General features: G+C 47.4%; 5 protein-coding genes across 5 annotated transcripts; 2 read left to right on the plus strand and 3 right to left on the minus strand.

The window, feature by feature from the left end:
* The first annotated feature begins 2,092 nt into the window (after positions 1-2,092).
* Positions 2,093-3,064, plus strand: LOC127309873 (uncharacterized mitochondrial protein AtMg00810-like). The gene has a single exon (XM_051340587.1). It carries the CDS (start codon positions 2,093-2,095, stop codon positions 3,062-3,064), a length of 972 nt encoding a protein of 323 aa, XP_051196547.1.
* On the plus strand, positions 2,568-28,830 carry LOC127305517 (uncharacterized). Its single transcript, XM_051335985.2, has 5 exons — positions 2,568-2,575; positions 27,031-27,074; positions 27,212-27,289; positions 27,985-28,077; positions 28,568-28,830. Exons 2-5 carry the CDS (start codon positions 27,072-27,074, stop codon positions 28,673-28,675), a joined length of 282 nt encoding a protein of 93 aa, XP_051191945.1. The 5' UTR covers positions 2,568-2,575; positions 27,031-27,071; the 3' UTR covers positions 28,676-28,830.
* Positions 28,831-29,580: 750 nt separating this feature from the next.
* Positions 29,581-31,441, minus strand: LOC127305515 (nicotinate N-methyltransferase 1). Its single transcript, XM_051335983.2, has 3 exons — positions 30,662-31,441; positions 30,267-30,331; positions 29,581-30,164 (listed from the first exon to the last, which is right to left on the minus strand). Exons 1-3 carry the CDS (start codon positions 31,407-31,409, stop codon positions 29,865-29,867), a joined length of 1,113 nt encoding a protein of 370 aa, XP_051191943.1. The 5' UTR covers positions 31,410-31,441; the 3' UTR covers positions 29,581-29,864.
* Positions 31,442-37,869: 6,428 nt separating this feature from the next.
* On the minus strand, positions 37,870-40,207 carry LOC127305516 (nicotinate N-methyltransferase 1). Its single transcript, XM_051335984.2, has 3 exons — positions 39,419-40,207; positions 38,523-38,587; positions 37,870-38,427 (listed from the first exon to the last, which is right to left on the minus strand). The coding sequence occupies exons 1-3, from the start codon at positions 40,161-40,163 to the stop codon at positions 38,128-38,130; spliced, it is 1,110 nt and encodes a 369-aa protein (XP_051191944.1). The 5' UTR covers positions 40,164-40,207; the 3' UTR covers positions 37,870-38,127.
* Positions 40,208-50,389: 10,182 nt separating this feature from the next.
* On the minus strand, positions 50,390-51,230 carry LOC127305520 (pathogenesis-related protein 1). Its single transcript, XM_051335986.2, has one exon. It carries the CDS (start codon positions 51,156-51,158, stop codon positions 50,658-50,660), a length of 501 nt encoding a protein of 166 aa, XP_051191946.1. The 5' UTR covers positions 51,159-51,230; the 3' UTR covers positions 50,390-50,657.
* Between the last annotated feature and the right edge of the window lie 19,848 nt (positions 51,231-71,078).

Genomic DNA, 71,078 nt, shown 5'->3' on the forward strand with positions numbered 1-71,078 from the left:
TTAACCCTCTTGGCTCATGCTTCTGTTCCGTTTCCTTATTGGAGCGATGCTTTCTCTACGGCATGCTTTCTCATAAATAGACTTCCTAGCCGTGTCATTGATATGCAATCTCCTTTGGAGCGACTTCTTGGGGAAAAACCAGATTATACATTTTTCCGTGTATTTGGTTGTGCATGTTGGCCTCATTTGCGTCCATACAATAATAGAAAACTTAATTTCCGCTCTAAAAAATGTGTGTTCCTTGGTTATAGTTCTCTTCACAAGTGCTACAAATGTCTACATGTTCCTACCAATAGAGTGTATATTTCCAGAGATGTTGTTTTTGATGAGGGTGTTTTTCCTTTTTCCCAACTTCCTTCACCAAACAATGAGCCTACCAATCATTCTATACCTAGTCATGGCCAATTTGATGATATTGCACATACCTCTTTGCTATTGCCTAACCATGGTGCAGGGAATGGACGTGGCGCATGTCTGGAGCTTCTCCCGGTCGCGGACGTCGATCATAGCGATGTTGATCGCGTGCATGCCTCGTCTGGCGTGCCGCTCCATGCTGGGCCTGGTCCGGTCGATGCGGCCTCCCCGCACACCCCCTCACCCGCGCCTGCGTCGGCCCGTCATCAGCGGCCCGTCTCACCGTTGCCATTTGACCTCTCGGCGTCCTCTACTCCCGCATCTGGGCCGTCTGCTCCGCCCGCACCTGGGCCGCCTGCTCCCTCTGCTCCGAATCGGCCTGTCACACGCCTTCAACGTGGTATTCAACAGCCGAAACAGAGAACATACGGTACTGTAGCCTGGACTGCTGTCTGCCTGGCTCATGCAACTGAGCGCTCTCTTGCTGAACCTAGAGATTTACATGATGCCCTGCAAACTGCCCACTGGAAGGAGGCCATGGATACTGAATACTCTGCCCTGTTGCAGAATAAAACATGGCAGCTTGTTCCTCCTCGCGCTGGCATAAATGTGATTGATTCTAAGTGGGTGTTCAAAGTGAAGAAAAATTCCGATGGTTCTATTGAGCGCTATAAAGCTCGGCTGGTGGCAAAGGGTTTTCGTCAACGATATGGACAAGACTATGAAGATACTTTTAGTCCAGTTGTGAATCACTACAAGAGAATTGGCATGTAGAGACACTATTTTGGCCCAATAGAGACACTTAAACTGCCTTTACATAGTTATAGAGGCACTTTCCATATTGTCTCAAAACTGTCACTACGGGCAGTTTCTCTACGTGGTAAGGACAATAGTAATAATGTCTTTACATTTTAGGAGACGTAAAAGAGGCATTATGTTGTGTCTCTAGAGTAAATAAATGTAAAGAAACCATGTGAAAAGTAATACTCGAACTCATGACCTTAATAATGATTAAGACTTATTCCATTAACCATCTCACCCTTTCACAAGTATATGTTGTTTCTTGGAACAAATTTCTAATTAGTATTGCCTACCATGACCCAAACATAGAAAAATGTCTCTAGAGAACAAGCAAAATGCCTCAAACATTTCCTCTATATAAAAAGTAAAGACATACAATGAAGTGTCACATGGATTGCCTCTTGATAACTTATATGTGACACTTTGGAGTGTCTCATAAGTTGTCTATAGAATGAAAATTGCAATCTCTTCGAGAAATGTCTCAACTAATGTCCCTACATTTGAGACTATTTCTGAAGTGTCTCAAAAGGTGCCACTACAACGTGCAAAGTGTCTTAATGTGATTTTTAAAGAGGCAAAGTAGGAAGTGTCTCTAGTAAAATGTCTCTATGGAAGGTTTTTCTTGTAGTGGAAGCCAACTACTATTCGACTTCTGCTGTCTATTGCAGTGTCTCGAGGCTGGCAAATACGCCAGCTTGATATTCAGAATGCATTTCTGAATGGTGTTCTTGAGGAGGAAGTCTTTATGCGACAGCCCCCTGGCTTTGAGGATCCTTCTCGCCCGTCTCATTTGTGTCATCTTAAGAAGGCCATTTATGGTCTCAAATAGGCTCCTCGCGCATGGCATGCCCGTCTCAGCTCCGTACTTGGCTCTCTTGGTTTTCGAGCATCTACTGCGGATACATCTTTGTTTATACTCTTGAGGGCTGGTCTTACTATGTTCCTCCTAGTCTATGTTGATGATATTATTGTGCTCAGTTCCTCCACTTCTGCCACAGATAGGTTGATTGCTGCTATGCGTGATGCCTTTGCTGTCAAGGATCTTGGCACCCTTCATTACTTTCTTGGTATTGAGGTTCGTCGTCAGTCTTCTGGGATTATTCTTACTCAGAAGAAGTATGCCATGGATCTTCTTCAGCGCGCCGGTATGTTGAAGTGCACTCCTGCTTCTACTCCCATGACTGTTGTTGATAAGCTTTCTGCACATGAGGGTGTTCTGTTGTCTGCTGATGCTGCCACTCGGTATCGCAGTGTTGTTGGTGGCCTGCAGTATCTCACTCTTACTCGCCCTGATTTGTCATTTGCTGTCAACAAAGTCTGTCAATATCTACATGCTCCTAGAGAACCTCATTGGACAGCGGTTAAGCGCATCCTTCGTTTTGTCAAGCTCACTGTTTGTCATGGTTTGACTCTTCGCTCCACTCCCGATACCCTGGTCTCGGCCTTCTCTGATGCTGACTGGGCAGGGAATTCTGATGATAGGCGATCCACGGGGGGATATGCTATCTTTTATGGAGGAAATTTGATCGCCTGGAATGCGCGTAAGCAAGCTACTGTGTCAGAGTCGGAGTATAAAGCAGTTGCTAATGCAACAGCTGAAATTATTTGGGTACAGTCTCTACTCAAGGAATTAAATTTTTCTTCAGCTCGAGTACCTATTCTATGGTGTGATAATATTGGAGCTACCTATCTCTCCTCTAATCCAGTGTTTCATGCTCGTACTAAGCATATTGAGGTTGATTTTCATTTTGTGAGAGAACGAGTAGCTAAACGGCAGCTTCAAATCAAGTTCATATCATCCAAGGATCAGGTAGCTGATATATTCACAAAGCCTCTTCCGTTACCTGCGTTTGAAGCATGTCGTCGCAATCTCAACCTCATGGAGCCAGTTGAGATTGAGGGAGGATGATAAACTACAGATATACCGTGTTGTATAGCTAACTAACTAGGAAGGTTAGATCTGATTAGATATGTTGTATGACGGTTGTCGGTTGTAAAGCCTTGGGCTGCAAGTTGATTAGCAATATAAATACATGCCGGACGTGACCCTTGGAGGCACGATCCTTACCCTACCAATACTTGCTTTTTGTCACTATGCATGCACAGTTCACATGTAACCTTGCATAATTTAGTTAATTTTATCTGTATAAGCACCTTCGATTAGAGATGAGCTCTCCATGAAAAAGATGTGTCTCAGCGTTGCCAGTCCATTTCCACAACTAATTTGGAGTCCGTCGAGTTTTTTAGTCTATTTCGTGTTCGCTTTTGGAGCTTTTTTGGTCGAATTTTATCAAATTCGTGCGACACTGCCGACCATTTGAATTTTCATCTCGTAGTTTTACACAACTTTCGTGTTCGTATTTTTTCGTTTTGACATTGGTAGATGAGTACATCTTCAACTTGCTAATACACTCTGCGGAGTTTTAGATCTATTCATCCACGAAGGTCAAAAATTAAAACTCTGAAGATAGATGTTATGTGAAAGGTGTGGTGAAACTACTCGTTGAAGAAAATTTTAAATGGTCGACCATGTCCACAAATTTAATAAAATTCATCTAAGCAAGCTCCCAAGGAAACACAAAACTGTGTTTTAAACATTTTACGAAACTATTAACCAATCATGGGAATGGAAGCACAACATCGAGGTTTTTTTTTATGTACACTTTATCTTGAATCAAACCATGGTTGTATAGATTAGAGTGGATTAAGATGAACTAGTATGCTTAAATGCAATACACTCAAAGCCTCATCATATCTATTGGTAAGCAATTCTCTTGCATTTTTCCTGCCACGGTGCACAAATGAGCTTGTTGATATCCAACCGTAGTGCATAAATGTGCCTAAATTAAGTTTTGCACTCATATAGCTTCTAGCGGGCTAAGTTGCGCTATTGAGGAAAAACCCATGCGAGCAACCAAACTCAACCTAAGCAGAGGTTTTTTTCTCTGTTCCTTTTCATACGCCAACACACTGGCATGGAGTCTGATGGCGTGTAACTCACACGTTCGTTGGGAACCCCAAGAGGAAGGTATGATGCGCACAGCAGCAAGTTTTCCCTCAGAAAGAAACCAAGGTTTATCGAACCAGGAGGAGCCAAGAAGCACGTTGAAGGTTGATGGCGGCGGGATGTAGTGCGGCGCAACACCAGAGATTCCGGCGCCAACGTGGAACCTGCAAAACACAACCAAAGTACTTTGCCCCAACGAAATAGTGAGGTTGTCAATCTCACCGGCTTGCTGTAACAAAGGATTAACCGTATTGTGTGGAAGATGATTGTTTGCAGAAAACAGTAGAACAGGTATTGCGATGGGTGTATTTCGATAAAGAGAATTGGACCGGGGTCCACAGTTCACTAGAGGTGTCTCTCCCATAAGATAAACAGCATGTTGGGTGAACAAATTACAGTTGGGCAATTGACAAATAAAGAGGGCATGACCATGCACATACATATCATGATGAGTATAGTGAGATTTAATTGGGCATTACGACAAAGTACATAGACCGCCATCCAACTGCATCTATGCCTAAAAAGTCCACCTTCAGGTTATCATCCGAACCCCCTCCAGTATTAAGTTGCAAAGCAACAGACAATTGCATTAAGTATGGTGCGTAATGTAATCAACAACTACATCCTTAGACATAGCATCAATGTTTTATCCCTAGTGGCAACAGCACAACACAATCTTAGAACTTTCTGTCACTGTCCCAGGTGTCAATGCAGACATGAACCCACTATCGAGCATAAATACTCCCTCTTGGAGTTACAAGCATCTACTTGGCCAGAGCATCTACTAGTAACGGAGAGCATGCAAGATCATAAACAACACATAGACATAACTTTGATAATCAACATAACAAGTATTCTCTATTCATCGGATCCCAACAAACGCAACATATAGAATTACAGATAGATGATCTTGATCATGTTAGGCAGCTCACAAGATCCGACAATGATAGCACAATGGGGAGAAGACAACCATCTAGCTACTGTTATGGACCCATAGTCCAGGGGTAGACTACTCACACATCACTCCGGAGGCGACCATGGCGGCGTAGAGTCCTCAGGAGATGATTCCCCTCTCCGGCAGGGTGCCGGAGAGCGATCTCTGGATCCCCCGAGATGGGATCGGCGGCGGCGGCGTCTCGGTGGGTTTTCCGTATCGTGGCTCTCGGTACGGGGGTTTCGCGACGGAGGCTTTAAGTAGGCGGAAGGGCAGGTCGGGGAGGCGGCACGAGGGCCCCACACCACGGGGGCCGCGCGGCCAAGGGGGCCGCGCCGCCCTAGGGTGTGGCCCCCTCGTGGCCCCTCTTCGTCTCCTCTTCGGACTTCTGGAAGCTTCGTGGCAAAATAGGACCACAGGCGTTGATTTCGTCCAATTCGAGAATATTTCGTTACTAGGATTTGAAACCAAAAACAGCAATGAAAACAGCGGCACTTCGGCATCTTGTTAATAGGTTAGTTCCAGAAAATGCACGAATATGACATAAAGTGTGCATAAAATATGTAGATAACATCAACAATGTGGCATGGAACATAAGAAATTATCGATACGTCGGAGACGAGTGATACGTCTCCGACGTATCGATAATTTCTTATGTTCCATGCCACATTATTGATGATTTCTACATGTTATATGCACACTTTATGTCATATTCGTGCATTTTCTGGAACTAACCTATTAACAAGATGCCGAAGTGCCGATTCTGTTTTCTGGCTGTTTTGGTTTCAGAAATCCTAGTAACGAAATATTCTCGGAATCGGACGAAATCAACGCCCAGGTTCCTATTTTCACCGGAAGCATCCAGAACACACGAGAAGGACCAGAGGGGGGCACTGGGCCCCCAGACCATAGGCCGGCGCGGCCCAGGCCCTGGCCGCGCCGCCATATGGTTTGGCCACCCCTTCGACCCTCCAGAGCCGCCTCTTCGCCTATTTAAAGCCTTCGTCGCGAAAACCCTGATGCGTTCGACGAAAACCACAGAAACCTTCCAGAGCCGCCGCCATCGCGAGGCCAAGATCTGGGGGACAGGAGTCTCTGTTCCGGCACGCTGCCGGAGCAGGGGAAGTGCCCCGGAAGGCTTCTCCATCGACACCGCTGCCATCTCCACCGCCATCTTCATCACCGCTGCTGCTCCCATGAGGAGGGAGTAGTTCTCCATCGAGGCTCGGGGCTGTACCGGTAGCTATGTGGTTCATCTCTCCCATGTACCTCAATACAATAATCTCATGAGCTGCTTTACATGATTGAGATTCATATGAGTTTTGTATCACTATTCATCTATGTGCTACTCTAGCAATGTTATTAAAGTAGTTATATTCCTCCTGCACGTGTGTAAAGGTGACAGTGTGTGCACCGTGTTAGTACTTGGTTTATGCTATGATCATGATCTCTTGTAGATTGCGAAGTTAACTATTGCTATGATAATATTGATGTGATCTATTCCTCCTACATATGCATGAAGGTGACAGTGTGCATGCTATGCTAGTACTTGGTTTAGTCTTTTGATCTATCTTACACTAAAGGTTACTAAAATATGAGCATTATTGTGGAGCTTGTTAACTCCGGCATTGAGGGTTCGTGTAATCCTACGCAATGTGTTCATCATCCAACAAGAGTGTAGAGTATGCATTTATCTATTCTGTTATGTGATCAATGTTGAGAGTGTCCACTAGTGAAAGTGTAATCCCTAGGCCTTGTTCCTAAATACTGCTATCGCTGCTTGTTTCTTGTTTCTTTGCGTTACTACTGCTTGCAATACTACCACCATCAACTACACGCCAGCAAGCTATTTTTACAGCACCGTTGCTACTGCTCATACTTATTCATACCACCTGTATTTCACTATCTCTTCGCCGAACTAGTGCACCTATTTGGTGTGTTGGGGACACAAGAGACTTCTTGCTTTGTGGTTGCAGGGTTGCATGAGAGGGATATCTTTGACCTCTTCCTCCCTGAGTTCGATAAACCTTGGGTGATCCACTTAAGGGAAAACTTGCTGCTGTTCTACAAACCTCTGCTCTTGGAGGCCCAACACTTCATCTCTGAGGAAAAGGAGGGGAAGTAGACATCAAGCACTTTTAAGGCGCCGTTCTTGCAGAGGAAAGGTAAAAGGTACTCACACTCCGGATCTCGGCTACTAAGCTATTTTCCCGGCGCCGTAAGTACTCAAAGCTATTTCCTTTAGATCCCGCAATTGCATCTTTTTGTTTCTTGTTTACACTAGTAAGGCATAATTGAAAACATCTGTGAGCTTTTTATTCTATTTCCTGAGTCAAGACATGAATGGTTTAATGCGAAAATTAAAAAACCCATGGAATCTTATTTGCATGCTAGTAGCAATGATATTAGTATGAACGCTTTGAACACCATTGTTGCTAATGATATGGAAAATTCTAAGCTTGGGGAAGCTGGCTTTGATGAGCATGATATTTTTAGTACCCCAAGCATTGAGGAGAAAATTTTCTTTGATGATACTTTGCCTCCTATTTATGATGATTATAATGATATTGGTCTTTTAGTGCCGCCTACTATGGAGAGTAATTTTTATGATGATAATACTATGCCTCCTACACTTGATGAGAATAATAATGATAGCTACTTTGTTGAATTTGCTCCTACTACAATTAATAAGAATAACTATGCTTATGTTGGGAGTAGTAATAATTTTATGCATGAGACTCATGATAAGAATGCTTTATGTGATAGTTATATTGTTGAGTTTTCTCATGTTGCTACTGAAAGTTATTATGAGAGAGGAAAATATGGTTGTAGAAATTTTCATGTTACTAAAACACCTCTCTATGTGCTGAAATTTTTGAAGCTACACTTGTTTTATCTCTCTATGCTTGTTGCATTATGCTTCTTGAACTTGTTTATTTACAAGATTCCTTTTCATAGGAAGCATGTTAGACTTAAATGTGTTTTGAATTTGCCTCTTGATGCTCTCTTTTGCTTCAAATACTATTTCTTGCGAGTGCATCATTAAAACTGCTGAGCCCATCTTAATGGCTAAAAAGAAAGAACTTCTTGGGAGATAACCCATGTGTTATTTTGCTACAGTTCTTTGTTTTTATTTTGTGTCTTGGAAGTTGTTTACTACTGTAGCAACCTCTCCTTATCTTAGTTTTGTGTTTTGTTGTGCCAAGTAAAGTCTTTGATAGTAAAGTCAATACTAGATTTGGATTACTGCGCAGAAACTGTTTTCTTGCTGTCACGAATCTGGGACTAATTCTCTGTAGGAAACTCAGAAAATTATGCCAATTTACGTGAGTGATCCTCAGATATGTATGCAACTTTCATTCAATTTGGGCATTTTCATCTGAGCAAGTCTGGTGCCATTTTAAAATTCGTCTTTACGGACTGTTCTGTTTTGACAGATTCTGCCTTTTATTTCGCATTGCTTCTTTTGCTATGTGGGATGGATTTCTTTGTTCCATTAAATTCCAGTAGCTTTGAGCAATGTCCAGAAGTGTTAAGAATGATTGTGTCACCTCTGAACATGTGAGTTTTTGATTATGCACTAACCCTCTAATGAGTTTGTTTCGAGTTTGGTGTGGAGGAAGTTTTCAAGGGTCAAGAGAGGAGGATGATATACTATGATCAAGAAGAGTGAAGAGTCTAAGCTTGGGGATGCCCCGGTGGTTCATCCCTGCATATTTCAAGAAGACTCAAGCATATAAGCTTGGGGATGCCCAAGGCATCCCCTTCTTCATCGACAACATTATCAGGTTCCTCCCCTGAAACTATATTTTTATTCCATCACATCTTATGTACTTTACTTGGAGCGTCTGTTTGTTTTTGTTTTTGTTTGTGTTTGAATAAATTGGATTACATCATGCTTGTGTGGGAGAGAGACACGCTCCGCTGTAGCATATGGACAAGTATGTCCTTAGTTTCTACTCATAGTATTCATGGCGAAGTTTCTTCTTCGTTAAATTGTTATATGGTTGGAATTGGAAAATGATACATGTAGTAATTGCTATAATGTCTTGGGTAATGTGATACTTGGCAATTGTTGTGCTCATGTTTAAGCTCTTGCATCATATACTTTGCACCTATTAATGAAGAAATACATAGAGCATGCTAAAATTTGGTTTGCATAATTGGTCTCTCTAAGGTCTAGATAATTTCTAGTATTGAGTTTGAACAACAAGGAAGACGGTGTAGAGTCTTATAATGTTTTCAATATGTCTTTTATGTAAGTTTTGCTGCACCGGTTCATCCTTGTGTTTGCTTCAAATAAGCCTTGCTAGCCTAAACCTTGTATCGAGAGGGAATACTTCTCATGCATCCAAAATCCTTGAGCCAACCACTATGCCATTTGTGTCCACCATACCTACCTACTACATGGTATTTTCTGCCATTCCAAGTAAATACTTCATGTGCTACCTTTAAACCTTCAAAATGCTTCTCAATTTGTGTTAATGTTTTATAGCTCATGAGGAAGTATGTGGTGTTTATCTTTCAACCTTGTCATTTACTTTTTTGAGACTTTCATAATGGACTAGTGGCACATCCGCTTATCCAATAATTTTGCAAAAAGAGCTGGCAATGGGGTTCCCAGCCCCAATTAATTACAACTTGCATTAATAATTCTCTTCACATGTTTTGCTCTGATTCATCAGTAAGCAACTTAATTTTGCAAATAGACACTCCTCCATGGTATGAGATTGATGGTAGGCACCCGAGGATTCGGTTAGCCATGGCTTGTGTAAGCAAAGGTTGGGAGGAGTGTCACCCATAAATAAATAAAAACTAAAATACATGTGTAAACAAAAGAGAAGAGGGATGATCTACCTTGCTGGTAGAGATAACGTCCTTCATGGGAGCCGCTCTTGAAAGTCTGGTTGGCGAGGTAGTTAGAGTACCCATTACCTTTCGTTGACAACAACAAACACCTCTCAAAACTTTACTTTTATGCTCTCTATATGATTTTAAAACTTGAAAAGCTCTAGCACATGATTTATCCCTGCTTCCCTCTGCGAAGGGCCATTCTTTTACTTTTATGTTGAGTCAGTTCACCTATCTCTCTCCACCTCAAGAAGCAAACACTTGTGTGAACTGTGCATTGATTCCTACATACTTGCATATTGCACTTGTTATATTACTTTGCATTGACAACTCTCCATGAGACATACATGTTACAAGTTGAAAGCAACCGCTGAAACTTAATCTTCTTTTATGTTGCTTCAATACCTTTACTTTGAATTATTGCTTTATGAGTTAACTCTTATGCAAGACTTATTGATGCTTGTCTTGAAGTGCTGTTCATGAAAAGTCTTTGCTATATGATTCACTTGTTTACTCATGTCATATACATTGTTTTGATTGCTGCATTCACTACATATGCTTTACAAATAGTATGATCAAGGTTATGATGGCATGTCACTCCAGAAATTATACGTATTTATCGTTTTACCTGCTCGGAAGACGAGAACTAAGCTTGGGGATGCGATACGTCCCAGACGTATCGATAATTTCTTATGTTCCATGCCACATTATTGATGATTTCTACATGTTATATGCACACTTTATGTCATATTCGTGCATTTTACGGAACTAACCTATTAACAAGATGCCAAAGTGCAGTTCTGTTTCTGCTGTTTTTGGTTTCAGAAATCCTAGTAACGAAATATTCTCGGAATCGGACGAAATCAACGCCCGGGTTCCTATTTTCACCGGAAGCATCCAGAACACACGAGAAGGACCGAGGAGGGAGACCTTTGGGCCCCCAGACCATAGGCCGGCGCGGCCCAGGCCCTGGCCGCGCCGCCATATGGTTTGGCCACCCCTTCGACCCTCCAGAGCCGCCTCTTCGCCTATTTAAAGCCTTCGTCGCGAAAACCCTGATGCGTTCGACGAAAACCACAGAAACCTTCCAGAGCCGCCGCCATCGCGAGGCCAAGATCTGGGGACAGGAGTCTCTGTTCCGGCACGCTGCCGGAACGGGAGAGTGCCCCGGAAGGCTTCTCCATCGACACCGCTGCCATCTCCACCGCCATCTTCATCACCGCTGCTGCTCCCATGAGGAGGGAGTAGTTCTCCATCGAGGCTCGGGGCTGTACCGGTAGCTATGTGGTTCATCTCTCCCATGTACCTCAATACAATAATCTCATGAGCTGCTTTACATGATTGAGATTCATATGAGTTTTGTATCACTATTCATCTATGTGCTACTCTAGCAATGTTATTAAAGTAGTTATATTCCTCCTGCACGTGTGTAAAGGTGACAGTGTGTGCACCGTGTTAGTACTTGGTTTATGCTATGATCATGATCTCTTGTAGATTGCGAAGTTAACTATTGCTATGATAATATTGATGTGATCTATTCCTCCTACATATGCATGAAGGTGACAGTGTGCATGCTATGCTAGTACTTGGTTTAGTCTTTTGATCTATCTTACACTAAAGGTTACTAAAATATGAGCATTATTGTGGAGCTTGTTAACTCCGGCATTGAGGGTTCGTGTAATCCTACGCAATGTGTTCATCATCCAACAAGAGTGTAGAGTATGCATTTATCTATTCTGTTATGTGATCAATGTTGAGAGTGTCCACTAGTGAAAGTGTAATCCCTAGGCCTTGTTCCTAAATACTGCTATCGCTGCTTGTTTCTTTGTTTCTTTGCGTTACTCTTTTGCAATACTACCACCATCAACTACACGCCCGGCAAGCTATTTTTACGGCACCGTTGCTACTGCTCATACTTATTCATACCACCTGTATTTCACTATCTCTTCGCCGAACTAGTGCACCTATTTGGTGTGTTGGGGACACAAGAGACTTCTTGCTTTGTGGTTGCAGGGTTGCATGAGAGGGATATCTTTGACCTCTTCCTCCCTGAGTTCGATAAACCTTGGGTGATCCACTTAAGGGAAAACTTGCTGCTGTTCTACAAACCTCTGCTCTTGGAGGCCCAACACTGTCTACAGGAAAAGGAGGAGGAAGTAGACATCAATCAGCATCCCCAAGCTTAGTTCTGCTCGTCCCGAGCAGGTAAAACGATAACACAGATAATTTCTGGAGTGACATGCCATCATAACCTTGATCATACTATTTGTAAAGCATATGTAGTGAATGCAGCGATCAAAACAATGTATATGACATGAGTAAACAAGTGAATCATAAAGCAAAGACTTTTCATGAATAGCACTTCAAGACAAGCATCAATAAGTCTTGCATAAGAGTTAACTCATAAAGTAATAATTCAAAGTAAAGGCATTGAAGCAACACAAAGGAAGATGAAGTTTCAGCGGTTGCTTTCAACTTGTAACATGTATATCTCATGGATAGTTGTCAATGCAAAGTAATATAACAAGTGCAATATGCAAGTATGTAGGAATCAATGCACAGTTCACACAAGTGTTTGCTTCTTGAGGTGGAGATAAATAGGTGAACTGACTCAACAATGAAAGTAAAAGAATGGTCCTCCATAGAGGAAAAGCATCGATTGCTATATTTGTGCTAGAGCTTTGATTTTGAAAACATGAAACAATTTTGTCAACGGTAGTAATAAAGCATATGTATCATGTAAATTATATCTTACAAGTTGCAAGCCTCATGCATAGTGTACTAATAGTGCCCGCACCTTGTCCTAATTAGCTTGGACTACCGGATCATCACAATGCACATGTTTTAACCAAGTGTCACAAAGGGGTACCTCTATGCCGCCTGTACAAAGGTCTAAGGAGAAAGCTCGCATTGGATTTCTCGCTATTAATTATTCTCAACTTAGACATCCATACCGGGACAACATAGACAACAGATAATGGACTCCTCTTTTATGCATAAGCATGTGGCAACAATTAGTAATTTTCTCATATGAGATTGAGGATATATGTCCAAAACTGAAACTTCCACCATGGATCATGGCTTTAGTTAGCGGCCCAATGTTCTTCTCTAACAATATGCATGCTTAACCATAAGGTGGTAGATCGCTCTTACTTCAAACAAGACGGACATGCATAGTAACTCACATGATATTCAACAAAGAATAGTTGATGGCGTCCCCAGAAACATGGTTATCGCACAACAAGCAACTTAATAAGAGATAAAGTGCATAAGTACATATTCAATACCACAATAGTTTTTAAGCTATTTGTCCCATGAGCTATATATTGCAAAAGGTGAAGAATGGAATTTTAAAGGTAGCACTCAAGCAATTTACTTTGGAATGGCGGAGAAATACCATGTAGTAGGTAGGTATGGTGGACACAAATGGCATAGTGGTTGGCTCAAGTATTTTGGATGCATGAGAAGTATTCCCTCTCGATACAAGGTTTAGGCTAGCAAGGCTTATTTGAAACAAACACAAGGATGAACCGGTGCAGCAAAACTCACATAAAAGACATATTGTAAACATTATAAGACTCTACACCGTCTTCCTTGTTGTTCAAACTCAATACTAGAAATTATCTAGACCTTAGAGAAACCAAATATGCAAACCAAATTTTAGCATGCTCTATGTATTTCTTCATTAATGGGTGCAAAGCATATGATGCAAGAGCTTAAACATGAGCACAACAATTGCCAAGTATCACATTACCCAAGACATTTATAGCAATTACTACATGTATCATTTTCCAATTCCAACCATATAACAATTTAACGAAGAAGAAACTTCGCCATGAATACTATGAGTAGAAACTAAGGACATACTTGTCCATATGCTACAGCGGAGCGTGTCTCTCTCCCATAAAGTGAATGCTAGGATCCATTTTATTCAAACAAAACAAAAACAAAAACAAACCGACGCTCCAAGCAAAGCACATAAGATGTGATGGAATAAAAATATAGTTTCGGGGAGGAACACGATAATGTTGTCGATGAAGAAGGGGATGCCTTGGGCATCCCCAAGCTTAGACGCTTGAGTCTTCTTGATATATGCAGGGGTGAACCACCGGGGCATCCCCAAGCTTAGAGCTTTCACTCTCCTTGATCATGTTGCATCATACTCCTCTCTTGATCCTTGAAAACTTCCTCCACACCAAACTTAGAACAACTCATTAGAGGGTTAGCGACAATAAAAATTAACATGTTCAGAGGTGACACAATTATTCTTAACACTTCTGGACATTGCATAAAGCTACTGGACATTAATAGATCAAAGAAATTCATCCAACATAGCAAAAGAGGCAATGCGAAATAAAAGGCAGAATCTGTCAAAAACAGAACAGTTCGTATTGACGAATTTTATTAGGCCACCAGACTTGCTCAAATGAAAATGCTCAAATTGAATTAAAGTTGCTTACATATCTGAGGATCATGCACGTAAATTGGCTTAATTTTCTGAGCTACCTACAGGGAGGTAGACCCAGATTCGTGACAGCAAAGAAATCTGTTTCTGCGCAGTAATCCAAATCTAGTACTTACTTTTCTATCAAAGACTTTACTTGGCACAATAAAACACTAAACTAAGATAAGGAGAGGTTGCTACAGTAGTAAACAACTTCCAAGACACAAAATAAAAACAAAGTACTGTAGGTAAAAACATGGGTTGTCTCCCACAAGCGCTTTTCTTTAACGCCTTTCAGCTAGGCGCAGAAAGTGTGTATCAAGTATTATCAAGAGACGAAGTGTCAACATCATAATTTGTTCTCATAATAGAATCAAAAGGTAACTTCATTCTCTTTCTAGGGAAGTGTTCCATACCTTTCTTGAGAGGAAATTGATATTTTATATTACCTTCCTTCATATCAATGATAGCACCAACAGTTCGAAGAAAAGGTCTTCCCAATATAATGGGACAAGATGCATTGCATTCAATATCCAAGACAACAAAATCAACGGGGACAAGGTTATTGTTAACGGTAATGCGAACATCATCAACTTTCCCCAAAGGTTTCTTTGTAGAATGATCAGCAAGATTAACATCCAAATAACAATTTTTCAGCGGTGGCAAGTCAAGCATATTATAAATTTTCTTAGGCATAACGGAAATACTTGCACCAAGATCACATAAAGCATTACAATCAAAATCTTTAACATTCATCTTAATGATGGGCTCCCAACCATCCTCTAGCTTTCTAGGAATAGAGGCTTCGCGCTCTAGTTTCTCTTCTCTAGCTTTTATGAGAGCATTTGTAATATGTTGCGTGAAAGCCAAATTTATAGCACTAGCATTAGGACTTTTAGCAAGTTTTTGCAAGAACTTTATAACTTCAGAGATGTGGCAATCATCAAAATTCAAACCATTATAATCTAAAGCAATGGGATCATCATCCCCAATGTTGGAAAAAATTTCAGCGAGTTTTATCACGAGCGATTTCAAGCGATTTTAGCGATTTGAGCAGTTTCTCGCTTTGCATTAGAAGTGGAAACATTGCTAACACCAATTCTTTTATTATTATTAGTAGGAGGTGCAGCAACATGTGTAGCATTAGCATTACTAGTGGTGGTAATAGTCCAAACTTTAGCTACATTCTTCTCTTTAGCTAGTTTTTCATTTTCTTCTCTATCCCACCTAGCACGCAGTTCAGCCATTAATCTTATATTCTCATTAATTCTAACTTGGATGGCATTTGCTGTAGTAACAATTTTATTATGATGATTTTCATTAGGCATAACTTTCGATTTCAAAAGATCAACATCAGCAGCAAGACTATCGACTTTAGAAGCAAGTATATCAATTTTCCCAAGCTTTTCTTCAACAGATTTGTTAAAAGCAGTTTGTGTACTAATAAATTCTTTAAGCATGGCTTCAAGTCCAGGGGGTTGTTGACTGTCAAAACCCACCGGCGGGCAGCGACGGTCAACACTGTAGAGCCGGGAACAACCTAGAGCTGCGGCTGGCTGAGGTCCCTCCGAGCGACGGCCCGCAAAGCCTTCTGGTCACACGTCCGATGCTGAGTGCAAGGGCGTGCCACCTGACCTATACCTGGTCAGGAAGGTGATGGAGATGCCTCGCTTAGTTTCCTGCATGGCATACACGTAAACATTAAATACGAGCCTCGATCGGCTCTCAGGTTATCCTGTGAATCGGCTCAAGGAGCCGATCCACCCATGATTCGTACGGGGTGCACGAATATATGGTGGTCCTGCTTGATCAAGATAAAGCTAATTAGATCTACGACGATTTAGGGTTTTCACCGCATAATCGGATCATCCTACTCCAGGTTGGGCCTCACGGCCACGCACGGTGATCGTAAGCCGATCCTAAACAAGGCCTAAAAACCAACACGAAGTTGATCCCCGGAACATCCTGTTTAGGACTAGTGAACGACACCCTACGTGCCGCTGGATCCTCCCCCCCCTTTGTAAGGCCTAACTATTGCAGATATTAAACTAATCCTTGTAGAACAAGGAGCAATCGTAACGGATCAGATCTACTAAATAATGATCAAGCGGGGTGCCGCCCCCACACCTAAGATAGGTGTGAGGGCGGCTAGACATGCAAGGGTTGCACTACGATAGCATGTTACGCGAAGAACTATGCTAACCCTAACACATCTATGATAACTACGTTGCTCGCCATCAACAAGGCTTCAGTACGAGCAACGCATGAACAACGTGGAGCTTGTGCTGCCTAGATCGCAAGATGCGATCTAGGCAGCATGTCGCTTACCGGTAGAAACCCTCGAGATGAAGGAGTTGGCGATGCGCCGAGATTGATTTGTTTGGTTGAACGTGTGTTGTTGTTTATTCCATAAACCCTAGATACATATTTATAGTCCAGGGGACTTTCTAACGTGGGAATAATCCCCACCGTGCACGATACAAACTCTAACTTTTAATCTAAGATACAATCTACCATAATTAAAGATACACGGGCAATCCAGCCCAAACTCCTCGTGCAAGGCCGCTTCAGAGATCTTCTACACGTAATCTTCCAAGCCCATCTCTCGTACGGCCCACCTCCTGATTTGGCCAAAATCTGGTGATAACACATGCCCCCTGGTTTTGGCAATGATAATTCCAAAACCACTCTGTTTTTCCTCTGAAGGGTCATGCCGTGGCAGAGCAGAGCTGTTGCAGTATCCGTCATCATTATGCCCTGTCTTCTCAGCTTCTCTGCAAAATTCAATAGCTCTGGCGTCATCTCCTCGAAAATTGTAATGGCATTAAATTTCCACCAGGCTTCTCATTATTTAACTGTGCCGATTGATTAACTCTCTTCATCCCCTTCCTCTGTTCCAACCATCGGCACCCAAAAAACCCTCTCCTCCTGTAGCAATGTCTTCCTCTTCCTCTTCTTCCTCGTCGGTCTTTTATGACTCCTCCCCCTCCCGCGAGCCGACGCCGGAGTGGGGTTCGTTGGCGGCGCACGACATTCTCGCCCCGACGACGTGGGACAAGGAGGAACACGATTCCTCCATCTGGTCTGAGGATGACAAATCCCTGACCGACGGCGAGGGCGACCTTCAATTCCTCGTCGAAGGGGAAGAGGAGGCGGAGAGCGAAGACGACCGCTTCTCCTGGGATGATTTCACCTCTTCCGAGGAAGAGGCGGAGGAAGACGACGATGACGACGACTCCCTTGAAGGCTACCCACCAGCGAAGCGCCTCCGCACCTGGTGGGATGACGACAGTGAGGACGACGACGAAGAAGATGAGGCTCCCGTAGAAGGCTACGGAAGCTCCGATGAGGAGCCTCTCAGCAGCTGCGCCGGAGGCAGCGACGACGAGGGCGGCGAGGATTAGTGACATAGCATCAGTAGTATGCGAGCAATCGACTCTTCTTTTGTTCCCCTTTGAGCAATCGGCTCTTCATTGTAAAAAACCCTCCTTTGTTAATGAAGAAGCATTTTCCAGTCAATTGTTTTGCCGATAGTTAAAGTCACACAATCTCCAAAAAGAGCCGATGGCATCGCATCGGTCTCCATCATAAAAACACGAGTAGCGTCGACCTAGCCGCCCCTCCAAACGGTAACCTGCGACCTCCATCTGAAAAGGCAAACTCAGATCCCCAAACCGCCGCCTGAGCAGTTCCAACCCACAACCACCTACACAGATCTCGACCACACCGCCCCCGGCTCCTTCAACGCATCCCATGGCAGAATCATCCAATACCGATACCACGGCTTCCGGACTGAAGGTAATCCTCAACCTCCTCTCGCCGTTCGTCTTGACATGGGATTAATGGCAAACACCTGAATTAATGTCCCGCTCCGCTACTAATTTAGGTTTCAGACATTCTTCTGCCACATCCTTCTCTCGCAAATTCGATGTGCCTCGGTCCTCGTTCTTCTGAGAGTCCTGCCCTGTTAATTTCGTGCGAAGCTAACAGAATCCCCTTTGTGAGCCAGAACCTAGATCTAACTTCCTGGGCCGACTGCCTGCGAGCCTGGCCTAATCCTCCTGAGGGTTGGGTGGCATGGTACAATAGAGTATCAAAATCCCACTATGCCACTTGGGAAACCATAGGGATAGCCGATGCCCTGTCATTATCATTATCTCCTCTTGAGAAGAATGAGAACATCGTGAAAACCATCGGCTACTTCTGGTCTGATGCCTTTGAGCGCTTCATGTTTGGTCATGGCCCTATGACACCGACCTGCAGGATGTGGCCATGATCACGGGGCTAGACATTGCATCCCCCGGCCCATACGCATTCAAAGCGCCAAAAGTTCCTTTCACTCTCTCCTCTAAAAAAGAGTGTACCAGCTGGGGCGCCTATCTCAATCGTTATATGAAAACCAAAGGCCCCGTGACAGAGAGGGAGCACACAGCCTTCCTGAATTTCTGGCTGGAGCACTTCATATTCTGCGGCCCCTCACTTGCTCCCACCAAGAATTACCTCTCCCTGGCCTATGAACTTGCTAAAGGCACCCAACTCGGCCTAGGCAAACTATTTCTCGGAGAGATTTACCGATCCCTTCAACTGATGTCTGTCAAACTGTTCTCTCGAAAGACAATTAAAACTGGCGGCCCCTGGTGGTTCATTCAGTTGTGGGCCCAACTATACTTCCAAAACCAAATCCCAGACTTCCCATCGCTGACCACCTGCACCTTTCCGGATGTAAATGGAAAGGAAATTCGATGTACCAGCTACGGCCAAGCCCTGTATGGTCTCCCGGGCAGCAGGCTGATCCCCAAAGAAGCAGCAGGGTGGTTTAAGATTTTCTTCCAAGGTTTGGACAACCCCATGTTCCACCCTTATACTGAATCGGCAAATTTTGAAAACCCAGTCTCTTTCCGATTGGATGACTTTGCCGATGACGCCAGCACACATCATTTGTACTCCCTCATGATCCGTCCTTGCTTCCTCCCTGTTGGCATGAGCACCTCGAACCGGATCATCAAACCCGGTTATGAGTGTTATCAACTAGTAGTAGCAGCTCGACAGCTTGGTCTCGGACAGGTGCCTCCACACTTCTTCTTACACCACCTGACAGCAAGTAGAGCTGACCTGCCTGACATCCTTACTGCCCAAAGGTGTTATACCTTCTTTGACGCTTTGGCCATCCCAATTCCCCACAACCTCCGTTTCTCCTTCACTACCGATGGTTTTGGAACTTGGTGGTCGATGTGGAAGACCCACGTTTTCAGGAGGGCTCTAGGACCGCTGCTGAGAGAGCTCGACGCCGAATATGACATCCCTGCAGACCAGGTACCATCACTTAAGCATTTCGTGTACCCGCACTATGATGATCGTCTGTGACCTGACTCTTTCTCCTGGCAGCAACAAGATGGTCCGGCTCCCACACAAGCCGACGGTTCCCCTTTCGTATTCCTTCCTCCGGCACCAGTGGTTCTCTTCTGCCAGAGTTCGCTACCCCTGAAGAAAGTCATAATGCGGAGCCAGCCGATTTTACCGAAATCGGCTCCCAAGAGTAAAGCATCTTCGGGGCCAGTTGCCCCCCGAGCCTCGATTCAGGCGAGGATGGCAGTGAGGAAGGTGGCTGCCAGGAAAACCCTGAAGCGTAAGGCTCCTGCCCAAGAAAGCCTACGTGTAAGTTGGCTCAGACCCTGCCCATATTTATCTGCCTTCAATAAATTTTTTACAATGCGCTCGTATTCCTTTTCTACAGACCTCCACCGAAGAAACCTCCAGCAGGGCCGAAGACTCCAGTCAGGGGAACTCGAGCTCGGGCAATTCTGAGAGGTCCACCACCCAGAGCCAGACGGCTTCACCAGCGCCGGCTTCCAAGAAAAGGTCGATCACTGAACCTCCTGCTTCTCAGGCCCCGACCAGATCGGGGTCACGCACGAAGCGCCGCTGCGTCAAAAGGGCTCGCAAGAACCCGCGAGCCTCTTCATCAAGCCAGGAGGTCTCAAACGTAATTATCTCCCCGGTCATACTTCATGCTTTCCCGTCGTCATGGGTGGATCGGCTAATCACTTCCTCTTGCAGGCCGAAGAAACTTCTAGCGGAGACGTTGAAGAGATACCGATGCCGTCCGCCACCCTGGACCTAGCCACCTCGGCGATCGCGTCTGCCCAAGTGGCTGACCCATCTCAGTCCACAGAAAAGCCGATCGTTACTGCGTCGGCTGTTCCTCCTTCCTTGGGAGAGGTATGTCCCTCCTCCTTGGCTTCATCAATTCCCCCATTGCCTGTTAAACTCACCTTGTTTGCCCTATCAGGGTTGTGATCTCTCGAGCTTGCTTACGTTCGACCCAGAATCCATCGAACCAACTTCTTCCAAGGCAAGTGGAGAGCCGAACCCTAGTACGGTCCGTGGTCCACTCCAGTGTCTCAAAGACTTGCTTTCTGCCTCAACTGAGACTCTGATTGAAAATTCCGAGGAAGCCAAAGGCATCCTCGAGGATATCCAGCCTCATCTCCCTATGACCCTGCAAGTGAAGCTCTGGCCCGCTGTTACCCTGCCGGTCTTTAAGTCAAGGGTGCAATCGGCTCGCCAAAGGATTACTCTTCGCCACTCCCAACTTCCGCTGAGAGCCGATATTGCCGAAAAGTGTCGACGGCTCAATGAGAAGAAGGCTGCTCTGGACGCCAAGACGGACACTTCTGCCACCCGAGCCGAACTCGAGACCCTGCGCAAGGAGCTGGAGAATCTTGAAGAGAGGGTGAGGGTGACCAAACAACTCATCCAGGACAAGGAAGCCCTTGTTGCCCGTTCTCAAGACGAAGCAAAAGGCCTCACAGCCGATCTGAAGACCGATCTGGCCGAAATCCGTACCCTGAGCAATCTGCTGGTGACGGGTAAGGACGAGGATGACAAGGCTAAGATCGCTGAGGCGGATCGCATTCGTGTCGACGCCGTTCTCGCCCTCGGCGTGTTTCTTCAGTAGGGCCTTCAAAGACAGATGATGTTTCGCTGGACTGGATCTTTCTGTACTTGCTACATTTGTACTTGCTAATTTGTTTTTTTTTACTGGCCGATTTTCCATCGGCTCCTAACATTTCTTACTGGCCATGCGTCTGTCTACTGATCATATGCCTCCCCCGAGCCGAATCTGTCAGGTGACTGCAGATATCGGCTCTGTATTATGCCAGGGCACTGTGCTCGTACGTCGGCTCTGTTGGGATTCGTGTAGCCGACGTGGCCGCTGTTCGTTAGATCACCGTTGAACCCAAGCAGACCGTGTGGTGAGAATAAACTTGGCCGATTCGCTGGATCGAAGCGCTCCATGAAGGTTTTGTAATATCCCTACATAGATCTTCGGGGGTCGACCCCAATGTTATTACTACCCGGCCTTCGTCACGTCGATGCGCTTGTCGCCGTTCAAATTGGGTACCTCGTGTAATCCTGAAGCACTAGGCTCCGTCGGGTGTCCCACCGGGCGTGCCAGAATGTGTTGACTGTCAAAACCCACCGGCGGGCAGCGACGGTCAACACTGTAGAGCCGGGAACAACCTAGAGCTGCGGCTGGCTGAGGTCCCTCCGAGCGACGGCCCGCAAAGCCTTCTGGTCACACGTCCGATGCTGAGTGCAAGGGCGTGCCACCTGACCTATACAGTCGGGAAGGTGATGGAGATGCCTCGCTTAGTTTTTGCATGGCATACACGTAAACATTAAATACGAGCCTCGATCGGCTCTCGGGTTATCCTGTGAATCGGCTCAAGGAGCCGATCCACCCATGATTAAATGCGGGGTGCACGAATATATGGTGGTCCTGCTTGATCAAGATAAAGCTAATTAGATCTACGACGATTTAGGGTTTTCACCGCATAATCGGATCATCCTACTCCAGGTTGGGCCTCGCGGCCACGCACGGTGATCGTAAGCCGATCCTAAACAAGGCCTAAAAACCAACACGAAGTTGATCCCCGGAACATCCTGTTTAGGACTAGTGAACGACACCCTACGTGCCGCTGGATCCTCCCCCCCTTTGTAAGGCCTAACTATTGCAGATATTAAACTAATCCTTGTAGAACAAGGAGCAATCGTAACGGATCAGATCTACTAAATAATGATCAAGCGGGGTGCCGCCCCCACACCTAAGATAGGTGTGAGGGCGGCTAGACATGCAAGGGTTGCACTACGATAGCATGTTACGCGAAGAACTATGCTAACCCTAACACATCTATGATAACTACGTTGCTCGCCATCAACAAGGCTTCAGTACGAGCAACGCATGAACAACGTGGAGCTTGTGCTGCCTAGATCGCAAGATGCGATCTAGGCAGCATGTCGCTTACCGGTAGAAACCCTCGAGATGAAGGAGTTGGCGATGCGCCGAGATTGATTTGTTTGGTTGAACGTGTGTTGTTGTTTATTCCATAAACCCTAGATACATATTTATAGTCCAGGGGACTTTCTAACGTGGGAATAATCCCCACCGTGCACGATACAAACTCTAACTTTTAATCTAAGATACAATCTACCATAATTAAAGATACACGGGCAATCCAGCCCAAACTCCTCGTGCAAGGCCGCTTCAGAGATCTTCTACACGTAATCTTCCAAGCCCATCTCTCGTACGGCCCACCTCCTGATTTGGCCAAAATCTGGTGATAACAGGGGTGAACTCCTATTATTGTTGTAAGAATTCCCATAAGAATTACCATAGCCGTTGCCATTATTATAAGGATATGGCCTATAGTTGTTACTAGAATTGTTCCGGTAAGCATTGTTGTTGAAATTATTATTTTTAATGAAGTTTACATCAACATGTTCTTCTTGTGCAACCAATGAAGCTAACGGAACATTATTAGGATCAATATTAGTCCTATCATTCACAAGCATAGACATAATAGCATCAATCTTATCACTCAAGGAAGAGGTTTCTTCGACAGAATTTACCTTCTTACCTTGTGGAGCTCTTTCCGTGTGCCATTCAGAGTAGTTGATCATCATATTATCAAGAAGCTTTGTTGCTTCACCAAGAGTGATGGACATAAAGGTACCTCCAGCAGCTGAATCCAATAAATTCCGCGAAGAAAAATTTAGTCCTGCATAGAAGGTTTGGATGATCATCCAAGTAGTCAGTCCATGGGTTGGGCAATTTTTAACCAGAGATTTCATTCTTTCCCAAGCTTGAGCAACATGTTCAGTATCTAATTGTTTAAAATTCATTATGCTACTCCTCAAAGATATAATTTTAGCAGGGGGATAATATCTACCAATAAAAGCATCCTTGCATTTTGTCCATGAATCAATACTATTCTTAGGCAGAGATAGCAACCAATCTTTAGCTCTTCCTCTTAATGAGAAAGGGAACAATTTTAATTTTATTATGTCACCATCTACATCCTTATACTTTTGCATTTCACATAGTTCAACAAAATTATTGAGATGGGCAGCAGCATCATCAGAACTAACACCAGAAAATTGCTCTCGCATAGCAAGATTCAGTAAAGCAGGTTTAATTTCAAAGAATTCTGCTGTAGTAGCAGGTGGAGCAATAGGTGTGCATAAGAAATCATTATTATTTGTGGTTGTGAAGTCACACAACTTAGTATTTTCAGGGTTGGCCATTTTAGCAACAGTAAATAAAGCAAACTAGATAAAGTAAATGCAAGTAACTAATTTTTTTGTGTTTTTGATATAGCAAACAAGATAGCAAATAAAGTAAAACTAGCAACTAATTTTTTTTGTATTTTGATTTAGTGCAGCAAACAAAGTAGTAAATAAAACTAAGCAAGACAAAAACAAAGTAAAGAGATTGAGAAGTGGAGACTCCCCTTGCAGCGTGTCTTGATCTCCCCGGCAACGGCGCCAGAAAAAGAGCTTGATGGCGTGTAACTCACACGTTCGTTGGGAACCCCAAGAGGAAGGTATGATGCGCACAGCAGCAAGTTTTCCCTCAGAAAGAAACCAAGGTTTATCGAACCAGGAGGAGCCAATAAGCACGTTGAAGGTTGATGGCGGCGGGATGTAGTGCGGCGCAACACCAGAGATTCCGGCGCCAACGTGGAACCTGCACAACACAACCAAAATACTTTGCCCCAACGAAACAGTGAGGTTGTCAATCTCACCGGCTTGCTGTAACAAAGGATTAACCGTATTGTGTGGAAGATGATTGTTTGCAGAAAACAATAGAACAAGTATTGCGATGGGTGTATTTCAAGAAAGAGAATTGGACCGGGGTCCACAGTTCACTAGAGGTGTCTCTCCCATAAGATAAACGACATGTTGGGTGAACAAATTACGGTTGGGCAATTGACAAATAAAGAGGGCATGACCATGCACATACATATCATGATGAGTATAGTGAGATTTAATTGGGCATTACGACAAAGTACATAGACCGCCATCCAACTGCATCTATGCCTAAAAAGTCCACCTTCAGGTTATCATCCGAACCCCCTCCAGTATTAAGTTGCAAAGCAACAGACAATTGCATTAAGTATGGTGCGTAATATAATCAACAACTACATCCTTAGACATAGCATCAATGTTTTATCCCTAGTGGCAACAGCACAACACAACCTTAGAACTTTTTGTCACTGTCCCAGGTGTCAATGCAGGCATGAACCCACTATCGAGCATAAATACTCCCTCTTGGAGTTACAAGCATCTACTTGGCCAGAGCATCTACTAGTAACGGAGAGCATGCAAGATCATAAACAACACATAGACATAACTTTGATAATCAACATAACAAGTATTCTCTATTCATCGGATCCCAACAAACGCAACATATAGAATTACAGATAGATGATCTTGATCATGTTAGGCAGCTCACAAGATCCGACAATGATAGCACAATGGGGAGAAGACAACCATCTAGCTACTGCTATGGACCCATAGTCCAGGGGTAGACTACTCACACATCACTCCGGAGGCGACCATGGCCGCGTAGAGTCCTCCGGGAGATGATTCCCCTCTCCGGCAGGGTGCCGGAGGCGATCTCCTGGATCCCCCGAGATGGGATCGGCGGCGGCGGCGTCTCAGTAAGGTTTTCCGTATCGTGGCTCTCGGTACAGGGGGTTTCGCGACGGAGGCTTTAAGTAGGCGGAAGGGCAGGTCAGGAGGCGGCACGAGGGCCCCACACCACAGGGCCGCGCGGCCAAGGGGGGGGCCGCGCCGCCCTATGGTGTGGCCCCCTCGTGGCCCCTCTTCGTCTCCTCTTCGGACTTCTGGAAGCTTCGTGGCAAAATAGGACCCTGGGCGTTGATTTCGTCCAATTCCGAGAATATTTCATTACTAGGATTTCTGAAACCAAAAAAGCAGAAAACAGCAACTGGCACTTCGGCATCTTGTTAATAAGTTAGTTCCAGAAAATGCACGAATATGACATAAAGTGTGCATAAAATATGTAGATAACATCAATAATGTGGCATGGAACATAAGAAATTATCGATACGTCGGAGACGTATCAGAGTCCTAGGACTGTTACTAGATCTGGTTGATCATGGCAAACTGTTACTTGGATTTCTAAAAAAAATCATGTTCCAAAATTTGGTCACCATAAATCATGACATGTTGGGTGAGGCGGCGCTCATGCACCATTTGTCTCTTGGGGTCTTGCTTTGGATATTCCGCTAGCCAGAGGGACTAGTGGAGTGCGACCGTGGTTGGCAGCAGCGAGCTGGAAGGCAACCTCAACTACGGATGACATGTTTGTGGTTTGGGAAACTCCTGGTGAAACTGCAGCGACCTTGGTTGTTGTTGGCGATGGTGGCTTCAGGTTTGGCAAAATCCGGGTGAAACTACATCGACCTTAGTTATTGTTGACGATGGTGGCACTCTCTGTCATCGCCCCCTTCGCTAGAGGCATCACTGTGGAGTCCTTCTGCACCTCTGTTTGTCTAGGCGACGCTTGTCTGTTTTCCACCATCGACTAGGTGGTGTGTGGTCCTGCGACTGTCGTGGATGTCGGAGCAGGGGCTCCGGTATTTTTGCCCCCTCTTTGCATTGATATGTTGAGTGTCGGCTTTGGTCGCTCGGGTGACTTGGTCGTCGACTCACGTGGAGGCGCGGCCTAGGGCCGGTGTGGATGTCGGAGTGGTGACTCTGGGTGTTCACCTACACTGTGTTGCTTTGAGGTGTTTAGGTGTCGACTTTGTTCGCTAGGGTGAGTTGGTCGTTGACTTTGTTCGCTAGGGTGACTTATTCGTCGACTTGTGAGAGGGGGGGAGGGGCTGCCTTTGGGCTAGCATGGTGTGTCCTGTGTTGTACGGTTTTCAACTAGTTTTCCTTGTAAACTGTCAACCTCATTTTTGACTTAATAATTTAAATACACTGTTTAGGTTCAATAAAAGAACAAGCAAATAAAATATAAACCCAAAAGGGTTAATAAAAACTCTGCAGTAGAATTCTGGGAAGTAAAATTAAAATAAAACAAAACCAAGAACAGTTACAGAAAACATGAAAAAAACATGCATGGGCCAGTCCATCTTTGTGAACCTCTACCTCGCTGAACGGGCCGGGCCAGAGACCCACTTTGCGGTCAGCTCTACCCACGGCCCTGAGCAGCCTGCCTAGTCCATGCGCACGAGCTGTCCGCCCGCCTCATCCTTCTTCTTCCCCAAATCAATCCGGTCAAAATCGAGCAGAGCAGCAGGCGACTGATTCCTCCCCCAAACCTTCCAATCCCACTCCCTCGACCCCGCCCCGACGGAGCCATGGTGAGCTCTACCGCCGCGGCGACTCACGATCCGTATCTCGCTTCCCGCGCGCGCGGTTCTTCCGATCCTAATTTTGCTGCGATCTGACTGATTTCTTGTTCTTCTTCTGATGGTGATGGTGATGCGTAATCGGCCAGGTCTGCATTGGGTGCTTGATCCCGCTGTTCCTGATCCCCTTCGTCAACGCGCTGCCGTATCTCTTCGACCTGCTCCTCGTACGTGCCCCTTCCTTCCTCTAGGTTTTGCTTGTTCTACCTACCGGCTGGTGTCGAATTGAATTAGCTAGTATCTACCTGCAGTATTAATTTGATTAGTCTTTGTAGCAGCATGAAACAAACTAATCATGCGTTGGTAGGGAGAGAGGCCGTCTTGAATTTCCCAGATTATTCTCGTGATCTGGTTGATCAAACTGTATCTCCCTCACGATTTGGCTGTGGTGCCTAGGAATGGGATGGTAGTGGAACGAAGAAAATGCGGCCCATGCTATACCATGCCCCTGAATCGTGTGCAGCAGAATGCACCAACGAATAACAAAAAAACTCAAAGGGCATAACCTGTGATTTTGACCTTGCGAGATGCGTAGTGTTCGTCGAGGGGTATGATGGATTGCACTCTTGTTGAGCCAGAGCCGACAGGAGACGTAGCATGACACTCACTGGAAAGATCCTACTCCTTTCGGTAGCAATACTGGAGTTAGATATTCCCACCGTTCTAGATACACCGATATTGGGTTAGTGATTATTTTTCTGGCAAGCAATATGCACCGTCACATACAAGAATGTCGGTTTAGCGTTTCTGCGTCACCAGGCTTTCCCTATCCAAGTTGTCATGCTGTTGTTAAGTGTGTATGCTTGCGGCTGTTTTCTACTTGTATTGTGAACATTGACCTGTGGTTTGGATGCCTTTGCAGAGCAAGGTTTATCGCATGCTTGGATGGGAATACAGGAAACCTGAAAGAGTCCCAGCTGCTTGCCCGTTCAACCCTGCAGCGAACAAGACTGCAGTAAGCCTTTGTGCCCATGTTAATTTTTCTTCCCTTAAGCTCGTGTAAAATCGCAAGTCCTGATATTATTGTTTCTGTCCAGATTATGCATGATATTAGCACACTCTCAGAGTTCACTTACAGAGTATAGCCTGATGCCTAGCTAGTTTGCTTGATAGATAATACCAAGGTGAATATAGATAAGCGAGCTGCTACGTGTATGGCATTCACACCATCCAGCCATTGATACGTCCGACAAAAGCATAGTAAACCACCAGATCACTTGTCGTACACATGTCGGACACAAAAGTGTCCTACGCAGAGAAGTTTCGTATAGATAATGTAGCGGCTAACTTTACTCTTAAGCTAGATCATAACCTCGTAAATGTCTCTGAAACATAAAACATCTACCGGACCAGTTGTGCATGCTCTGCTTATTGATAGTATCTATCAGCAATTGGCTTTTATCCTCTGAACCGCTTATGCATTTAGATTACCCTTTTCTTTGCAGGGTGCAACAGGCGAATCAGAACCTCTAGTGAACCCCCATCTTGCAAGCGGATCAAAACCTCTAGTGGAACCCCAGGTTGCTGGCGCAGAAGGGAAGAAGGACGATTAACATGTGTAGTTACTCACTTTGATATGGTCAAAACAAGATAGCTCTCACTTATTTGTATGTGTGGTCGCATTATAACTAAGAAATAATTGCTGTAAGAATGTATATTTCTGGCGATGGTTTGCTGAGTGTTCCCACGGTTCTCTTTCCAGCGTGAATTATTTGTGTCCGTTCTTTCTGTGTGCTCTGATTTGTCTAATGATGGGTATTACTGTCAATCTCAAATTGCAAAGTTCCAATTGGAGTGATTCAAATATGTCCCCTTCCAGAACTCACATGCTCATCCCTATGACCCGAGTCATGTGTTACAGGAGAAATACGAAAGTTCAGAAGTGATCCAAGTCCATAGTATCACTTCAACCCTGCAGTGAACAAGACTGTATTTAGCCTTCACGCTGATGTCACTTTTTCGTCCCTTATGCTCATGTAAAATCTGAAGTCCTGATATTATTGTTTGTCTCAAGATTATGCATGGCCACTTTCATAATTTACTTACAAAGTATAGCCAGATACCACCTAGCTAATTTGCTGGATACATTGCACAGAAGTAGTAGGAATATAATGTAGCAGCTAGACCCAGTTGGCAGCCATCCTTTACTCTTCTTAAGCTATATGATAATAACCTTGTGAATGTCTGGAACATAAAACATCAAGTGGACCACTTATGCATGACCTGCTTATTGATTTTTACCCGCAATTGTCTTTGTAGGGTGCAATAGCTGAATCAGAACCTCTAGTGAACCCCCATCTTGCAAGCGAATCAAAACCTCTAGTGGGATCCCAGGTTGCAGCCACAGAAGGGACGAAGGATGATTAACATGTTTAATTATTCAGTTGAATCATGTTCGCAATCCAATCGAAACAAGATAACTCTCACATATTTGTATTTGTGATTGCATCATAACAAATAAATAATTGATGTAAGAATGTATATCTGTGGCAATGAATCGCTGAGTGTTCCCACGGTTCTCTTTCCAGAGCATGAGTTATATGTTCTTTCTGTGTCCTGACCTGACCTGTCTGACTCCATACAATCATACATATGGCTTCAGCCGGCTGTTACAGGAGAAACAGAAACACTTCAGCACAGAAGTGATCTAAGCCCAGATCACTTCACATAATCTACTATGGCTTCAGTCGGCTGTTACAGTAGAAACAGAAACACTTGAGCACAGAAGTATCTAAGCCTAGATCACTTCACATACTCTAGGACGGCATAGAAAGGGTCCAGGTAGAGTGCCCTGAATCCGGTGAACCCGACGATGAGGCCGAGCTGCCGGAACTCCTCCTCGGACCGCTCCCTCCCCTGGGTCCGGTAGGTGGTCATGACGAAGATGTCGACCTCCAGAAGCGCCCTTGTCCTTGTACTGGTATCCGTTGTCTCTGGCACAAGGGGCTCACAGGCGATAAGCTTCCCGCCCTCCGGCAGAACATTGTGGCAGTTTTTGAGGATCGCCGTGCACTCATCATTGGTGTATCCCCCAAGTACCCACTGGAGGAAGGAAAAACAAGATGTGAATCAAATGAAATCTTGCTTGATTTCGACGGTTTGTGGCAGGGTGTTTGATCGCAGGAGAAATCATTCGATACATACCTTGATGAAGATGGCGTCGCCGGAGGGGATAGAATTGAACATGTCACCACCAACATGCCTTACTCCTGTGAAAATAATCCATTTGCAAGCATCTCCATTGTTAGGGGTAGTATGAAATATACATGTCCTGTGAAATTTATCCATTTGCAAGCATCTCCATTATTAGGAGTAGTATGAAATATACATGTCTTGGTCCTACGAAATTATATAGCTGACCAGCAAAAATTGTGCCCATCATTTCATTTTAGCAGATTAAACAGACACAAAATAGTCTGAAAGTCCTGAGAGCTACAATCGCTTTCTCTGACGAGCTGCATTATTCTGAAATCTGAATAATGTAGTTTGTTTGTGGATCACGAGCAATTCATCATGGAGTAGGGAATCTCTGGTCTCACCGGCGATGGGAGGCGCGGCGGCGACGACGTCGGGCAGGTCGAAGTTGATGCCCTCCCGGATGGTGGGCACCCTCCTCATGATCATCTCCAGGCAAGCTCCAGAGCTTCCGCCGACATCCACGAGCGTCTCCACGCCCTCGAACCCGCCGCCATAGCCATCCAGGAAGGCCTCCATGAACGGCTCCGAGACTCCCGTCATGGCGCGCAGCATCACCTCGTTCGCCTCCCTATCCTGGCAGTAGTAGGCGTAGGCTGGGACGCCGCCGTGGGCGCGGGCGAAGGGCTCCGGGCCGGCTGGGTCGAGCACGGCGTGGTGGAGCCGCGGCCACGCCAGCACCAGCGCGTCCTGGTGGTGCTGGAGGACGTAGTCGGCGTAGGACGCGCCCGAGGGGCCCGTCGGGACCAGGGTGCGGCCCACGGCGGTGAGCGCGTACCGCCGCTCGCCGGCGGTGGTGGCGGCGTGGGAGCTGGGGTTGGTGTGCTCGGAGAAGACGCCGCGAGAGGCGAGCAGGCGGAGCAGGCGCTCGAGGACGGAGGGGTCCGGGTGGCCCGCGGGCAAGAGGGCGGCGGCCGGGAGGGGCGCGTTGGCGCCGCCCGCCCAGATGGTGGCCGGCACGCCGAGGCGGATGACGGCGGTCAGGGCCATCGGGACTGAGATCATGTTGGCCAGCTCCATCATCGCGAGACGCGCTTCCGCCGGCGAGAGGTCGTCGACGGCGGGGTTGGGCTCGGCTGCTGGCAACGACATTTTCGTTGAGCTGGATTGGTGGAGTGAGTGTGACGCGTACTACGGCCAAAGGAGTACTATTGTTTGTTTGTGATATTAGTACACTCTCAGTGTTCAGTTACAAAGTATTTTATTCTAAACTACTGAGTACACAAAAATAACAAAAATATGGACCTGAGTAGTTATTTTTAAATCTCCAAAACATATCAAATTTTGTTATTTTTATCTAGCGCAAAATAAAAGGAATTTCGGGTTGAGATTTTTGTATGATTGTGAGATCCTTTGCGCCTTGGGCCTGGTCTTGGCTCGACAGCGAGTGACAGATGAACCTACGACGGCGGCACCTGCGGGCATCATAACCCTTGTTGAGGGTGTTGATGACGCAGTTCAAGCTCCCGCCCATATCGCTCCATGGGAAACCTAAGATCCGGTTTTCAGGTCAGATGATTTCTCTCCTAGGACAACATGTGGGAGTTGGACCTGACTTGTGAGACCAGCGGAAGATGGTGGTGTTCGAGATGGTGGAGTGGCGTGCCATCTATCGCATCATCGACGATGGATCTCGGTGGCATGATGCAGCGGGGTCTCGGCGGCATATGTGTATTGATGGGCGAGCGCAGGGTAGAGGCGTTCTGTAGCGCCGTGGCCATGGGCGGAGCCAGGTTTCAAATTTTGGGTGTACAGAGTTTCAAATTTTGGGATTGAATTTGCTCTCCTAAGCCGGGTTGAAGCCTCAAACTCTAGATTCTGGAAGAAGAACCCAACCTAATTCTTGATAAGCTACCGTTTTTTTCCTTTTTTATTTATTTTGTTTAGACAAGATTGGCTATTGTTCTGATGTGAGAATTGGCTCCCGTATGAGTTTCTAGCTTTTTTTCGAAATGGGGATATGCTCCGGCTTCTGCATCAAGATGATGCACACGGCCATTTATTAGAAAAAAGTTTAAAGTAGTATCGTTTACAACTCACGCATCACCGAGGATTGATATAAAAATCAACCATCGAAAACAACTCATACTATGACTAATCATCAACATAGCCTTCTAGTATGTCGCCAACCAGCCTGGCACAAGATATCCTGAGCGACCATCAGGAGACGTGTGCATCCAGAAGCCATGGCATCCTGCTGCCCCTCCGGTGAGACTAGAGCCTAAAGTTGGACCCAATGAGAGACCATATGAATAAACTACAAGAAATGAAAAGAGATTTTTTTGTTAAAAATTATATCATTTCTGATCCTCCAAATAAACCAACATAAAGCAGAAACCCCAATCCGGATAAAAGCCGTCTATCTACTCCATTTAACCAATTACCAAACACTAGTAGAATGCCCGTGCGTTGCCACGGAACAGAAAATGGTACATTTATTCACTGATTGTGTTAATTCATAAATATGTTAGATACTAATCCAAAATGTTAACCAGTGTTCGCTAGTTATTTTTCAGAAACACGTGCCAACTATGAAGACATATATTTTATTCCTTTTTTTCTTTTTCTCCTCAGCAGTCTTGTCTCCTTAACCATTATCTCCTTGCAAGACAAAATAGAACATATTTATTCTTGTCCCTCATACCCCCAATTTCATTTTCTTTGAGTAGCATTGATATGGTCGCTTTAAAGGTCATCATCTCATATTGCTATCTCTTATGCACGTTTTTCGAAATATTAGTAAATCAATGAAATGCGACTCGGTTTACTATCAAAGCTGATAAATCATTGTATTTCTGATTTGAAAATTTAATGGTTATCATGTAGCACAAGAGATGTTGGCGTACTAAATGTCTTGTTGGCAGGTTGCATGCGTTAAAATGAAAATGTTCTTTTCTCTTTGTTTTGTCTCTGATTATTCGTTGATCGCAACAAAGATAACTATCTCTAACTACAAAAAACATAAAGGAAATGAACGTGTGTACGCTAAACAAAGATGTGGTTACCTAAAATGAGAATGCCACCTCTGATGTCTTGGAAGTTTTATTTTTTTACAGTTTTGGAATGTGAAAGGATATATCTCTATTTTTTGTCAGATTTAAAAGAGAGTGGATTTGTTACCTACATGGGTTGATACACACGTATGTGTTATGCGGTGATTCAAACCGTATAAACCTACTTTAGCTTCTTTTTTTCTAGTAGAACATAGATTTCTAATGTACAAAAGTGGTTTCGAACTTTCAAAGTTTATATAGCTTGAAACTCCGTCCAACATAGGGGTGCATGTCTACATTATACTACCTTCATCTCAAAACTTAAGGCTTATATTATTTTAGAAAGTCAAACTATGGTAAGTTTGATTAAGCTTTTGCCAAATATCATTAAATGCAAAATACAAAATTAATATCATTAAATAGATAATAAAATATATTTCGTATGGTATCTACAAAATATTATATTTGTTGATAGTTTATTCTAAAATTTTGATTAAACTTTACTTGATTTGACTTTTCAAAAAAAAAAGCATTAAGCTTTGGAATGGAGGTAGTACATAGCTTAACACCGAAAGATAATAATATCAAACTCTGAATTTGAACGCTCCTACTAATTGGTCTCTTCAGGTAGCAGAACAAAACAACCATCGCTTGCTCTGGTTCAAGTCCAATGCATAGCGTCAGTTTTCTATCTGAGTGATAATGTGCTGAATATGTTTGTGTTCGTTCCTGAAGACACTGGCCATTTCTTTCTCTAGAAATCATACAAACTGTTAGCGTGACAAGGGTGCTGAGCTTCTTCTTGTTTGCCGCCTGAACTCTCTCTCTCTCTTGCTGCGACCACCATGGCCTCATGTCCTGATCAGTGATGGGAACGACCGTGTCAGCTTCAGCCTCGACCAAGAAAAGATTGAACTTCAGTTTATATGTTACTGACGGTGCATGCCTTCAATAAATTAGAGCATATTCTTGAACAAACATGTCAGTAGAAAACTTCACTAACTACTAATGTGTACTTGGACAAACATGTCAATAGAAAACTTTGTCGTGGGGTATCTTACACAGCAAGTTGTGCGCGTTCGGCGTCACGGCATGGCGGCTAGGGGCGGAGCTGTTTGGAGTGACCCTGATGCACATGCATCAGGGTGAAAAGAAAAATTTAGCATTATTTATGGGATTAATAGGTAAGTGCATCAGGTTAAACTTAAAAAAGTGCATCATGGAGGAACAGTTTCAACTTGTAGCAAAGTTGCAAGGTTAAACATGCATCAGGGAAGAATTTCCTCCAGCTCCGCCCCTAGCGGCGGCAACCTTGGGCGGTGGTTGGCAGCATGAGGACCGATGAAGGCGAACGACAACCTAGCTTCTCCAGTTGATTCCACGCCTCATACACCGTTAGTACGTTCGGGCGGCAGACAGCACGACACAATCTGATCCTGGCTCGTGAGATGCATTGCCCAAAGAGAGCCGCGTCGGTGAGGTCATCCGCCATGCCCCACCGCAATGTTCTTCCAGTCGTGAGTCCAACACAGAGGCCATAGCTTGAATCCCTGCTGCAAGCTATGCACAATACTAATCTTAGAAATGCTTCACAATATGAAAAAATAGCGGTGACATTAAGGGCATGTCAGCGCGGAACGCTTGTATAGAGGCTTGAGTGAAAAACAATTGATCAATTAATCCTAGCGTTCAGGAAAGAGTCCAGCCACTCCAAGGCTTCTCTCAAATATCAGGCGCCTATTTCTCTTAACTGGCAGATCCGTTTTTTGTGGAGTAAGAAATAATCTGAGGAAGCGCCAGACGCAAAACGTTGCGCCGCCTCTCGAAAATAAGCGTCCATCGTCCGGGATCGATCCTACAACTGCCGATTGGCCCGAGTAAAATCCTAGGGCTCCTAAATAAGCGTCTGCATTGTATGTGCTCTAAATTCCTTAGGCTATTTCCTCGCCAAGGAGGGCCCATGGAGGAGAGGATGCACCTCTACCAACCAATTAGAGAAGACGGAGAACAACGACAACGACAATGAAAACGCCTTCCATGGACCTGTCGGAGGTGTCTTGTAGCTACAGACCTTGTCCAGCTCGAGCCCCTCCAATTTCCCTCGTCCTTTTCCCCTGCGATCCCCGACGCAACGAACCTGCACCGGCAACCAAATTATACTTGCTCAGCTCTCGAGGTAATTATGTCACACAGTGCCCACTACCGACTGAATTGTCTGTCTGAATTTCGTGCTGTCACGACCGGTTGGCGAGCTGGAATAGATGTTCAACTACATGGGCGACGATAAATTCCCCACGGAGGACCTCGGCAAGCTGCGCTTCACTTGGAGGCACCACCCATTTCCGTGCCGGCCAAGGCGCACATCAAAGCGGTCCCATGTTGCGTCGTGCAACTGGTCCTCCCGCCTGCTGCTGCTCTCGCCGGCACCGGCCACACCACCCTCCCTAGCGTCCGCGTTCATGTCACCGTCCGAGTCCGGCACCGCCTTCCCGGCTTTCCAGTACAAGAGGTCCGCGAATCCCATGGGTCCTCCACGGCTCCACTTGCTCAGCCCTCGAGTCAACTCCGGCCAGTTGGTGTCTCCTTTTTCTCTGGATAGGATAGATCGATTGGATGCATGGTGAGGCCGAGAGATGACGAAGTTGCGGGAGCCATGTTTCCAGAATTTTGGTCGTTTGGAATTAATTTTCTACGCTGACGGATAAGTTGGATGGGTGGGACTAATTTTTTGGATCAGTTTGTTGAGAGTGTTTAACTCTATTTAGCAAATACACTTTGATTAATGAGCTGACGCTGGATCAACATTCCCGTGACGTACTAATCTAAACATTACCAATACTTATCAAAACGAATCTTTAAAAATAATTGCATGTATAGGAAGAGGATCAAGCTGAATTACACGACAGTACAACAACTCGATCCTCGATCTACTGCCGTCATCGAAGGTGCCCACAACTACTTGCGGCCGGCCACCCATCCTGCCTGTAGATCGATCACCATGCTCCACGTACTACCACTGTTGTGTGTCGAGTGCGGACGGTATTGGCCTACTGCTGCACGACCTTGAATCGGGTCTTCGCTGCTCCAACATGACGACGATGACCATTGACCAGAAACACTACCTTCGCTAACCCAGAAGTATCGCGTGCTTCGGCGCCCTTGCGGACGCCGCCTGCAGTTGCGCTTGTATTAGTATCTTCCATGGGCTGGTGGCGCCATGGCGGTGGAGACTGCTCGGCTTGGTATCGGGGAGTGCGAGGAAGCCTGATTTGATGTAAATCCACCTGCTAGTGACTCTTTGTCGTTCGTCCAAGATAGACGATTCACTGATGAATGAAGTAACCACCGGTTGTCAAGGAGAAGTTCGTTTTCCACCGGGGAACAAGTGCATGGCAATCATAGAAGAACTGCCTACCAAAAAAGGGGCCACCAGGTATTAGGTGTATAGACTCATCTGGTTTGTTACGATCCCAAAATATAGATGCGATCTGTTAGAAAATGTGTGGGTTGGCTGTGATGCGTTTTGTTAGTTGCGTTTTCTTTGTGAAGTGAGGGTATTATTGTCCATCCTGAAAATGTGACACCAGGCATTCACCAGTTTGCTCTTAATAGTAGAGATATTAGTAATATTGGTGGCATGGGTTTCTAGCTAAATGAGCCTCTCGAATGAAAAGAACAAGACGAGAGTTAAGAGGATGCAGTCAGGAGCGACTAGACTGGAACGAACCAAATGAATTTCAAGGTAGTGAAGGTAAGCTAAATCTAACTAAATGATACTTTTTGCCAAAAATAATAGATGTACATCTGTACACCGTGTACTGTTGTAGCTCCACCCATGGCCGTGGCAGCGTCGACAACAGGTTTGACATGAGTCTTGGATCTCTGCCCTGAAAATAGACCATCAGTCTGTGGCGGTGACGGCTTCAAAAGTGAGTGCAAGACGTGCTCGCCGAGGGTCTGCCATACCGGACGATTGCTCTGGTCTTCGGCACAGGGTGACTCGTTGATGCCTATTTTTTTAAGTCAAAGCCTTGACGACATGTTGTTTCATCAATTGTCGGGTTTGTAGGTGTTGAGTGGTGGCTTCAGGTTTTGTGATGTACTCCCTCCGTTCTTAATACTCTGCTTTCTAGGCCTAAAATTTATTCTGAAATGGTCTAAAATTTGTTCTGAAATACTCTATATTCTAGCTTTTAGTCAACAAGAATAAAAAAAATGAAGTGTTCCTCCTTTATTTATATATTGGATGTCACTATTTTCAATGTAGTTTGGATTGGATGTTTACCAATTTAAGTAGTACTAATAAATACATAATTAATTTGTTTGATTTTTTCTAAAATGTAGATTAAAAAAGAACGGATCGAGGGAGTACACTTTGGAAGTTTTTGTTGAATAAAATCTAAATAAACTCCCTATGCATCTCTTCGATGCAAAAGATAGGGTCCCATCCACCATTTCAAAAAAAAAAAAACTCACTATGATCTGGTCCAAACAAGATAGCTCTCACTTATTTGTATGTGTGATCGCATCATAACTAAGAAATAATTGCTGACAATGGATTGCTGATTGTTCCAACGTTTCTCATTTCAGCGTCAGTAATTTGTGCCTGTTCTTTCTAAATGCTCTGATTTGTGTAATGATGGGTATTACAGTTGATTTCAACTTCAGAAGTTCCAATTAGAATGATTCAAAGATATGTCTGTTCTAGAACTGAAATGCACGCCCAACCTGACAGCAACTTGGGCAGACATACATATTCCGTATGACCTGAGTCATCTATTACAGGAGAAACACAGAAGTGATCGAAGTCCGTAGCATCACTTCACATACTCCAGGACGGCGTAGAAAGGGTCCAGGTAAAGTGCCCTGAACCCGGAGAACCCGGCGGTGAGGCCAAGCTGCCGGAACTCCTCTTCGGACCGCTCCCTCCCTTGGGTCCGGTAGGTGGTCATGACGAAGATGTCGTTCTCCAGCAGCGCCCTCGTCCTCGTGCTGCTGTCGGTCGTCTCCGGCACCACCGGCTCGCAGGCGATGAGCTTCCCGCCCTCCGGCAGCGCCTTGTGGCAGTTCTTGAGGATCACCGTGCACTCGTCGTTGGTCCACGTCGTCAGGACCCACTGGAGGAAGAGGAGAAAGTTTGGATAGAAATCTTGCTTGATTTAGACAGTTGTTCAGGAGGTGTTTGGTTCCAGGGAATTCAGGGCACACATACCTTCATGAAGATGGCGTCGCCGGAGGGGATGGTCTTGAACATGTCTCCACCAACATGCCTTACTCCTGTGAAAAAGGTTATTTGGAAGCATCTACATTGTTAGTATGTCTTGGTCCTACGAATTTAAATGCAGTATAACAACAAACAAAGGCAAAACACTGTGCCTATCATCTCATTTATTCATTTAGCAGTTTTAGGTTGGGACAAGACAAGATGGACGGAAAATCCTGTGAGCTGGAGCCGCTTTCTCTGACGAGCACACCGCTCTGAAGCCTGGAACAGGTAAAAACTTCTGAACCCAAGATGGTAAGCATGGTTTGATTGACCACAAAACTGTGCTCTGAAACCTCATTGTCATACTCATCTACTGTTGATGTTGAATTGTTAATGCCGAAAGAAACAGCGATTTTCCTTCAAACTTTCTATTGTGTGGTAGTGGTAATGCTACATCTACGGGCTGGTTTTACAAAATTCCCACGTACGGACTGACGTGGAGAGCCAGGAATCAATTGGTTGCCTGAAATCACGGGAGGTGGGCAGATTTGCACCAGCCAACAACTTACACGTCTGCCCGTAAGACTAATCCGTAACCAGCATCCCGTAAGTCCAGCATTTCCGGTAAATCTATGGGTGTGTGTGCACCTCGTGCCCCACCTGCTCCTGATCTGCGCATTTTGTTTCTCATCTCGTGACCCACATGCGCCATGTCCACTTTGTTGGTTGGTGGCGAGACACTGTTCTTGCGATCGATCTTGTGGCTAACCGTGTGGTATTGTCACTGTCAGTTGTTGTATTCGTACTACGTGCCGATTAGTTTGCTAGTTTCAACCACCGGATCATCAGGAATATCTCGTGAACAATTCAGGAGTATGCATGCATGGGATCGATGGCCTTACCGGCGATGGGCGGCGCGGCGGCGACGACATCTGGCAGGTCGAAGTTGACGCCTTCCCGGATGGTGGGCACGCTGCGCATGATCATCTCGAGGCAAGCCCCAGAGCTGCCTCCGACGTCGACGAGCGTGGCCACGCCCTCGAACCCGCCGCCGTAGCCGTCCAGCAGCGCCTCCATGAACGGCTCGGAGACGCCCGTCATGGCGCGCAGCATCACCTCGTTCGCCTCCCGGTCCTGGCCGTAGTACGCATAGGCGGGCACGCCGCCGTGGGCGCGCGCGAAGGGCTCGGGTCCCGCCGGGTCGAGCACGGCGTCGTGGAGCCGCGGCCAGGCGAGCACCAGCGCGTCCTGGTGGTGCTGGAGGACGTAGTCGGCGTAGGACGCGCCGGAGGGGCCCGTCGGGACCAGGGTGCGGCCCACGGCGGTGAGCGCGTACCGCCGGGAGTGGGAGGTGCCGGGGGTGGTGTGCTCGGAGAAGACGCCGCGGGAGGCGAGCAGGCGGAGGAGGCGCTCGAGCACGGACGGGTCCGGGTGGCCCGCGGGGAGGAGGGCGGCGGCCGGGAGCGGCGCGTTGGCGCCGTCCGCCCAGATGGCGGCCGGCACGCCGAGGCGGATGACGGCGGTCAGGGCCATGGGCACGGAGATCATGTTGGCCAGCTCCATCATCGCGAGTCGCGCCTCCGCCGGCGAGAGGTCGTCGGCGGCGGAGGTGGGCTCGGCTGCCGGCGACGGCGACGGCGACGACATTTTGGTTGAGGTGGACTGGTTGAGTGGGCGAGCGAGAGGGGAGACGCCGCGTGCCCGAGTTATCTATCGGCTGGTATATAGGGAGTCTGGTGTGCGACAGGAATGATTCTGTTAAGCGATGACACGTGGGGCTACGAGATTCCGGGGGCCACATGGCAGCGTCAGTAGTTTGCCAGATGTCGGGTGTGGATAGTCGGGGAATTAGCTCGCCGTGCAAACGTGGCAGCACATCATCGAGAAATCGGATTTGGTCACAGGAGTAACTATAGTGGCGGCTTTCAAATTGCTGCGCTCTCGAGATTCACGATTAATTTACAACTGTGTGATGTGGGTATGGACTCAGTTGGCATCTACTATATTCAAAAAATATAAACACTTACGATACCAAATGCACACAACATGAAAGTATATATTTCACAGTCATTCTATCAGTATTGGTTTGAGAGTACAAGTGTTGACATATTTTTTTATATAGTTTGTTAAATTTTTAAATTTGAACAAAAAATCTATACGCATCCTATTTAGAGCATCTCCAGTCGCGTGCAAAGCGATTTGGAGCGCCGGACAAAAAACCGTTCCCAGCTGCGTCCTCCAAACCCGTTTTTTGTGCGGCACGACCCAATACGGTGTCCGGAGCCCCGGGCCCGTCCCACCCCATAGCGGACGCTCCGGACACGCCGGACACAACAAAAAGCGAGGCAAGTTTGGACCTAACCGTCGTCTACCTCGCGGCGAAAGTTATTCGCGCGCAGTGACACATGACCGAAGCGTCGCAGCTTTGCTTTAATGGCGACGGAGGGGCAGGTGAGACATCTCGTCGGTGTTGTGCAGCCTCCACGCGTCACCGGCGTTAGCACGCCTCCGCGCGTTCCCGCGCTTTCTTCCTGCCGCTTCTCGCCTCTTCCCGCGCTTTTTTTCCGACGCCGGCGTTTATAAAAGGCTCTCCCGGCTCAATGGCAGCCACCACAGCCACCGGCACCCTTTTCTCCGCCACAACCCCTCGTCGCTCCACTGCCGTCTCCTCCACCACCACTGCGCAATGATGAACCGCCCCGGCGATGGCCATTTCCCTCCATCGCCGTCTCCTCCACCACCACCTCCACCACCGGCACAACTCGACATCTCCGCCGCCGCCCAGGAAGAGCGGCGGCAGAGCGGGGTGGAGATTTGGCGTGAAGGGTGGCGGCAGCGGCGGGAGGCAATCGAGCAGCGGGCCCGTCAGCAGCGTGAGGCGGCGGCGGCAGCAGCGGGAGACCCCGCAGCTGACGAGAACGCAACGTGGGAGGAGGAGGCGCTGGCGGACACCATTGCGGAGTTCGACGCCGCCACGGCAGAATAGGCGCGGCGGCGCCGGACAGAGGAGATTGGCCAGCGGTGGGATGATGAGCACCGGCGCCAGCGCGAGTGAAAGTGCATGGAGCCCCCATGTGTGGTTTTGGTAATTAATGACAATCCCTATGGACTAATGTTTGCATTGAGTTATATTTGTAGGAGTTGTCCATAGGCAATTCTTGAACCATATGTTGGCTTCAAGGTTGCAATAAGAAAAAATTGATGAAGTATATCAAGTGTCAAGTATGTCTTGAAGATGAAGATGAAGTGTGTCCTCAAGTTACTTCAAGACATCAACATGATGAAGAATGAAGAATTGAAGTGCAAGTTTAAGATGAGCCAACTCGAAGAGATCATAAGCTTGAAGCTTGCCATGGAGAAATGAAGTGCTAGTTAAAGATGAGCCATCTCGAAGAGATCCTTTGATTGACTCTTGTCATCCATATGGTGATCATGGATATGTGAAGTTGCGCCGAAGAAGAAGCTCTCCCATGGTGGTTTATGGGGGAGCAATCTACAAGACTTCGTCTAGAAAGCACAAGCAAGAAAGGCGTTCCATCTTGTTGCGGTCAAGATCGTCATCATCGAGCTCAAGTGGAATGCGCAAGTTTAAGGTTTGCTCTTGATAGGGTTTATCTCTCACCGGTCTCATAGTGTAGTTGGAGACCGGTTTATAGTTTAGTTGCCGTACTATCAAGAGGGCTCTCGAGTGAGTAACTCGATCGTATCATTCGGAGAGAGCTCAAACCTTTGCATCCTTGCATCATCTTTCTTGGTTGTTATTTGGATCTTATCCATGTGATGTTTTAGAGCTTGTGCTTATTCTCATGACAAGCTCTAGTTCATCGAAAACAGATTTCGTATAGATCACTTGTTGCGTTTTCGAGTTTGGTTCATCATCATCTTTCTTGGTTGTTATTTGGATCTTATCCATATGGTGATGTAGAGCTTGTGGTTACTTCCATAGCAAGCTCTAGTTCATCGAAAACGGATTCCGCATGAATCACTTATTGCGTTTTCGATATTGGAGTTTTTCTCGGTTTCTCGTATTGAGAGGTTTCACTCTAAAATACATAGAAAAACCTACCCCACTTGTTCTTAAGCTTTTCACTCTTTGTTGGGTAGCTCTTGTCATACCCTTTACAACAAAATTGGTTTCACCTAAATCCGAGTTTCCTAACTCAACATGTTGCATTTTCGAGGTTGGAGGTTTTACCGGTATGTCTTTTTTAGACAGGTCAAACCTTTCGTATTTTATTTCTATCCTACCTTACTGGACTATGATGGTTCCCTGCATGATCTTGTAGAGCTTGTTACTAGCTTCGAAACGAGCCCAAGATCATCAAAATCGGAGTCCGGATGCAAAAGTTCTTAAAGTTTTCGTATCGGGTGTTTGGGCAAAAAACTGGGAGGCCGGAACTGCCGCCGGAACTGCCGCCGGGAGCACCCCGGCACTGCCGGTGGCGCAAGGCCTGCACTGCCGGCCACCCCGGCACTGCCGGTGGAAAATGGCCAGCACTGCCGGCCACCCCGGCACTGCCGGTGGCACAAGGCCGGCACTGCCGGCCTGTCGCGATTTTTGCCCCAACGGGCAGAAATCTGAGGCCCCTATTTAAGGCCTTCTTCCTCCTCTTCCTCCTCACTTCTTCTTCCTCCTTTGGCTCTCCACCATTGCTGACCTTGAGAGCTTTCCACATCCCTCTACTCCTCCAATGATTCTTGAATCCATTTGAGGGAAAAGGAAGAGGAGATCTAGATCTACATTTCTACCAATCAAATCCATCTCTTTGTGAGTGGAACTCTCTAGATCTTGATCTTGGTGTTCTTTGTGAATTCCTTTGTTCTTCCTCTCTTATTCCCCCAATAGCTTTTGTAGCTTTGTTGGAATTTGAGAGAGAAGGACTTGAGCATCTTTGTGGTGTTCTTGCCATTGCATTTGGTGCATCGGTTTGAGTTCTCCACGGTGATTCGTGGAGGTGAAAGCAAGAAAGTTGTTACTCTTGGGTTCTTGGAACCCTAGACGGATTCTAGGCCTTTGTGGCGATTTGTTGGGAGCCTCCAATTAAGTTGTGGATGTGTGCCCCAATCTTTGTGTAAGGCCCGGTTTCCGCCTCGAAGGAAATCCCTTAGTGGAACCGTGACCTAGGCCTTTGTGGCGAGGGTCACCGGAGATTTAGGTGAGGCGCCTTCGTGGCGTTCGGTGTGTGGTGTGAGTACCGCATCTTGGGGTGAGGCCTTTGTGGCGTTGGTGTGCATCGAGCAACCACACCTCAAGGTGAGCCTCTTGTGGCGGTCGGGAGCACTAAGCAACCGCACCTCTCCACCGGAGATTAGCACTCGCAAGAGTGTGAACTCCGGGATAAATCATCGTCTCCCGCGTGCCTCGGTTATCTCTATACCCGAGCTCTTTACTTATGCACTTTACCTTGTGATAGCCATCGTGCTTGAAGTTATATATATCTTGCTATCACATACTTGCTTGTATTGCTTAGCATAAGTTGTTGGTGCACATAGGTGAACTCTTGCTTAGAATAAGTTGTTGGTGCACATAGGTGAACCATAGTATATAGGCTTTGGGCTTGACAAAGTAAACGCTAGTTTTATTCCGCATTTGTTAAGCCCATCTCGTAAAAGTTTTAAATCGCCTATTCACCCCCCCTCTAGGCGACATCCGTGTCCTTTCAGCGAGGAGCGGGAGGCGCAGTACCGTGAAAGGCGGGAGGCGATGGAGCGCCGGCGGCGGGAGGCGATGGAGCGCCAGCAGCAGCTGGCGACGGAGGAGCGTCAGCAGCGGGAGGCGGCGCTGGCGGCAACGGAGGCAACCTGGGGGAGGCGGGCGGATGCGTTGGCGGCGCGCCTGGAGGCGCGAATGAAAGAGGGGGAGGAGGCCGAGGCGGAGGAGGAGGAGACGGAGCAGGAGGACAACGAGGACGAGTTCGAGTGGTCCGACGACGATGGGCCGCACCCGGACGAGACGGCCGATCAGCAACGCGCGCTCGTCGAGTCCTTCGAGTCGGAGAAGAAGCTCTAGGACGCCGCCCGTGCATGCGAAGAGGCGCAGATTCGCCGCGTCGTCGAGTTGTCCCTCCAGGCGGCGCAACAGGGGAGGGCAGGCCACAATGTGTTGCTGGAGCAGCGGCGTCTTGCCACCGCCCTATGCATGGAGAGGCGGCGCATGTGAAGGTACACCCGGGTAGCCAGACGTGGAGCGACACGTGTCGGGGCAGCCTGCCCAATCGGCGTCCGAGTAGGCGACGATGTCCGTGGCGGTGGAGGCGTGGAGGGAGAGGCCGAAGTCCATGGTGCCACGAATGTAGCGGAGGATCCGCTTGACCACAGCCCAATGAGGATCCCGCGGAGCATGCATGTGAAGGTACACCTGCTGGACAGCATACTGCAGCTCGGGGCGGGTCAAGGTGAGGTACTGCAGGGCACCGGCGATGGAGCGATAAAATGACGCATCCGTGGCCAACGAACCATCCGTGGCGGAGAGCTTGGACTTCGTGTCGACAGGCGTGGCCGCGGGTTTGCAATTAAGCATACCGGCGCGGTCCAGGAGCTCGTGGGCGTACTTGCGCTGATGAAGTAAGAAGCTGTCGGTGCGACGTACGACCTCGATGCCGAGGAAGTAGTGCAGGGGTCCCAAGTCCTTGAGGGCAAACTCAGCGCGAAGACGCTCGGTGATTTGTCGCAGGAGGTCCGTGGAGCTGGCCGTCAAGATGATGTCGTCGACGTAGAGCAGCAAGTACGCGGTGGTGGCACCATTGTGGTACACAAACAGCGAGGCATCAGAGCGGGTGGAGCGGAAGCCGAGTTGGTGAAGAAACGCTGCGATGCGCTGGTACCAGGCGCGTGGGGCCTGCTTGAGCCCGTATAATGAGCGCGAGAGCAGGCACACATGGTCGGGGTGGAAGACCTGCTCCTCGAGATGGCCGTAAAGAAAGGCGTTGGAGACGTCCATCTGGTGCACGGGCCACGCACGGGAGACCGCGAGCTGAAGGACGGTGCGGATCGTCCCGGGCTTGACAACCGGGGCGAAGGTGTCAGTGAAGTCGACGCCGGCACGCTGGCGAAAGCCACGAACCACCCACCGCGCCTTGTGACGGTCGAGAGTACCGTCCGGATGGAACTTGTGCTTGAAGACCCACTTCCCGGTGATGATGTTGGCGTGAGGGGGTCGGGGAACAAGCGTCCATGTCTGGTTCCGCTGCAGGGCGTCGAACTCGTCCTGCATGGCCGCAAGCCACTGCGGGTCGCGGAGAGCAGCCCGGGCAGAGGCGGGCAGGGGCGATGGCGTGGATGCTGAAGGCGCGGAAGTCGACGCGGTGCAGACGTACTCGTCCGAGGGGTACCGTGTGCTCGGGACGCGAATCCCTGCACGGGCGCACGTGAGGGGCCCCGTGGCCGGCGGCGGAGGTGGCGGCGGCGGAGCCGGAGGCGAGGCGTCGCCCGGCGAGGACGGTGCGACGCCTGAGCTGAGGATCGAGGGCGACGCAAGCGGCGTCGAGGCGGATGAACCCGGCGAAGGGGCATCGCCGGCGAAGACGGCGCGATGCCCGAGCTGAGGCTCGAGGGCGACGCAGGCGGCGTCGAGGCGGGCATCGGCGCAGGTGTCGGCGCGGGTGTCGGCGTGGGGTCACCCGAGACATGGCTCGAGGGTGACCCAGAGGGTGGCGAGGCAGCGCCCGAGACAGAGCTCAAGGGCGCGGCGGAGAACGACGAGGCAGTGCCCGAGTCCGAGCTCGAGGGCACTGCAGCCGGCGGACCTGCAGGGGGTCGACGCCGGGGACCATCAGTAGTCGAAGGAGGAGTGGCGACCACCTGTCTCTGTGCAAAAGGAAAGCAATGTTCATCAAAGTACACGTGTCGGGAAGTGATGACGCGGTGAGAAACCGGATCATAGCAGCGGTAGCCTTTGGTGTTAGCCGGGTAACCGAGGAAAACACACGGAACGGAACGAGGGGCGAGTTTATGAGGAGTGGTGGCGGCGATACTAGGATAACAACGACAACCGAAAATCCGAAGACCGTCGTAGGATGGAGGGGAACCGTAAAGGAGGTGATGAGGTGCATAGTTCCAACGGGGACGACACGGACGAAGGTTGACAAGGAGGGTGGCGGTGGCTAAGGCGTCAGGCCAAAAGGTGGGGGGAACATGGCTGTGGAATAGGAGTGTGCGGACGCAGTCGTTGAGGGTGCGGAGGATACGCTCGGCACGGCCGTTTTGTTGGGACGTGTATGGACAGGTTAGACGGAAAATAGTGCCGTGAGAGGAGAGTAGGGTGCGGACGGCGACATTGTCAAACTCTTTTCCGTTGTCAGTTTGTAGGGCGTGGATGGGGCGACCGAACTGGGTGGAAACATAGGCGTAGAAGGCTGTGAGAGTGGTGGCGACATCGGACTTTTTACGGAGGGGAAACGTCCACACAAAATGAGAAAAATCATCAAGAATAACTAGGTAATAAAGAAGACCAGAATTACTCGGGATTGGAGAGGTCCATACATCACTATGAATTAACTCAAAAGGAAAAGACGCAACAGTGGAAGACTGACTAAAAGGAAGACGAACGTGTTTACCAAGACGACACGCTTCACAACTATGTGAAGACTGTTTAGTAGATGAAAACGAAAAACCCCTCATTATTTGGTGAATCGTATTGGCACTGGGATGTCCAAGACGAGCATGCCAAAGATCAACGCCTGCAGAGAGAGCACGAGGTGCGGCATCGGGGGTGGAAGGCGACATCACCGGATACAAATCGCCGGGGCTCTCACATCGATGGAGAACCATCCGGGTGCGGGCGTCCTTAACAGAAAAACCAAAAGCATCAAATTCAACAGTCACAGAGTTATCACGAGAAAGAGTTTTAACAGAGACTAAATTCTGAATAAGCTGTGGAGGCACAAGGACATTATTGAGAGACAGCGGTTTAGAAGTAGATGGAAAATTAGCAGAACCAATGTGAGAAATAGGAAGACCGGCGCCGTTACCGACAATGATGCAAGACTCGGTGGAAGTGGGAAAGGAATGGGAAAGGTTACCCGGGTGAGCGGCCATGTGAGACGAGGCGCCCGTGTCCATAAACTAGTTGCCGCCACCGGCGTAAGAGCCAGGTGCGGGCGCGGCGTGGTAGGCCGGGGCGTAGGACGGCGGCGTGGCGGTGAAGACCGGGGCGTAGGGCGGTGTCACGGTGAAGTGCACCTGGTGAGTCGGCGGGCGCGGTACCGGCATGTTGTAGGCGTGGATGAGCCCCGTCCATGGGTTGTAGGCGAAGGGGTTGCTGTCGTTGGAGACCGACGACATGATGACGCGCGCGCGGGGGATGGCGACGGCGCGGGGTTGGGGAGGGAGGCGCGGCAGCGGCTGCAGGTGCGGCGGCGGCGCGGCGTGAGGAGGGGCACACGCAGCGGCGGCACAAGGGCGGCGGCGCTAGGGTTGGAGGGTGGGGCGGCGCGCGCGGGGAGAGAGGGGCGCGGCGGCTAGGTTAGGAACGGTAGGTGTCTGATACCATGTAGAGAGGGATGCAACTCACAATGTATTGATTGGGTGCATACGGCGTTACATATATAGGCCACGTCCTCGACTATACAAGGAAGGAGGCGGGCCCAATAATCAATACAAAGATATGTATCGCTATACATAACTACAGAAGATACACATCCGGATATACAAGGATATGTATCTCAACAGGAGGGAGTAGTCCCCTTTCATGGCAAGAATTAGCAGAACAGTATATAAATAGGATAAAAGTAGGATTGCGGAGTTAATTTTTATCTACACTGAAGTTTTGCTCGTACACCTACCAGCTTTCCTTTTTTATTGCCAATTAGGGACCTTTATTGATCGAGATTAGGCGAAACTATTGTTGTCTAATCACCGGTGACCTTGCCTATGAAGAAATGAGAGCCCCGACCCCCGCGCCGCCAACCTGGGCGGCTTGGGAGTGACTGCGCCACTGGTTGCAAGCCTCGTCCCCTGGTCCCTCTTTCTTGTTGCCGCCAGAGATATCGCCGGGCAAATCCCTGGTAGCAAGAGGCAGGGACCTCTCCGCGCCTGTCTGGCGCTAGCGCTCAGTTCCAGCGGCGACAACGTGTGGTCCGGCGGCGGCGAGCGTGTAGCTTGGCCTCCTCGCGACGGAGGCGCCCCTGCAGGCGCGACCATGAGCTCCGGGCCGACTCGGGCCTGCATTTCTGGCCTCAGCAACAAGACAACACGGCGATGGCGCTTGGTCACGGCAGCTACCTGGCACCGAGGTGGTGCCGGTGGTGATGGGCTAGGCGTCAGTGGCAATGGTGGTGCTGGTAGTGGTTGGCGCCCTTCTCCTACATTGGCGTCCTCTCGTCTCGGTGGTGGTGGCTCAAGACGGTGGTTGTCATCTTCGCCCTCCATCTACAATCCAACTTCGATAGCCTCGTGGCACGGTGATTGATTAGGGCGAAAGCCCTCCTCCGCGGAGCCCGAGGATGAGAATGGCGGCAATTGCGTTGTACATGTTGGGCAAGGCGAGTCATTTATCATTGGGTTGGAGAGGGTGCGTTATTGACCGCCTGACGTTGTATCATGGACTGGCGTTGTATCGCGAAGTAGAGTTGAAGCTATTTTGGCATTTGCCGATCGTCTTGGACTTTCTTTTATATGATTAATACACCTTCCAGGGTGTATTCTCGAAAATTTGCGATGGCGTGGGGTACCACGACAATGTCCATGAATGATGGACTTTTGTTTTAGGGAAGAGGAGCGTATTGGTGGATTTGTCTGCATACAAATAACACAACACACGGGACACGATTTACCTAGCTTTAGACCCAGAGTGAAAACCCTACGTGCTGCTTGTCTTTTTTTAGATTAGTGATGATTAGGGTTACATGGTTGCCGTGATGGCTATGGTGTGATCGTGTATCCTCTAGTTGTTAGGTGCTCTCCATGTCGATCCCTTCTGGTCCTTATATAGGAGGTCAGGTCTCAGAACATGTAACCAACCTGAAGTTCTGAGACCTGACCTCCTATATAAAGCCCAAAAACTTGACGTGCAACACAAGGACAAGCCCAAAAACTTGACGTGCAATGTGCCAGCGAACGTTTTCTCCACGGCACCCTCACACGGATGGTCGGCAGCGCTGTCGCTCCGTCCGTACGCTGCTAGCCTCGGAATCTCGATTCCGCCGCCCTATGAAAGCTCAATACCCATCAGAAAGATCCTCCACCAAGTACCCCACGCCGCCCCGAATTTATCATTGTCAACTTGGCATGTAGATTTATGTTTTGATAGTTTGAGCATATTTGTCGACTTGGAATCAGCTCGCCGTGGAAACGTGGCAGCACATCATCGACAAATTGGATTTGTTCACAGGAGTGACCACAGGGCGGCTTTCAAGATTGTTGTGCTCTGGAGATTGATGATTAATTTAGTATATGGGAGTTTAGAAGATTATTGTTGTTCATACTACAAGATGAAATTTGTCTGAAGGTGAGAGTTTCTCAAGTCGGTATCCAAATTCATATACCCCGCGGGAGGGATCGTTATTTCCATCTATAAATACATCCTATAAGCCAATGGATAGGGTTTATCGTTTCACTGAAAATCCACAACGTTGTGTAAACACTCCTGATATAGTGAAATTTTGTTATCTGATGCCCATGGTATTTTTTCTCTCTTTATTGTGGAGGATTTCCATGTTAAAATCTAGTGTTCCATAGGTGTGATTTGTTTGCTCTTCCTTCTTTCAATTGCTTCCTTATTTGAATGTAAGGCAGAGCGGAAGCTCATAAATTATTCCAAAACGAAACTATTGGGCATGCCCTTGACATAACCGTGGTGAGAGGTCTGCGATGCGAAGAAGTTTATTGACCGTATATATTGAGGTTTTTCTGCGAATGCAGTAAAATCCGATAGCTAACACAATGGAACCGTATATTTTTATTCATAAGTCCAATTGTACAATACAACATCATCGCCTGATACATGAAACATAATACTATGAGAGTACAATACCGGTGAAACCATGGCGTGGCTAGTTATTACTACTCCATGATCGTAGTATAACTTAATCACGACTATGGTCACAGCTCAATTATTTATATGCATAGCTATACGCATATGCATGGGCCATATAGAGGCCATATATACGGGCTTAGACCTTTGTAGTACGTAGGAACGTAGCCCTAGTAGGGGCTCTCCCCATTGAAGTTGCCCGGTGGGTAGTAGCTGCAGATGATGAACACGCCGTCGCCGCTGTCGCAGACGACGCGGGCGCAGCCGATGTCCGTCGACTTGCGCCACACCACCTGCGTGTAGTGCCCGCACGGCTCCGTCAAGCAGGTGTTGCTGCCGTGGTCGTAGCCCGCCTTCTCCGACACCCACGAGTTCACGGCGTCCGCTGCCGTCCAGCTGGCCCCGCCGCCGGCTCCTCCGTAGAGGTTCTCGCCGTACGGACGGCCCGCCGGAGAATGCTCGAGCATGCAGTCGCTGCGGTGCGTATCCGCGTAGTCCTGCGCCCATGCCGCCACGGTGCTGTTCCAGATCACTGCTTCGACGCCCACGTCGGTGCGCGCCGCGTTGTGGAGGTCCACGAAGTCCTGCGCCGAGTTTTGGGCAGTGACGACGGCGGCCGCCATCGCGGACGCCAGAACGAAGAGCAGTGCAAGCTTCGGCGAGTACTCCATGGCTAATGGTAATGCTTTACAAAATGGATCACAAGTTGTATCTGTAACTGTAATGATGAGCTTTGCTACCACGGTGATTGCGTATTTATAGCGCATAAGCTCGATGATATGCCTTTTCTAAGCACAGCTTGGGGAATCACCATTGTCCGGTGTCAATTAACTTGGTCTCTCAGACCAATCAACGTTCTCAAACGTCCGGAAATAAGACCTGCAGTTTCCTTAGAAAGCTACGGCAGAGCAAAAATTCATAAATCTTCTATCTACTACCTCCGTCCCAAGGAATAAGGCGCACACGTGTTCCAAGACGAACATTGACCATAAAAATTAAGCAATAAAATCTTGATTATATTATATGTAATTAGTATCGCTGGATTCGTATTAAAAAAGCACTTTCTAATTATGCTAATTTCATACAAACAATCTTTATATATTTGAAGCAAATCTTGGTCAAACAAAAATTACGTAAAACAAGGGCGTCTTATTCCTTGAATCGGAGGTAGTATTTACTATTATACTGCACGGAGGTTTAAAATAGAAGCATCGCGTCAATCCATATCATCAAAATTATTTTAACTAGTAGATCTATAATTTATGGATAGGACTTAACAAGAGGTTAAAAGTCACGTACCTAACTGTGTAACAATGTTTGACATGTTCAATAAGAAGCACATGTATCAAAAAAGGAAGAAAAACCAAGTGCCATGTAATACTCGAAAACGAGTCCTGAAAAAAATTGATGAGCTTGACAAGACATATATCTCTAGGACTCTCTATCCAATAAAAACAGAAAATTATATCCAAATCAACTTGGTCTCTCAGACCAATCAACATTCTCAAACGTTCGGAAATCAGACGTGCAATTTCCTTAGAAAGCTACAGCAGAGCTGAAGTTCATAAAAATTCTATCTATTTCATATACAAAAACACTATACGGAGGTCTAAAATAGAGAAACCACATTAATCTACCTCATCAAAATTATTTTATTAACTATCAAATCTATAATTTATAGATAGGATTTAAAATAAAAAGAGTCTAATAGAAACATACGTGACAATACGGAGGTCTGAAATTGAGACACCACATTCATCCATATCATCAGAATTATTTTAAGTGATAGATTTATAATTTATGCATAGTATTTAATGAGAGACTAATAATTACGTATGTAACCGTGTAATAATGTTTGACACGTTCAATGAGAAGCACATGTATCAGAAAAGGAAGAGCAATCACGTGCCATGTAAGACGTGAAAAGGAAGAAGTTCACAAAACGTTGATGAGCTTGACTAGACATATATCCCTAGGACTCTATCCAATAAAAACAGAAAATTATATTCATTATATATTAATTATTTTATTAATACTCCCTTCGTTCCGATATTTAAGGCGTAACTATTCTCAAACTTTCCACACAAAACTAGGCGCTAGTAATTTCATGTGGAAGTTACTCGCTACTCTCCCGAAACTGACCTTCCATTCCCGTTTTGCTTCCACGTCTCTCTGCGCCTGGCATGGAGCTAGGCCGCCACATTGTCAACTATTCCCTTCGAAGGAAGCCGGGTGTGTGGCTAGGATGTCGAGCAGGTGGCATCACCACTTCATAGGCATTATAATCCAGATCGAGGAAAGTCCACTTCGCTCGCTCGCCCCTCCGCGGGCGACGGGTGAAACCTTAGAAAGCTATGGCAGAGCAAAAGTTCATAAATCTTCATTCTATTTACTATTATATACTAAAGACACTGCATGGAGATTTAAAATAGAAGCATCACATCAATCCATATCATCAAAATTATTGTAACTATTAGATCTATAATTTATGGATAGAACTTAACAAAAGGCTAAAAGTCACGTACGTAACTGTGTAACAATGTTTGACACGTTCAATAAGAAGCACATGTATCAAAAAAAGGAAGAAAAACCAAGTGTCATGTAATACTCGAAAAAGGAGTCCTGAAAAAAATTGATGAGCTTGACAAGACATATATCTCTAGAACTCTCTATCCAATAAAAACAGAAAATTATATTTATTATATATTAGTTATTTTATTTAATACTCCCTCCGTTCTGGTATTTAAGGCGTTCAGGTGGGAGTTACTCGCTACTCTCCCGAAACTGACCTTTCGTTCCCATTTTGCTTTCCACGTCTATGCGCCTGGCATGGAGCTAGGCCGCCACATTGTCGACTATTCCCTTCGAAGGAAGCCGGGTGTGTGGCTAGGATGTCGAGCAGGTGGCATCACCACTTCATAGGCATTATAATCCATATCGAGGAAAGTCCACTTCGCTCGCTCGCCCCCCGAGGGCGACGGGCGAAACCTTAGAAAGCTATGGCAAAGCAAAAGTTCACAAATCTTCTATCAATTTACTATTATATATTGAAGACACTGCACGGAGGTTTAAAATAGAAGCATCGCGTCAATCCATATCATTAAAATTATTTTAACTATTAGATCTATAATTTATGGATATGACTTAACAAGAGGCTAAAAGTCATGTACGTAACTGTGTAACAATGTTTGACACGTTCAATAAGAAGCACATGTATAAAAAAAGGAAGAAAACCAAGTGCCATGTAATACTCGAAAAAGGAGTCGTGGAAAAAATTGATGAGCTTGACAAGAAATATGTCTCTAGGACTCTCTATCCAATAAAAACAGAAAATTATATTCATTATATATTAATTATTTTATTTAATACTCCATCCGTTCCGATATTTAAGGCGTAACTATTCTCAAACTTTCGCTACTCCCCCGTTCCCGTTTTGCTTTCCACGTCTCTGCGCCTTGCATTGAGCTAGGCAGCCACATTGTCGACTATTCCTTTCGAAGGAAGCCGGGTGTGTGTGGCTAGGATATCGAGCAGGTCGCATCAGCACTTCATGGGCATTATAATCCAGATCGAGGAAAGTCCACTTTGCTCGCTCGCCCCCCTCCCCCGCGGGCGACGGGCGAAAACCTAGTTGCGCCCCCTCTCAGCTCCCTCTGCCGTCGGGTTGTCCGTGCGGTGCCGGCGGCGGCGGGGCCGCCTCTACCCGTTGCGCGGAGGGGGCTCGGACGGCTCGTCGATGGGGCGGTGCGATTCGGCCGCCGGCGGTCGACCTGGCGGCGTGGTTTCCGTAGGTCGACTAGGAGTTGGCGCGGCTGGCTGGGCGGCTGGCGGCGCTCGCTCTGCCCAGATCTATGCATATCTGGGCCCGATCTTGGTTTGGGGCGGGCCTTTGGCCCCTAGCTCGACGTTCAGTCCCCTGGTAGCAGGAAGGTGGGGTGGCAGTGGTTGGCGACGGCGGCGCACAACTGGCCAGTTGCAGCGTGGAGGCGAGCACTTTGTCGAGCCAGTCCGGGTCTGGTTTTTTCTTGCTGCTACGTCTGGTCGATTACCGCCAGATAGGGCGGTGGATGTTGTTCCCTCCCGCGTGGTTGTGCTGCTGCTATCCCCGACCTTGCGCTCGCCTTGTCTGCTTCTAGGCATCGCGTTGGTGACCTTTGAGCGACGGCAAGGAGACCGTGGTGTTGTACGCTGGTGGATGACAGGTTGGGTGGAGCAGTTCAGATTGTTCGGGGTGGTGGCGGTGTGGGTCGGGAGAAATCCCCGCCGGCTTGTCCGACACCGACGCAGCGACGCCTTTGGCTGTCGCCATTCCTTCCTGAAGGGTGTCGCGTGTACCTCTCCCCCATCACCTCCGCGTACCGGGGGAAACCCTAGGTCGGGCAACAGTGGCGTCGTCGTCGTTTTCCTTGTTGAAGGTGTTGCTTGGTATGCGGCGATTTGGATTGCGAGGTGCGTGGTGGTACATTTCCAGAGGGCGCAGCGGTTGCGAGTTGTTTTTGTGTTCGTCGCTCAACCGTAGCCGACATTTGTTTCTCTTTTCTTTCTTTGTGTTTTTTTTGTTTGGTCTTCGTTGTGCTACGGTCCCAGCAAGTTTGTTGTATCTCGGTTGCTATATTAATATAGCGGGGCGAAAACCTATTTCGAGGAGGAGGCATTATAATCCACATCATCAAAACTATTGTAACGTTAGATCTATAATTTATGGATATGATTTAACGAGAGACTAATAATTAACTTATGAATATGATTTAAGGAGAGACTAATATTTAACTGTGTAATAATGTTTGACACGTTCAATAAGACAATAAGAAGCATATGTATCAAAAAAGGAAGAGAAATCGTGTGCCATGTAAGACGTGAAAATTAAAGAAGTCCTGAAAAAATTGATGAGCTTGACAATGTAAATTTCTAGGACTCGAGCTTTGTCCAATAAAATCAAATAAAAAGTTATTTATTAGATATTAATTATTTTATTTAATACTTCCTCCATTCCGATATTTAAGGCGTGAATTTCTAAAATAAAGAAACCACTTTAATTCACATCAACAAAATTATTTTAACCGTTAGATCTATAATTTATGGATATGATTTATTGGGAGACTAATTGTCACGTAATTAAGGACGTAAGTAACTGTGTAACCATGTTTAACACGTTCAATAAGAAGCATATGTATAAAAAAAGGAAGATAAATCTAGCTCAATGAAAAAAACAAAGAAAATTCATGCTAATAAAAACGTGAAGTGTCCTGAAATATTTTTGATGAGCATGACAAGAGGTATATCTCTAGAATTGTAGCTCTGTCCAATAAAAACAAAGAAACTTGAATTTATTAGATAAGTTATTTTAGTAGTATGTTGTAATTCCATACAATTAATATCTCTGAAACCATAAATTAATTGCATAGACTTGTTCGATATGATGAAGATGAAATGTGAGGGCTAGTTTGCAGCGTGACGTCAGCGGCATGTACCGGTCGGTCGCCAATATGTCGTCATCGCCCATGGGTTTTCACGGATATTGGTGGCGTTTGCTCACCCACACCACCAGTTTTCTCAATACGTTGGTATTGTACTATTATCTCCCCTCTCTTGCTCGCAGTGTAGAGAAATGTCTTAGTCTCGTTCATAGGAGGTCCTGTGCATGGGTTCAATTTCTTTTTTCTTTTCTTTTGGCATACAATCTGATTTATATTTCTAACCGTGATGAAACGGATAGAGTTTGTAACACCAATCTCGAAACAACAGGTTAAGTGAAATCCATAGTACAAATATGCACGGGACATAACAAGCCTGGAACTTTTGCTAATGTCACTGAGCTCCTTTGTGCCACACACGCTGATCGGATGTTTTCCAGACCCATTACTAGTAGTATATACAGTTGGTAGTACCATAATTTGCATTTCATTTATAGTTTAGTAACCACAACTTGCAAAACGTGAAGTTATGATATCGCAACTTGTATTGAGCTACAAAATTAATCTAGAGCTAACAAGTGTGTTGTAATTTTTGTAAAGATAACCCTGTATATTTCTCAGTAATGCGGTATAGCTTGACGAATGTGTCGACCAAGTGGCGAGCGGCACCGAAGTCAAGCACGTGCACGGCAGACGAGGTCGGAGCGCATGAAGATGTCAACCAGGGCGGCCTGCTCCTGCTGCAACGAGATAATATCTAGTGCTACAGCCCACTTGGCTCCTACCAGATTCGAGGGACATGGACCGTTCGATCCAACTGGATGGAAGGGATCTCAGCGGGTTGGTTTCTAGTGTAATATTAGCATTCTACTCCCTGCGTTGAAATTTCCCATGTTAAGTACAGCATGAGGGAGGAAAAATTCATGGCGCTCAGCTCTTAAACTCTCACCAGATCTCTTCTCCAAGGCGCAAAAATCTATCAAATCTTTGTCTCATAGTACAGCGATCCGGATGAAGGACAAAGCGTCACCGCATGCCCACCATCTCCCCTAGCAAGCTTCGTGTGTGCTTCTATAGTCTCTACCGACCTTTTTAATTCTGATGAATATATAAGCAAATATACATATAAAATAATCCGTACAAGTAATTAATAAATCATGACTATGAAAATAACAAATAAACTAATCGTGCAGACTAGTAAAGTAGATGAACAGATCACATCTAAATAAGACAAACCGATCGCATCTACCACAAAAATTAGAAGAATAAACTCTAACAGAAACTGAAAGAGAAACGACAAGATCACATACTTCACAGCAGCGTCGTTGTCGCCCATATTGAGGTTGCCGAAGAAGTCGCTAAGGTCCGGGAAGAAGTTGTCGGTGTGGAGGAACTCGTCGTCCGATGACGACATCGTGATGCCAGTAGTCGCGCCGGAGCGCTCCCCAAAAACCTGATTGCCCCTCACCCGTACAGGTTGACGAGAGGCAGGGTTCTGCAGGCCTACTGTCCCGGCAGTCGGTGCACGCCGACGGACGGGATGAGGGAGACGAAGGCGGCGGCACAATGAACTGGACACAGGTAGTCGCGTATGCGTCTAGAAGTGGCGGCTAGGGTTGCGCAGGGTCTTATGTAGTGCGGTTCGGGAAGATCGTGGGGCGCGGCCCACGTCCGAGTCGGCACAGCCACGATCCAGAAGAACCGGAAGGCAAAACGGCTGAGTAACGCGTCCGTTAATGACTCAAAATTAATGCGAAATAATTTCCCAAACGGGAAATCAAAAGATAGGCTCTCGGCTCGGCTCGGCTCAATCAACCCACGGCGCGTCGTGACGAACGAGCGAGCGAGCGAGGAGGAGGAGGAGGAGGAGTGCGCGAGGGCTCTCTTGTTCTCACTCACATAAAAGTGCTAGATCAGCCCACCTTATAAACCACTCCAACTCTCTCCCAACTAGCAATATGAGACTAAACTTTAGCCCCCACTAGTGTTGCCACTGATTTTTGGAATGGGTCATGTGAGTTTTAGAATTTGATAATGGGCCATGGGCCAAAGGCCAAATGCCCAAAAATTCCAGCAATCCCCCACAAACTCTCATTGGCACATTTCATCAATAAGTTTCCAGAACATTGTTTTATATACCGGTATGTCGTGGAGACTGTTAAGCTGAACTTCCACTTAAAGCTTCATATTACACTAGATTGCAATTTGATAGTGGACTATGTCTTGAACTACAAGTTTTCTGCGCACTAGCTTTATACAAAGCCTAGACCGATACTAGGCTGCCGCGAGGCTTCCTCGCGGTTTGGAGCTTATACGGCATACTCCAGGGTCTTTCATGAGTTTACTAGAGAGCACCCAACTCTCATAGTTTGCGACGTTTAACAATCAGACTCATATAGGTGTGTTCTTCAAAAGATGTTCTGCAGGACAACATCTCTGCTAAAATAAGCCACTTAGAACACATTGAGATAATTATCAACCTGCCATGCAGATTAGGAGAGTATTGCATCTTAAAACTGCTATAGGCATATATACTCTCCTCCCAGCTGACCAATAGCTTGTCTCCCAGCTCTAATTCACGGGATCTCCGATCACATACACTAGTAGAAAAAGGGGCAATAGGCCCGGTCCATTTGGGCCTTCAGTCCCGGTTCCCAAACCGGGACCAATTAGGCGGGACTAAAGGGGGTACCCTTTAGTCCCGGTTCAAAGTTTAACCGGGCCTAAAGGCCTTGACACGTGGTGCGGCCAGGGAGCTCGCGGTGGAAGGCCTTTGGTCCCGGTTCGTGGTACGAACCGGGCCTAGGTTTCTCTGCCGCGGCAGAGAATTCCTATTTCTCTGCCGCGGCACAGGTTTAGGCTGTACCAGCGTTTCTTTGCCGCGGCAGAGAAACAGGGCGTTTCTCTGCCGCGGCAGAGTTTCAGCAATGCATATATATCATTCAAGAAACCACAAAAAATCGTCGTGAATATATATAGACATCGTCAACAGTACACGACATCGTCAACAGTACACGTAATGCATGCATATTTACAATACAACATCTCCTCGACGAATATCCTCCGCCGTCACGATCTGCCGATAGTGCTCTCCACTTGGGGTAATGACCTCGGTAAGAAAGAATCCCGCGATTTCCTCTTGAATTGCTCGTATTTGATCCTCCGTTATGAGAGTGTCCCGCAGGCGTATCATCTATATATATTTAAAAAATGAGATCATTATATATATATATGAATAGAACTCAATACAATAGATGGTACTAATTAAGTGAAAATTTGTTATCGTACACGAGTATGGTGTATACGGGCATCCCCACCCTTGGGACAGGCCATGTCACGAATGAAGGTGCAGACGTAGTATCCACATAAGTTATTCCCGGGTTCCTGCCTCATACACTTTACGAAAAAATAGTTCGATCAAACTAATATAGAGTTTCAATCAAGCATCGTATTGAAAGTAAATATCATATATAGAGTTTCACGGACATAGCTATATATATAGTACTACTTACAGGGTAATCTTGAAATGTAAGCTCCGGTTTCCATTTACCCGGAACAGTATTGATGAACCGTTTCCAAGCCCTGCCCGGCAATAATGAGTAAATGAGTTATTGATTAGTTGATGATATCGTCGAATTAGAACAGATGAAGATGCCAATACGAAATTGATTGAAATTACCTCTAGAGGATGGCAGCCATGTCCGCCCATTCCGCATGTTCTTTACGTTTCGAGTCCATGACATTTACGACTCCTTTGTGAAGATCAATGATTAGGAGAATAAAGTGGAATCTGCACAAGCATAGCTCAATGATTACGAGAATAAAGTGGAAGCTGCACAAGCATAATGTATGTTATATATAACACTCACTTGAAGTTGTAGGGAAAGAATATATCCTCTTTGTTTGCTTGCTTCACTAAAAACATTACCATGTTGTCCTCTGTGTCCTTGGCGAAGTCTTTAACCGTAACTTCATGAACTGTGTCTGGGTCAATGAACCCCAGCGGTAGGATCTTGCCTCTTTTGCATTCGAGCTTCTTCATTCTGCATAATTAAATGTATAGCGTACACAAAGAATATAGTGAGGATAATTGTTAGTGCAAATGAATGAGCGCTGAGCTACAGACTTAATTACATAAATAAATCACTTACAGGCAGTAGCAACTGATGAAGGCTTTGTCGAGGGCGTCTTGATTGAATAACTGAAACAGTTCTTCTAAGTCAAGGTTTATCTCCTCCCGCCCCCGGAAGTAATGCTCATCTCTAAGATACACCGTGAGGTAGCGATCACTTCTTCGATAGGCTCTCAGGTACCATTCATGCAACCTTCGCATCTGAGTCCCTAGACGCGCGAGCTCGCCAGGTTTGACGAGATCATGTCCGTATCTATACTTGTTTACGACTTCAGCCGTTGGATAGTAATCTTCGTACTCAACTGATGCTCCCTGAGCTCTAGCCTCCCGTTCGATCATCGATGCCGTCTCTGGATCATCATAGGACTGCACGACGAAGTGGGGTATGGACTGTTTGTCCTGCTGTCCAAGTTGGGCGACTTTTTTCGCTTCTTTGCTCGCTCTAGAGGACTGTCCAAGAGAGCGGTCATAATCAGCTCTCAGCTCAGGTCTCTTCATTCTCGTCTCGGCAAAGTGCTTCACTGTATGCGGTGGAATGAACATCTTCTTCGGCGCAAGAAACGCCTTTTGCTCTTCAGTCTGCTCATGTGGTAACAACTCTGGAGTCTGTGCCCTCATCGGAGTTGATGATCTCTTCGGAGCTGTAGAAGGTGCCGCGGTTAGCTTCCTCTTTTGCTTAGGTGGAGGCGGCGGAGTCTCCTGACGACGAGGAGGAGGAGGCGGCGGAGTATTCTCACGCGGAGGAGACTGCTCATGCACAGGGGAATCATCATCGCGTATAGGAGAATCATCACGCGGAGGAGACTGCGCAGGTGACGGAGGAGGTGGCCTGCTTGGTGGCTTCTCACCTGGAAACACAATGTTCTGCTTCCGCCATTGCACGTTGGTTCTACGGGCTTCTCCCAGTTCTTTGATTTCCCCATCTTCACCTGCAGGGTGCTCAAGCACCAACCCCTCATATTCTCTCAACACTTCATCCACCATCACAACGACAAAGTCGTCTTGGACCGGACGGCAATGGTAAGACCTTGTAGGTAAGAGGATGCCGACCGCCGCCTTGAAGGATAGGTTGAAAACTTTAACATGCAGCTCACAAGGACGGCTCTCAGTGAGATCATCCATGGGGGGGTAGCGAGGAGGCTCGACCACCTGCTCATCATCATCATTATCCACCTGCTGAGTGGAAGCCACGCTGCTTTTCCGGTGTTGTTGAGATTGCAGCGGGACGATAGCATCGAGCAATGCAGGATCTACAGCCTGCCCCTGAGCCATCTGGGATGTAAGTACTTGGGTTACCATGGTTAATTGGGCTTTCATGGTGCTAAAACCCTCCTCTAAGGACGCTATGCGGTCTGTTTCCCTTGCCTTTCTCCTCTCATGGCTTTTATCAGGAAATCTCTTTCTTTCCGCAGGAAAGCCATACTTCCACGGAACGGAGCCTTCTGTGCCTCGTGTTCGTCCGCCGTGTTCTTTGTTCCGAAGGGCGCGTGTCAGCTCATCGTTCTCTCTGTCGGGCTGGAACCTCCCCTCCTCCACGTCCCTATGTGCTTGTTCCAGGGCTTCAATGGGAACCTTCAGATGAGCTTTCTTATAGATGCACTTCCCTGTTTCTGGATGCAACGTTCCCCCAATCCCGTAGAACCACTCCTTGCACCGTTCGATCCAACCGTGTGTCCCTAATCTGATCCCTTTCCTGGCCAGTTCCGCCTCAGCTGCCTCCCACTTAGGACGGTTAGCCCTGTATCCACCTGGACCCAGAATTTGGTGATATAGCTTCAACGCAGCATTTGCCTTATTTGTTTCCGACCTTTTCTTAAATTCTTCTGACTCCGTGTTGTACTTCACGAATTCGTCCCAGTGATCTTTTACCTTCTCACTGTCTGGAGTCTTGTCTTTCTTGATAAAGCCGCGCAATCTTTTCTTGTGGTTCTTGAATAGTTCGGCCATCTTCTTCTTGGCAAAGTCGCGGAGGGCCTGCTCCATCTTTGCCTTTTCAGCGGCATCCCCCTCTGGAGGTACTATGTTGAAATGTGCCATGAGATTGGTCAAAATGCTGTCTTTGGCTACATCATCGATATAAAGACCTTGAGCTGCTTCCTCTGCAGACAGCACTAGTCCCTTCGGCTTGTTCCATTCTCGAACGGTGATAGGGACGTGGTCCCTAACAAGCACTCCGCATTGAGCTATAAATGCCTTTGCACCTTTCTCTGGAGCAATCGGTTTACCATCATTACGGATATGGGTGATGTCGTGCCTAACACCGGCGTCCAACTTTTTGGCCGGGCCTCGCTTCCTCGACTTTACAGAAGAAGTGCTCGATCCGGAGGGCTAAAAAAGAAATAATTCATAGTCAGTACAATTTAATTAGTTAATGCATCTAGTCGATCAACATCGGCTTAATTAATTTATATACCTCGGTGATAACTACAGTTCGGGAGCCATTATGATGATCTTGTTCCTCACCGGCGCCATTAGGATCTTCTTCCTCAATATTCTCCGCTCCCTCACCGGAGTCATTCAAATAAGTTGCGGTGACGTCGTCGTCACGATCATCCAGAGTACTGTTTGCTATGAGGTTCTCCATGAAATTTTCTTGAATTTCATCTCTGTCCATGTTTTCTACAACGACCTGCAAGCTATACATAGGAACCATCATATGATCAAATCAAGGATAATGCAGAAAACTGAAAATGGAGTTACATATGTAGTTCTTAACTAAGGATCGATAAATAGTGCTGAAAGCGAATCTGCGATTACATGCATACATAGATCGGGTTCATGTTTATTTAACCCTAATACATATCAATCACTACTACAACCACTCAACGGCGCAGACCGGGTCCTAGAGGGCGCCGACCGGGTCCTGAGCCGCGCTGGGTGTACCCCCAAAGCCACGGAACAACAACGGGAGCATAGCTAACATGAGATCCCCGCATAACGCTCCATCCGGTCCTATACATGTTGTCTAACGCGTACATGTAACGGCGAACATGCTGGTCCTCCGCTTCAATGCGCTGAGCTACCTCCTCCGGCGGGGCCGGCTCCCTCTGAAACGACCGTGGCCCATAAGACCTCCACCAAAGAATATCCGGGTCGACAACGGGACCCGGATTCCGCACCAAGGTGCGCGACCCGGAAGCTAAGACCTCCCAGTGCCACCCCGGCGGAGCCCAGTCCCGGACCTCCCCCATCTGCTCCATCTCCTCGGTGAGAGTCAGACCACGGCCCGCCGGCTGTCGCTGTCGCGGCATCGTAGCTACGAAAACAAATCATATATGTACTAATATAAATAAAAAACATGATCTTGTGCTAAATAAAAAACTTCACTACTTTTGTACTAACGCCGCGTTCCACGACCCCGGATCGATCGATCCGGATCGGGGGTCGGGAACGACAGCGGGAGCGGTAGCGGGAATTGAATGACCCTGTTTTGGGGGCGTCGGCAGGGGCGCCGGCAGTACCGGCACCGCCACGGACTCGGCGCTCCTCCTCGCTCGCTCTTTCTCTATTTCGCGACCCTAAGTCTATGTCGCGGCGGCACCGCTACGGACTCGACACCGCCACGGTCTAAGTCGTCGGCGCGCGCGGGGGGCGGCGCCGACATAAATGAATCTATTTTGTAACTTTTTTTCTAATTAATAACTACACTAATTTAAATCAAACTAACTATTTCTAACTAATTTACTAACTATTTTTGTAACTAAACTAATTCAAACTATGTACTAATTTAAATCAAACTAACTATTTCAATTCTAACTAATTTACTAACTATTTTTGTAACTAAACTAATTCAAACTATGTACTAATTTACTAACTATTTTTGTAACTAACTATTTCAAACTATGTACTAATTTACAAATGAATCTATTTTGTAACTAAACTAATTAATCTAACATAAAAACAAACAAAAAACAAAAAATTGAAACTAATTTTTCTAACTATTTTCACTAACACTAACTAACTAATTTTCTAACTTTTTTCTAACTAATTTTACTAACTTTTTTCTAACTTTTTTCTAACAAAAAAAGGGGGGCGGCGCCGGGGCTCACCTTGGCGGAGAGAGGAGCGGGCCGGCGAGCAGCGAACGGCGACGGCGGTGGAGGAGGAGGCGCGCGCGAGCGGCGACGGCGACGGCGGTGCAGGAGGAGGCGCAGGCGCGACGGTGGCCGGAGGAGCAGCGCGCGCGCGCGGCGGTGGCCGGAGGAAGAGGGCGCGGGAGCGGCAGAGACAGCGGGCGCGGGCGCGTGGAGGAGGAGGCGGAGGGCGGCGACGCACGGCGGAGACGGCGGGCGCGGGCGCGCGGTGGCGACGGCAACGGCGGCGACGGTGGTTTTTGCGTGGCGGTTGGGCAGCCTGGCGGCGCTCAGCGCTTCGTCTCCGCGGGATTGATCTCCGCGGAGACGAAGTCCTTTCTTTTATACTGGCCGACCCTTTGGTCCCGGTTCGTATTACAAACCGGGACCAAAGGCCCCCCTTTGGTCCCGGTTTGTAATAGAAACCGGGACTAAAGGCCATTTTTGCTGCGGTTTTCGCTGCGCGCGCAAAAAAGACCTTTAGTCCCGGTTTGTATTACAAACCGGGTCCAAAGGCCACTTTTTTTAAAAAAATTCATTCCCGCCATATTTCAAATGAAAAAAAGCCACCGCACTGCCACACGTGTCCACCGCCGCCACCGCCATGCATGTACATGCCACCGTCGCCACCGCCGTGTACTGGCCACCGTCGCCACCGCCACCGCCTGGCCACCACCGTCACCGCCATGTACGGGCCACCGCCGTGTACTGCCCACCACCGTCACCGCCATTTACAGGCCACCGTCGCCATCGCCGTGTACTGGCCACCGTCGCCACCGCCGTGTACTGGCCACCGTCGCCACCGTCGCCACCGCCGTGTAGTGGCCACCGTCGCCACCGCCGTGTACTGGCCACCACCGTCACCGCCATGTACAGGCCACCGTCGCCACCGCCGTGTACTGGCCACCGTCGCCACCGCCGTGTACTGGCCACCGTCACCACCGCCGTGTACTGGCCACCGTCACCACCACCGTGTAGTGGCCACCGTCGCCACCGCCGTGTACTGGCCACCGTCGCCACCGTCGTGTACTGCCCACCACCGCCACCGCCATGTACTGGCCACCACCGCCACCGCGACACGTGTCCCTTCCCCGTGCCACGTGTCGCCGCCGCTTCCACGTGGCTCACGCCGCCGCCATCGCCGTGCGACGTGTAGATCTCGCTTCCACGTATGTGCCACGCCCCGCCGCTTCCCCGCGCCACCTGTCGCCAAACTTGCCGCGTCGCTGTGCTATAAAGCGCCGCGTGCACGCGGAACCACACGTCGCCGTCGCCTCCGTTCATTCGTCGCCGGGATGCCGCCGCGCCGTCGTGGCTCGTCTGGCTTCCGTGGCATCCGAGCGCGTCCGAACGGTAGGTTCTACGCCGAGATGCGCGCCGGTGGCTTCCGGCTCACCCTCGGCACGTACAACACCCCGGAGCTGGCGGCGCGCGCTTACGACGTGGCCGCATGGCGATTTCGGCGGCCACGGCGCGACATGAACTTCCCAGACGTCGAATCGCTAGAGGAGGCGGAGTTCCTCGCGCCGACGCCGTGCCTCGTCGACGACGAGGACCGTCGCCGCCACCGCCAGGTGCAGCGCCGGATCGCCATCGCCGAGCACGACGAGGAGTTGATGCGCCAGTGGAGGGCGCAGTTCCCCAATGACGTCGACAACACCGACGCGTTCTTCGTTGACCTCCGGGCACATCGCAGGTCCAACAGGCGCCACCGTCGGGCCGTCGCCGTGTTCGAGATCGACAACCCGAATACAACTTGGGCCGACAACGACCCTCGGTGGGACGACATTTGGACCGAGACAACCTCCGACGACGAGTAGATCGACTAGACTAGTTGTTTATCTTTTTTAATTGTATTTTCAATAAAGTCATTGTGGCAGACGCTGATGATGAGAAAAGTTCCCGCCAGATACATGGAATGAAAGTACAGAGCTCAACTGAAATTAATTAAGATACATTGCCAGATTCGACTGTTCGAGTCATTCAGTCATACTCGTGCCTAGCCCTATAGTACTCGCCACTGTAGTCGTCGTACTCGCCGTCATCATCATCGCTGGCATCGGGGTCGCGGTAGTCGAACCTCGTCGGGAGAGAACGCGTGGGCTGGGACTGAGGGTAGCGCAGGCGGGGGCCACGGTAGGCCATGACGCCCTGGAGAGTCCGGCCGCGCCACCACAGCCGACGGCCGGCCTCGTTGAAGTTCGAAGGAGGCGGGCCGCCCTCCTCGTGCCTCGCAAGCGCCCTCTCACGCCGATTGATGAAGAAGCTTTCCCAAGCCGGGCTGTAGTCGGGATGCCACTGGGGATTCCTCCGCTGCTCTGGCGTGAGCTCGAAGTAGTAGTGGTTCGTGATGGCCATCTCGCGCGCCACACCTAGAGGGACAGGAGGGACTGGTACGCCTCCAACGCTCAGCAACCAGCCGGTCGGGACGCGGTAGCCCGGCGGGCAGGGGTAGTTCGACGCGCAAAGCGCCTCCGCCTCCCGGAGGGTTAGAGATACGATGGAAGCCATGGGACAGAGTTCTTGAGGTTTGCAGATATATATGAGTCTAGATGTGATATATAAATGGAGGCCAAGCCTACATATATATAGTGAAAAAATGGCGGGAGGACGGAGGCGGGAAGCAGTGGAAAGCGCGGGAAGAAAAATAGGCGGGAACGCAGTGGCGCCGAAAACATTAGTCCCGGCTGGTGAGTACAACCGGGACTAAAGATCATTTTTTTTGGTCATCTAACAAAACTGTCGGTGGGATAAGGACGGTAACCTTTAGTCCCGGCTGGTGGGTACAACCGGGACTAAAGATCTTTTTTTTTGTCATCTAACAAAACTGTCGGTGGGATAAGGACGGTAACCTTTAGTCCCGGCTGGTGGGTACAACCGGGACTAAAGATCTTTTTTTTTTCATCTAACAAAACTGTCGGTGGGATAAGGACGGTAACCTTTAGTCCCGGCTGGTGGGTACAACCGGGACTAAAGATCATTTTTTTAGTCATCTAACAAAACTGTCGGTGGGATAAGGACGTGTGGGTAACCTTTAGTCCCGGCTGGTGGGTACAACCGGGACTAAAGATGTCGGCAGGATAAGAACGCATGGGTGGACGCACTGCTCGATGAGATAAATCATGTAGCGCACGACGCCCTGTCGAAGGAACAAGACAAAGTAGAAGAGATGTCGTGCCTATAAAAGGAGCATCGATACACCTTGCCAAGCAGATCAACAAGCCAACTAGAGTTTCATTCCCATGGATGAAGAGAAGGGTTGGGAAATCTCCCGTGGCGCAGCTTCTCGAAGATGTCGTTGGTGCACACGCCCTACGGCATCTTCGGAAGCTGCTCCTCGGAATTTTTTCCTGCAAGCCCCTGAACGACTACATCTCCTCTAACAGTGTTGGGGAAAGGGTTGGGAAATCTCCCGTGGCGCAGTTTCTCGAAGATGTCGTTGGTGCACACGCCCTACGGCATCTTCAGAAACTGCGTCATTCGGAACAGACCGTCCGCCAGGACCCTTTCCAAATATTACATCTAGATCCTTGACCATACCAAATATATCAACACCATCACGATGGGGAGGCTTCCTCCGGTGATCAGCCTCACCGTTGTAATGCTTGCCTTTCTTTCTTACGGGATGGGTAGTCCTAAGAAATCGACGATGCCCCAGGTACACGACCTTCTTACATTTTTCCAAATAATCACCTTCGAGCTCATGTAAACAGTGTGTGCATGCATTGTATCCCTTGTTTGACTGTCCTGAAATGTTACCAAGAGCAGGCCAGTCATTGATGGTTACGAAAAGCAGCGCTCTTAGGTCAAATTCCTCCTGCTTGTGCTCGTCCCACACACGTACACCTGCTGACCATAGCTGTAGAAGTTCTTCGACTAATGGCTTCAGGTACACATCAATGTCGTTCCTGGGTTGCTTCGGGCCTTGTATGAGCACTAGCATCATAATGAACTTCCGCTTCATGCACAACCAAGGAGGAAGGTTATATATACAAAGAGTCACAGGCCAGGTGCTATGGCTGCAACTCTGCTCTCCAAAAGGATTCATGCCATCTGTACTTAGACCAAACCTTAAGTTCCTTGCATCCTGTGCAAAGTTTGGGAAATCTCTATCGATTTTTCTCCATTGGGATCCATCAGCAGGGTGCCTCAACATCACGTCTTTCTTACGGTCTTCTTTGTGCCATCACAACAACCTAGCGTGCTCTTTATTTCTGAACAAGCGTTTCAGTCGTGGTATTATAGGAGCATACCACATAACCTTGGCAGGAACCCTCTTCCTGGGGCGCTCGCCCTCAACATCACCAGGGTCATCTCGTCTGATCTTATACCGCAATGCAGTGCACACCGGACATGCATCCAAATTCTCGTACTCACCGCGGTAGAGGATGCAGTCATTAATGCATGCATGTATCTTTTGCACATCTAATCCTAGAGGGCAGACAATCTTCTTCGCTTCGTACATACTGGCGGGCAATTCGTTACCCCTTGGAAGCTTCCTCTTAATTATTGTCAGCAACTTTCCAAATCCTGAGTCAGTGACACCGTTCTCTGCCTTCCATTGCAACAATTCCGGTGTCTGCCTAGCTTTTTATGGCCATCTTCGCAAGTTGGGTATAACAATTTGTTGTGATCTTCTATCATCTTGTCGAAGACCAACCTTTCCTTTTCAGTTTCACATTCTCTCCTTGCATCAGCAATGGCCCGACCAAGATCATCATCAGCAGGCTCATCTGGTGCCTCTTGATCTTCTACTTCATTGTCTTCATTGCCTTCTCCAGTATCATCGTATTCAGGGAAATTGGGATAACCGTCATCATCCTCTTCCTCTTCTTCATTGTCTTCCATCATAACCCCTCTTTCTCCGTGCTTGGTCCAACAATAGTAACTGGGCATGAAACCGAATCGCAGAAGGTGGCTGTGAATGACACTCGAGTGAGCGTAATTTACGGTATTCTTGCAGTCCACACATGGACAATACATGAAGCCACCATGTTTGTTTGCCTCCGCCACGGTCATAAAATTATCCAGGCCCGAAGTGAACTCGTCAAACCGTCGGTCAATGTACATCCATTGCCGATTCATCTGCATGATATAATTAAGCTGATCAAAACCATTACAGAACATCACGATGTATATATACACATGCATTTTATCAATTGCAGATGAAAAGGATAAAGTTGTTAACCTCGATGAAGAAGAAAAAAGCAAGTTAAGTGTGGCTTGATTTGTGTAAACTCAAGTGGCAAATCCTCTTAAGCATTTCATCGAACACCTCTTGTGCATGTGAAGAAGAGAGGAAAGCAATACACCCCTCTTGTGAAGATAGTGAAAAAATGGCCAAGTGTGGCTCACACTTGGGCAGAGGCAAGGTTATATAGCCAGAGGCGGGGCCTTTGGACCCGGTTTGTATTACAAACCGGGACTAAAGGGTTCCCCACGTCTGACACGGCCTGCGGCGCCCTGCGGTGGACCCTTTAGTCCCGGTTTGTAATACAAACCGGGTCCAAAGGCCACTACAGGACAGGCACCAGCGGGTGGGGTCGTCCTGGGCAGAAACGAACCGGGACCAATGCCCCTATTGGACCCGGTTTGGTTCAGCACTGGGACATTTGCTTGGGACCAAAGGCCTCTTCTCCACTAGTGATAGAGTGGGTTACCACCGTGGGCAGCTCATAGTGTGGGTCTCATACCCATCTTCCTCGATGCATTTTCTATCACATTTCGTGATAGTCCCTTTGTGAAGGGGTCTACCAGGTTTCTAGACGTATGGATATAATCCAACGGTATAACTCCGGAGTTTCTCATTTTCCTGACAGTTTTCAGTCTCCTCTTCACATGCCTTGATGACTTCATATTATCCTTAGAACTGTTTACTTTGACGATCACAGTTTGATTATCACAGTTCATAGGAATAGCGGGTATTGGTTTCTCAACCACAGGTAAGTCCATCAAGAGCTCACGAAGCCACTCTGCTTCAACAGTGGCTATGTCTAATGTTGTGAGTTCTGCTTCCATAGTTGACCTTGTAATGATGATTTTCTTGCAAGACTTCTAGGAAACAGCGCCACCTCCAAGTGTATCCAATTTGCATCACTATAACCCTCAAGTACCCTTGGATACCTAGTATAGTGAATTCCATAACTAGTAGTGCATTTCAAATAGCGCAAAACTCTCTCAAGAGCAAGCCAATGAACATCTCCAGCTCTAGACACAAAACGGCTGAGTTTACTTACAGCAAAGGAGATGTCAGGCCTCGTGGTGCTGGCTAAATACATAAGCGAGCCAATGATCTGCGAATATCACAATTGATCTCTAGCAATTCTTTTATTCTTACGAATTATCACACTAGGATCATAAGGCGTTGGAGAAGATTTGCAGTCGCTATACCCGAAGCGACTCAGGATCTTTTCCACATAATGGGACTGAAGCAATGTAGTCCCACCATCGTCATCCTTGAGCAGCTTGATGTCTAAGATCACATCAGCTACTCCCAAGTCCTTCATCTCAAAACAACGAGATAGAAACTCCTTGACCTCCTTAATCACAGTAAGGTTGGTCCCAAATATCAATATGTCATCGACATAGAGCCAAAGAATAACTCCCTCGCCCCCACCAGGGCGATAGTATACACACTTGTCAGCTTCGTTTACAACAAAACCTTTAGCGGTTAAAGTTCTTTCAAACTTCTCATGCCACTGCTTAGGCGCTTTCTTAATCCCATACAAAGACTTCAGTAATTTACACACCTTTCCTTCTTGACCATCTACTACAAATCCATCAGGCTGCTCCATATAAATTTCCTCTTCAAGCTCTCCATTTAGGAAAGCAGTCTTAACATCCATTTGATAAACGAGAAGACCATGTGAGGCGGCCAAGGATAGTAGCACTCGAATGGTGGTCAATCTGGCAACAGGTGAGTATGTATCAAAGAAATCTCCACCTTCTTTCTAGGCATAACCCTTGGCCACA

Source organism: Lolium perenne, chromosome 6 (genome assembly GCF_019359855.2).
Source record: "Lolium perenne isolate Kyuss_39 chromosome 6, Kyuss_2.0, whole genome shotgun sequence".
Classification (NCBI taxonomy): domain Eukaryota; kingdom Viridiplantae; phylum Streptophyta; class Magnoliopsida; order Poales; family Poaceae; genus Lolium; species Lolium perenne.

What these genes read in the sequence shown, in the direction of transcription:
- LOC127309873 (XM_051340587.1), top strand. Translation starts at nt 2,093, where the DNA reads ATGTTCCTCCTAGTCTATGTTGATGATATTATTGTGCTCAGTTCCTCC.
- LOC127305517 (XM_051335985.2), top strand. An exon ending in ATCTCTTCGACCTGCTCCTC is followed by an intron (nt 27,290 to 27,984) that starts GTACGTGCCCCT and finishes ATGCCTTTGCAG; the next exon opens with AGCAAGGTTTATCGCATGCT. An exon ending in CTGCAGCGAACAAGACTGCA is followed by an intron (nt 28,078 to 28,567) that starts GTAAGCCTTTGT and finishes TTTTCTTTGCAG; the next exon opens with GGTGCAACAGGCGAATCAGA.
- LOC127305515 (XM_051335983.2), bottom strand. Translation starts at nt 31,409, where the DNA reads ATGTCGTTGCCAGCAGCCGAGCCCAACCCCGCCGTCGACGACCTCTCG. An exon ending in CGCCGCGCCTCCCATCGCCG is followed by an intron (nt 30,332 to 30,661) that starts GTGAGACCAGAG and finishes TTATTTTCACAG; the next exon opens with GAGTAAGGCATGTTGGTGGT. An exon ending in GCGACGCCATCTTCATCAAG is followed by an intron (nt 30,165 to 30,266) that starts GTATGTATCGAA and finishes TCCTTCCTCCAG; the next exon opens with TGGGTACTTGGGGGATACAC.
- LOC127305516 (XM_051335984.2), bottom strand. Translation starts at nt 40,163, where the DNA reads ATGTCGTCGCCGTCGCCGTCGCCGGCAGCCGAGCCCACCTCCGCCGCC. An exon ending in CGCCGCGCCGCCCATCGCCG is followed by an intron (nt 38,588 to 39,418) that starts GTAAGGCCATCG and finishes CCTTTTTCACAG; the next exon opens with GAGTAAGGCATGTTGGTGGA. An exon ending in GCGACGCCATCTTCATGAAG is followed by an intron (nt 38,428 to 38,522) that starts GTATGTGTGCCC and finishes CTCTTCCTCCAG; the next exon opens with TGGGTCCTGACGACGTGGAC.
- LOC127305520 (XM_051335986.2), bottom strand. Translation starts at nt 51,158, where the DNA reads ATGGAGTACTCGCCGAAGCTTGCACTGCTCTTCGTTCTGGCGTCCGCG.